The sequence below is a fragment of the Capsicum annuum genome, chromosome 6, assembly GCF_002878395.1.
Source record: "Capsicum annuum cultivar UCD-10X-F1 chromosome 6, UCD10Xv1.1, whole genome shotgun sequence".
NCBI classification, from domain to species: domain Eukaryota; kingdom Viridiplantae; phylum Streptophyta; class Magnoliopsida; order Solanales; family Solanaceae; genus Capsicum; species Capsicum annuum.
This window is the reverse complement of record NC_061116.1, coordinates 24486339-24558427: the sequence shown is the minus strand read 5'-3', so window position 1 is coordinate 24558427 and position 72089 is coordinate 24486339. Positions and strand designations below refer to the sequence as shown.

The 72089-nt window shown below is 34.7% G+C and overlaps 1 long non-coding RNA gene across 1 annotated transcript; it reads right to left on the bottom strand.

Moving 5' to 3' along the window:
- Positions 1–44216: 44216 nt before the first annotated feature.
- Positions 44217–48195, bottom strand: LOC124899678. The gene is made up of 2 exons (XR_007056979.1): positions 45172–48195; positions 44217–45083 (listed from the first exon to the last, which is right to left on the bottom strand). It is a non-coding gene; the product is annotated as an uncharacterized LOC124899678 (long non-coding RNA).
- Positions 48196–72089: the final 23894 nt, after the last annotated feature.

The following is a 72089-nucleotide window of genomic DNA, read 5'->3' as shown; positions in this document are numbered from 1 at the left end:
AATAAAATAAAAGAATATCCTCAAATGATGAGGACTAACTGCTAATCTACTGCTGCTGGATGAATTTGAATCTATTTATGTACGGTCGAGAACCTGAGCGTCCAAACCTATGATATGAGACATCATAGTACAAAGAAAGACTATGTGTCAGTACATGGAATGTACTGGTATGCTAGATGAAATAAGATTGAATTCAAGGGTTCATATGCATGAACAATAACTGACTATATGATATAAAGTAACTGAACATGAGAGTACATGGATAACTAATAATGCTGTAAATACTGAGTATGCACTAATGTGCATATAAATAAATACTATTACTAAGCTTGTCTAAAGCTAAGTCCTAAATTCTGATACTGAGTAACTAATATCTAAAGTTACTGATAACTGATTTACTGATACTGGTTGACAGTATTTGATAGTCCTAATTCTATAGAACTGAACTGAGTTCTATTCTAAAGACTGAAATTGAGACAGTGGGAGGTAATCTTCGAATCGGCATGCCCCAAATAAGATAACTGAGTTGGGGTCCAACCTATGACCCTAGTTGGAAGAGTGCCAGTATCGTGCCACGGGTAAAGACACTGAAGAGTTACCCTCATCTGGTAGGTACTTTAATAAGAATGGTGGAACCCTCATCTGACAGGTTTAAATACCTCATCAACCCTCAACTGGTAGGTTTGATGCCTCAACTTATGCTGGCTACGTAGTTTTGGAACGCAAGGATTTCTTTTAGAGATCACACCCTCTACTAGTAGGTGAGTCCCCATCCTTAGGTTCACTCGATGTTGAATCCTACTCCCAAGTGAAAGACACTGAACTGAACTGGACTGATACTGAGATTACTGAGTTTTCCTGAGTTCGGTAACTAACTGACCTAAGTTTGGTAACTGACTGAGTTCTATAGAGTTCTGTAACTGACTGAGAGTACTACTGATTATGACATGACTAAGATTTTGTAACTGACACTAGCTCTAGGAACACAGCTAAATTGTTGGGTATTAAACACCCCCAGGACTCGATAGCATGAAAAATAAAGCATAATATACTCTTGAAAATCATAACAATGTATACTTGTCCATAGTTCACTCATAGGGGCATTTAATCAAACACTTTTAATGCATTTACTTATACATGAATGGGGAATACATGCTATCATGTTATAATGGCACTATTCCATTCACATAGGAATTTTGTCAAACACATGGGGCGCATGCTTAGGTTATACAATAATCAAAATATATAGTTATCATGGCTGCATCAATCAACTTGTAAATTGAAGATTTTATCATGAAGATCATGTAATTCAACACATCGATGATTAATTTCATAAAAGCATATAATTTAATCATGGGCTAAAACCCAATAATAACATAAATATGAATTACATTTAATTCAAGCATGAAGGTTCATGATTCAACAATCTTGTATTTTGAGAATGGATTAGTGGACTCTATGGATGAAATAAACCCATAGATGAACACCTAACATACCTTGGATTGTCAATTCTTGAAGGTTTTTGGAGAGACTTTTGTTTTTTTGCTCTTATTTCTTGAAACTAGGGTTTAGCCCCTTTTTAAAAGATGATGACTTAATCTTTGAATAAAGTGAATAAATGGTGAGACAATGGGTTATTTAGGGGTAAATTTCGTGTTTAGACTGATTAGGGTCATTGAAAAATACCCATTTAACCATGATAACGACTTAAAAATTCGTACTAAAAAATCCAATTTTAGGCCCTAGCGCGATGTGTTGCTATCGTGCCAAGCCATTGGAAAATGATAACTCGAAATGTGGCTGGTGGTGCGATGAGGTAGAATTGCGTTGCAATACTGGATGGGACCTGGAAGCCCAGCGCGATGCGGTACAATCTCATTGACTTAATGGAAATTAATAAATGTGAAAATGAGCTTTGGCGAGACGCGTCGATATCACGGTACCTCACTGGAAACTGATAATTGCCATTTTGGCCTACTCCACGAAGTGATACTGGCCTAAATTACGGTGCTTAATGACTGAAACTTAAAATAGCCATAACTTCTTTCCCTGTTATCGAATTTAGGTTAATTTTATATCGTTGGAAAGCTAATTCAATTTCCTACACAATGGCTCGCTCTAAACTGAAAAATGCTGAGCGTTTCAAAAATTTTATATTGGATAACTCATGAAATTAGAGTTAAGTTAAGCTTGAGAAATATGGGGTATTATAATATCTCTCCCTTGAGAACATTCATCCTCGAAAAAGACTGATTAAGCTGAAACATTGATAAACTGAGTTTACACACTGAACATGCATATCTGATGCATAAATATATGATTGAACTACTGAAAAACTAAGCTCTTATACTGAACATGCATATCTGATGCATGGAATTTATGATTGAAGCTACTGACAAGCTGGGTTTTCATACTGAACATGCATATCTGATGCATCAGTACATGACTGAACTGGTTTATGAATACATGACTGGATATGCAATGGTAATGGATACCAAGTTATAATTATAGCTGAACATAAAACTGAGAAAATCTAAGAAAGACTATTACCTTAAGTTGAATCTAAGGTTGTGGAGAAGAGGTGAGGATACTTGGTCCGTATATCTGCTTCTGCTTCCCAAGTAGCTCCCTCTACAGATTGATTTCGCCAAAGAACTTTGACTAAGAGGAATTCTTTGTTCCTCAGTCTGCTAATCTGATGATAGAGGATCTGGACTGGAACCTCTTCAAAAAAGAGATCATTCTGAATATTTACATAGTCTAAAGGAACTATGACTGCTGGGTCACCAATGCATTTCTTTAGCAAGGAGACGGGAAATACCGGATGCACTGAGGCTAGATCTGAAGGCAACTCAAGCTCATAAGCTAACTTTTCAAAATGGATGAGAATTCTATAAGGACCGACATATTGGGGACTGAGGTTTCATTTTTTTCCGAACCTCTTTGCTCCTTTCATGGGAGAGATTTTCAGGAACATAAAATCACCAATCTAAAACTCGAGATCCTTTCTCTTGACATCTTTATATAATTTCTATCAGCTCTGGGTAGCTCTAAGTCTTTCTCTGATTAATTGAACCTTCTCTAAGGCATCGAACACTAGGTCGGGCCCTACTACTATGGCCTTACCTACCTCAAACCAAATAATCAGAGATCTACATCTCTTACTATATAAAGCTTCAAATAGAGCCATCTGAATACTAGAATGATAGCTGTTATTATATGCGAACTCGATCAAAGGTAAGTGGTCATCCTAACTACCCATAAAATCGGCAATGCATGCTCTCAGCATATATTCTAGAGTTTGAATGGTCCTTTCTACTTAACCATTTGTCTGAGGGTAAAAGGTTGTACTGAGGTAAACTCAGGTACAAAGACCCTTTTGGAATATTTTCTAAAAATGAGAAGTGGACTAGGTACTTCTATCTAAGATAATAGATACTGGGACTCCATGTAACTTGACCAACTCTTTGATATAAAGTTTGGCATAGTCCTCGGCTGAATAGCAAGTATGAACTGGTAATAAATGAGCTGATTTGGTTATCCTGTCTATGATAACCCAAATGGAATCATGCTGATAAAGAGTATGAGGCAAACCCATCATAAAGTCCATATTCACTTCTTCCGATTTCCATGTGGGAATACTGAACTCTTGCATGGACCCACTAAGTTTCTGGTGCTCAATCTTAACTTGCTAACATGTAGAGCACTTAGCTATAAACTCTGTAATATCTCTCTTCACCCGACTCTACCAATAAATCTCCCGCAGATTCGGGTACATCTTAGTGATCCCTAGATGAATAGAGTAACATGCACCATGCGCATCTGCAATAATTCATTGCCTCAAGTCATCTACACCTGGCACACATAAATGACCTTGGGAACGTAACACACCATCTCCCCCTTAGGAGAAAATCTCTACTTTCTTATATCTGACTAACTCTTTCAACTTAATAAGAATGGGATCTCTATCTTGTTTTTCCTTTACCTCAGAAACTAGAAAAGATTCAGAGCTATTCTAAACCCATACACTACCTTCTGCTAAATCGACTAAGCGGACACCTTTTCTGGTAAGCTGATGAACTTTCTAAACTAACTTTTTCTTACTATCCTGAACATGAGCAACACTACCCATAGACAGTATACGAAGAGCATCATCCACTACATTGGCCTTTTTCGAGTGATACAGAATACTCATATTATAATTTTTTAATAATTCTAACCACCTTCTCTGACATAAATTCAAATCTTTCTGAGAGAACACATACTGAAGGCTTTTATTATCTATGAACACATCAACATGAACCCCATACAATTAATGCCTCCAAATATTTAAGGGAAACACTACAGCTTGTAACTCAAGATCATGAGTCGAATAATTCTGATCATGAGTCGAATAATTCTTCTCATGGGTCTTAAACTGTCTGGAGGCATAGTCTATGACCTTACCTCTCTACATAAGGACACAACCTAAACCTACTCTGGATCCACCATAGTACATAACAAACTCATACGAATTATCTGGTAGAGTCAAAACTAGGGCTGAGTTGAGTCGAGTCTTCAACTCCTAAAAATTCTTCTCGCAAGAATTTGACCACTAAAACTAGACTTTTTTCTGAGTCAATCTGGAGATGGGGGATGTAATAGATGAAAACCCTTCAACAAATTGATGGTAATAGCGAGCCAAACCTAAGAAATTCATGATATCTAATGGAGAGATAGGTCTAGGCTAGTTTCTCACCACTTTTGTCTATTGAGGATCAACTCTAATGCCATCACTGGAAATAATATGACCAAGGAACACTATTGACCTTAGAAAAATTCACAGTTACTGAATTTGGCGAACAATTAATGAGTTCTGAGAGTTTGAAGTATGATTCTGAGGTGATCTGTGTGATCATTCTCTCTACAAGAATTGACAAAAATATCATCGATGAAGACTATTTTGAACATATCCAAGTACTATTTGAACATGCGATTCATTAAGTACATGAAAGTTGTTAGGGCATTAGTAAGACCAAAGGACATGACTAAAACTTGAAGTGACCATACCGTGTTCTGAAAGCTATTTTTAAAATGTCGCATTCTCTGACTCTAAGCTGATGATAGCCTAATATGTGGTCTATCTTAGAAAAGTAATTAGCACCCTAAAGTTGGCCAAATAAGTCATCGATTTTGGGAAGTAGCTATTTATTCTTGACTATGACTTTATTCAACTGATGGTAGTCAATACACATTCTGAGAGAACCATCTTTCTTACACACGAATAGAACTGGTGTGCCCTACAAGGAGATACTGGGTCTGAAAAATCCCTTATCTAGGTGATCTTTCAACTATTTTTTTAAATCTCTGAGTTTTACTGGAGCCATTCTGTATGGGATGAGTATCTGGAAGAGGTCTATTCAAAAGTCAAGTTTCTTAATGGAAGAAACTCCAGGAAGATCTTTGGGAAACACACTTGAGAATTATTTACTAATGGAACTGACTCAAGACTGGGAGTTTCTGAGTTAGAGTCTTTGACTCGCCCAAGATGGTAGATATATCCCTTGGATATCATCTTTCTTGCTCTAAGGTATGAAACTAAGTGACCCTTAAGTGTTATGGTACTACATCTCTATTCAAGGACTGGTTCATCTAGAAACTAAAAACAAACAATTCTATTTCTATAATAAATTGAGGCATAGCATGAATGGAGCTAATCTATGCCGAAAATGATATCAAAATCTGCCATCTCTAGCTCTACAAGGTCTGTGAAATAACTTTTTAAGATATCATAACCAGACAGTTCCTTTATACCCATCGGGCTATGATAGATTTACCCACTGGGGCAGAAATTGATAAAGGCTATACTAGGATTTTAGGACTGACTCTCAAGTTAATGTCTATATAAGGAGTTACAGAAAATAAAGAAACACCTCTCTCTAGAAAGTTATAAACATGTAAATGGAAGATTTGTAACGTACCAGTGATAACATTAGGAGAATTTTCTTGATCTTGTCTTGACTGAAGTGCATAAAGCCTGTTTGGGCATTGCTCAATATTGGCATTGGAAGTGGCACCCTGCTGATTCGAGCGACCTGACTGAGCTAAAGAATGAGTATGCTAACCCTCAAAACCTGACTGAGGACAATCTCTGACTCTGTGGCCAGGCTTGCCACATCTAAAATAAACATAACTGCCATCTCTATAAACATCCTTGTGGTTTCTGCCATATGTCTAAAAAAGAGGATTTGTTCGAGCACTATGACACTACTCTGAGATTTAGAGCCTAGAGCCCTATTGCTGTTACTATTTTTGAACCTAAGTACTGGAGCACTAGCTGAGAATGGAGCTGGAAATAAAGATTTTGGATAAAACTGAGAACGGTTACCGCCCTCTGACTTAGGCTGATTAAAATTGAAGTTACCTATTCTAGCTCTCTTGTTTAATTCTCTCTCTCTCTAATCTTAGAATCTTCTATCTACTGAGCATGGACCATGAGCCTTGATATATACATCTCCTTAATTAACATTATTGTTCTGGACTCTTTAACTATACTATCTGATACCCCAGATATGAACTTGCTCATTCTGGACCTACTGCCTGCTACTACATAAGGAGCATACCTGGATAACTAAGTAAACTTGGGGGGACACTTTTTCTCACTCATACTACCTTTCTTGAGGTTGATAAACTCTAACACTTCGGATTCTCTCAGCTTTAAGGTAAAGAATCTCTCTAGAAAAGTAGAAGCAAACTCTCCCACTCTATGGGCTCTGTATTTGTGCCCTGTCTACCTTTCACTGTTTGAACCACGTATGAGCAACATCTTGTAGCTGATAGGCAGCTAACTCAGCATGCTCACTGGATGTCACTCCCATGATGTTTGTGACTTTTTGAACTTGATCGAGGAACTCCTATGGGTCCCCTTCTGACTTAGATCCTGAGAATAGGGGAGGAGGATTCATTCGGGTGCAGCACTATTGGCCACAGGATTGCCTGGAACAACAGTTGGCCGTTCATTCTTAGCTTCTATGGAGTTGGCTAGAGTAGTGAATACAACTCTGAATTCTACATGAGAGATATACTCGTCCAGGGGATCTGCCAGCATGGGTTGAGCTGTTGACTAATTTTTGGTTCTCCTTTCATTATTCCTTTTAGGAGGCATGTTCTGTAAACGAAAAGGAGAAAATGGATTAGACTAAGAGTTTAACTTAAGCTCATGCTCACTCGCATGACATGAATACTGAAAGAAGGGAAACTATTTCCTAAAATATCTCATAGCCTAATGTCCATAAGTGTGGTGCGACACACACCCATGCAAAAGACTCTACTAGATATGGCTTTCAGACTTCCTAGGACACTATTGTACTTTAGTCTCTAATACCAAGTTAGTAATGCCCTGAGCCTTTACCCTAAATACTATAAGGTGCTTACAAGCCTGAAGGACCACAAGCTAACCCATGACTAATATCTGTTGTGAGCACTGAAACATGATACTATAATAAATATGGAAAAATAGGATTAAATACCATAAGGTTCAGTTCAAAATCTATAAATACTGATAAAATATATCATCTATGATAATATTTATGAAACTAAATACTAATTGAAAACTAGTCTGAAAAACCTCTAACTGAAACTGTCCAAAAGTGGAGTTGATGGGACAATCCCCCAACAAACTCCATTTACTGAAACACTGAGTTTACTGAAATAATGAAATAAAAGAATATCCTCAAATGATAAGGACTCACTACTAATCAACTGCTACTGGATGAATCTTAATCTATTTATATGCGGTCGAGAACCTGAGCATCCGAACCTATGATATGAGACATCATAGTACAAATAAAGATTATACATCAATACGTAGAATGTACTTGTATGCGATATAAGTTAAGGCTGAATGCAAGGGTTCATATGCATGAATAATAATAGATTGTATGATATAAAGTAACTGAACATGAGTACATATATAACTGATAGTACTGTAAATACTGAGTATGCACTAATGTGCATATAAATAAATATTGTGACTAAGCTTATATAAAGCTAAGTCCTAAATTCTGATACTGAGTAACTAATATTTGAAGTTACTGATAACTGATTTACTGATATTGGTTGAATGTATCTGACAGTCCTGATTCTGTAGAAATAAACTAAGTTCTAGTTTGAAGACTAATAGTGAGACTGTGGGAGGTAATCAACTAACTAGCATGCCCCAAATAAGATAACTGAGTTGGGGTCCAACCTGTGACACCAATTGGAAGGGTATAAGTATCATGCTATGGGTAAAGACACTGAAGAGTTACCCTTATCTGGCAGGTACTCGAATGAGAATGGTGAAACCCTCATCTGACTGGGTAAAACACCTCATCAACCCTCAACTAGAAGGTTTGATGTTTTAACCTACGCTGGTTGCATAATTCTGGAACATAAGCATTGTTTCTAGAGATCACACCCTCTATTGGCAGGTGATCCCCCATCCTTAGGTTCACTCGGTACTGAATCCTACTCCTAACTGAAAGACACTGAACTGAGTATACTAACTGGACTAGACTGATACTGAGCTTACTGATTTTTCCTGAGTTCAATAACTGACTGAGTTCTACTGAGTTATGTAACTGACTGAGAGTACTACTAATTGTTATATTACTAAGATTCTGCAACTGATACTTGATCTAGGTACATAGCTAAATTATTGGGTATTAAATACCCCCAGGACTCGATAGCATACAAAATAAAGCATAATATACTCTAAAAATCATAACAATGTATACTTGTCCATAGTTTACTCATAGAGGTATTTAATCAAACAGTTGTAATGCATCTACTTATACATGAATAGGGAATACATGCTATCATGTTATAATGTCACTAGTTCATTCACATAGGCATTTTATCAAACACATGGGGAGCATGCTTAGGTTACACTATAATCAAAACATATAGTTATCATGGCTACATTAATCAACTTTCAAATTGAAGGGTTTATCATAAAGATCATCTAATTAAACACATACAATGATTAATTTCATAAAACCAGGTAATTTAATCATGGTTTAAAATCCAATTATAACATGAACAAGAATTTAATTCAATTCAAGCATGGAAGTTAATAATTCAACAATTTTATATTTTGAAAATGGATTCGTGGGCTCTATGAATGAAAGGATCCCATAGATGAAACCCCCAACATACCTTGGATTGTAAATTCTTGAAGTTTCTTGGAGAGACTCTTGATTTTTGCTCTTATTTCTTAAAGCAAGGGTTTAGCCCCTTTTTGAGAGAAGATAACTTAATTTTGAATAAAGTGAATAAATGATAAGATAATGGGTTATTTAGGGGCAAATTTTGTGTTTAGACTGATCAGGGCCATGGAAAAATACCCATTTACCCCTGAGAATGACTTAAAAATTCATACTGAAAAACTCAATTTTGGGCCCTGGTGCGACATGACCCTATCGTACCAAGCAACTAGGAATGTGGCTAGTGGCATGACATGGTGGAATCATGTTGCAATACTGGATGGAACCTGGAAGCTCAATGCAACGCAGTACAATCATGTTGGCTTACTAAAAATTGACAAATATGAAAATGAGATTTGACACGATGTGTCGATATCACAGTACCTTACTGGAAACTGACAATTGCCATTTTGGCCTATTCTGTGACTCGCTACTGGCCTGAATTATGGTGTTTAACAACTGAAACTTAAAATAGCCATAACTTCTTACTCGGTTATCGAATTTATGCAAATTTTATATCATTGGAAAGCTAATTCAATTTCCTACATAACAACAGGATCTAAACTGAAAAATACTCAGTGTTTCAAAAATTTTATATTGGATAACTCATGAACTGAGAGTTAAGTTAAGCTTGAGAAATATGGGGTATTATAGTTGTAATAAGTAAGAATGAAATATATGTAGGAAAGGGTATCTCAATGAGGGCCTTTTCAAACTTAATGTAATGCTTTAGAAATAAATAAATTCGAGGCTTCATCTAATTTGCTTGAGTCTAATAATTTAAGCCATGGTCATTTTGGACATCACTTTCAAATCTTTGTGAAAATTGTTTAGTTTGTAAGTTTTGCCTAACTTTGACTGTAATAAATCACAGTGTCAAACATTTGTCAAGTCTATGTATGTGAAGCATCATTATAAATCTGTTGAAAGGAATTTTAATCCCTTAGAATTGATTCATACTGATATTTGTGTAACACCTTGCATTTTTAGGCTAGACATTAAACTATTATTCCAATATGTGTAAACTCCAATACCATAAATTTATTTGAATACATGTCTCATGATATTTATCCTAGTGTGTAAAGTTCTTATGAGGTGAAAATTATTTATAGGAATAACTTAGAACAAAGTTGAGCTAAGAGCCTTAGATTCAGCCAAATTTTGGCATTCAATTCTACAAGGGTTAGTTTTGAACATGTATAACTTTTTATATATGTGGAATTTTTCATATCAAGACCCACCAATTTATAGATAATTGAATTAGCTTTCCAATTATACCAATTTTGCCTTAATTTAATGCCCGGGCAGAAAGTTATGATTGTTTTTCAGAACCAGTAAGCAACCGTGATAAGACCGCATCACGGTGATGTAGTTGTGTCCACTTTTTTTATTTAAATAATTGAGGGTCAATTGGATCTTTTCCCCATCAATCCAATCGTCCACAACACAACTTAGGGCATCTTTTAGGTCGCTATTTGGCCTTATTCTTCAAATCCATCTCAAGTAAAAACCCTTCCCTTTTTTCAACAACAAATTTAATTTCTTTTTCCCAAGGAATCAAGAATCCAATTTTCCCAAGTTCAAGAATCTTCAAAAATAGTGTTTCTTTCCCAAGTCAAGAAGCTTAATGTAGGTGGGACTATACTAAATCTCATGGGCATAGGTTTTATGATTTTATGAAGTAATAAATATATATATGTGTATGTATGTAAACAGGTTTCAAAAATTGTTTAAGGACCATACATCATAAACCCATTTTGATGAAAGTACGTAATTATCATGGAATTTTTTCATAAGGTTGATTTATAATCTTGTGCATACATAATTTGAGTTCAAAAAGTAATTTATGAATATGACTTGTGAAATCTCCTTCCCCGTGATGAAATTTATGGTCTTTGCATGGTATTAATTATGAATTGGGGTTGAGAGCATGAATTATAAGCCCTTTTTTACTATGAGATTTATGTTTAACAAATGGTGGGGTTGTTTTTATGAATAAAGATGATCCTTGCGTTTAAATGCCTCTTCACTTGTTATGAATGGTTGTTTCACGTGTTTTTCAAAAAGGTAATTTATATTCTAAATGCTATGGTTTTCTAATAAAGAAACTGCATGTGATAAATGAGTGAATTAGCCACCGCATGTTTAAGTCTTGAAAAGAGAGTGTGTTTGCATGAGTTTGCACATGCTTTTGAAATAAGAACTCTCTTGTGATTTGATAAAATCTTTGGGTGGTCATATTCTTTGTTTTAATGAGAAGGGGGAATACAGTGTGGTACAATATGAATGACTTGAAAGTTTTGGTATGACAATACCTAGAGATAATATGCCCTTAATAGAATAAGCATTGAATGCTTTATAAGCACAAAGCATAATTTTAAAAAACTAAAAATAGGCTTAAAGAGAGGTAGTTGGTTACTCGAAGAAGGCTTGTGTTCAAATAAATCATAGCCCAAAATCGTATTTTGCCGATATGAGTTTATTATGTTGTAAATTAGGTATTGTACGTTGGCAATAGCCATATAGCATACTAGAAAATAGAGACTCCAATCCTTTTGGAAAACTTGGATTAAGGGCTTGGCCTCCAAGTTAAGGACGGATTCCATTGGGATCATAGGAATGTAGGGTGTACCATCTAGCTTAAAAGTAAACAAAGAGTTGAGTCATGATTAAAAAAAAAATTGAAGCTTTTCAAATTATGCCCATGTGTTTTATGTATATCTTATGCTAAATTGTTTTCTTAGGTTGTCAACTATATTATATGGAATACATGTTATTTTTGGTTAGTTCTGCGTACCAATATAGTCCAGGTATTGATTGTTCTTCATGGTGGCTACATTGTCTCTTAATGTAGGTTCTGAGGTGGATTTCCATGGTCCAGCTCAGCTGTAGATTACTTCCTAAACTTTGGAGATGGTGAGCCTCCTTTACTTTAGAAGGCGATGTATTCTTATGTTGGTTCTGTTGTCTTATGTTTCGGCCGGGGGCCTTGTCCTGATCTAGATTGACTAGTAATTCAGTAGAGGCTTCGTAGATGGAAATGGGGTATTGTATGGTCATATTTTGTTGATACAGTTTGTATTTTATGTTCCCTTAAAATTTTATTATATCTGTCGCACTTTGATTTATGTATGGATTATGCTTATGATAGTATGCTAAAGGGTCCCTTGGACCTTCGTGGTTCGGGATGCACATTGCGGCTAGAGCCTCGGCTCAGGTCGTGACAAGATTAGTATCATAGAACGGTTCATGATCCCAGGGTATCTACAAAGTTGTGTCGTGTAAAGTCCTTTTTATGGGTGTGTAGACCACCATACTTACAACGAAAAAGATATGAGGCATATAAGAGATGTTTCCTATTATTTCATACTCTAGTCCATGCTATTATGTCATCCTTATGAAAGTTATCCAAATTCCTTCCTTGTTCTAATTCTATTGGCCATGTCTCATTGTCGAGACGATACCAGTGCAAAAGTTTAGTGTCTAAATAATTTGGTCCATTATAATTTAGCCAACTATAAGGTTATGAAGTAGCATGAGGACTTTAGTCGAGTCCGTTAGTTCTTCAAAATATATTGATTTAAGGTTATACCCCTATCTATGTTAATCATGCATTTGAGCCTGAGGTACAAAGTATATTCTGATCTCTTTTAGAATCCCTATTACAAATTTAATGCTTAGGGGTAAAGATATATGTCAGAATATTGGAACAGTCTTTTCACCCGAGTAGTAGTATATGTTAAGGTGTCATAACCTATTGGTACTAAGATGATCCTGAAGATAGTTATATGAAGTCACAAGTCTAGAAGTCACAGTGAGGATGACTTTTACATAAATAAGTAGTTTTAGTTGTATAACCCTTGATTGAGGGGTAGTTTTCTATTTTATGTTGATTGGCTAATGTTGTAAATTTGTAGATTGTATGGTAGTCTATAAAAGAAGTGATTGACTATGATTCTTATTTAGTCAAAATAGGGAAGGAGTTCAGAGTGGATTGTTATGGTGGTTGTAGAGATCATTTATAGATGGTAAATGAAAAGGGGTAGGTTAGCCAATAAGTTATAAGTAAAGACTAACTTGGATTAATTTCCCCATTTGACAGACTTGTATAATATATTACATGTTTCATGAGTTTTACATGATTGGTGTTAGTCAATAGACTTGAACTTTAGATGTGGATTTTGGTGGTAAGAATAGTAGCTTAAGATTAATGATGCATGTTTTGTGGGAATGAATTAGTAAGTTTCATGTGATTTATGAAAGATATTAGGTTGATGACTTATAAAATGTCAGAGTGTGTAATTATGATATATGCATGAGGTCTAGTGTTAAAGTAGAAATGGTGGCTAAATTATCTAATGGATAGGATCCTTAAGTTATAAGAATTCAGTGTACTTGATTTTGAGTTATGAGTGTCATGTACACCTAGTCTATGTTCGCAAGTTTCTTAGTGTAGAGAAGACTAGGGAGTTGTTATATGATGTTATGTACAAATGAATTAAGGGAGAAATTGATAGACTATGTGAACCATTGATGTAGTCTTAGAAATTTTATTAAGTTATGAGGTTATGATATTAGAGGTGTAATGCTAGTATTCTAAGGATTTGAAGATGGAGAGTTAAGAGTTTAAAAGTGTAGATGTCTATGCCCATGATAATGTTAGTCATAAGTCGATGACTTTGGGGGTTGGAGGAAGTTATGATTAGTGTCCCTTAAGGGGATGTCGTAGAAGAATTTAGTGTCCTTATATTAAAATTATTGAGGAGAGTTTGTGTTCTTGTGTATACTGATACCCCCATTATGTTAAGAGCAGTAGGTATAGATTTGATGAGAGGTTATTCCTCAAGTTTCAAATTGTGACTTTGCTCTAAGGAGGAGATGGTGAGTTAAGGTAGTCTCCAAATTTTGTCATGGTGACAAGTTTTAGGAAAGAGTCATAATAAATATATTCCTATTCAAGCAAACTCCTGCCACTTCAATTTAAGAGGTCATTCTACCAATGTCTTATGTATTCAAGTCCTGCCTACGTCTAAGATCTGAGTTTTTTATGCAAGTCATGTCATGTTCCGACCTCCAAATAAGAAGAAATGATGTCTCAATAAATCCAGTCTTTAATGTATTCAAGCTCTATGTTATGATGCTCATGATCCATAAAAGTCCATATCTTATATCTTGCTTAGTTCTAAGAAACTATGCTTGCTATATATTCCTCATTTATTGTATATTGGGATTAGCCCAAGTGATAAGGTTCGTGCAAATTCATGACTATCTCAGCTCTGAAAATGACAAGTAATAGCTTTAATTATTAATTATTTTCTCAATTGTTGACTTCATGAATTCTGACCTTATGTTATACAACTCATAATGTAAGATCTCATGTTTCTCATTGTGGTCTGTCCTAAGAACTCATGTTGTGTTGTGATTATGTTGAATGACTTTTTAATTACTATCTATACACTTGATATATGAACTACTTTGTGTCTATTGTATCGTATCTTCACCTCATGTCCCACCTTGAGTAGTGCATAGTAGAAGTTATAATCAAATAGTGTTACTCCCATTCATGATGCTTATCCTCAAGGCCCTCAGTGACCCTCCGAATGATAGTATGATAGCAGTTATGGAAGACTAGTAGCAACATAGGTAGGGGAAGTAGATGTTCTTAAATGTGATGTTGTTTTCGGGTACACAAAAATCTGTATTTTGGCAAAACAATTCCAACACAAGTTCAAGAATAAATCAAGAACACTTATGAAGTTTCCAACACCTTCAACACAAGATCAAAAATGACCTTTCAAAGAAGTGTGTTTTCAGTATTCTAAAGAAAATTAGATGAAGCAGAAAAATGCCAAGTCCCCTGACTTTACGGAGTATCCTTAAGGAAATAATTTCCCTAAAGTACCCGAAGTTGCAGAATTTTTCTCCCAAGATAAAATTCTTAACAATCCAACTATAGTGGTACTTCAAACGATCGTATTTTGTTCGAGCTTACTCAACAGTTAGATGATCATATAGAGTATTTCAGAATACAAGAAATGTTTTCAAGTGCAAAAAAATTCATACCAAACCTGTAAAAAAATAGAGGTTTCTATAGTTATTAAGTGCCCCTTCCGAAAGGTGGCAATGGTACACTGGAAAGGTGTATCCTTTCTGATCAATCATGTTCGTCCATTTAAAAGAGAGTGTTTTTTTCGAACAGCCACAACCATCCAAATAGTCATACCTTTTCCCAAAATAGTGTGTCTTTTACTCGAAGAGTTGTGTCCCTTCCAAGCAACTTTTCATTTTCGATTCACACCAATTGAACCCAACACATGAAACTTTTGATGTGATTTCTTTAGCTAAGGTTATAGGTTAAGGAGGAAAGAAGAAGATGAACTTTTGTTATGTGAAATAGTTAGGAAGGATATATGTGTCAAAAATTTTTGTAAGAGTGATCCAATTTGCTAGTCTTAGTGGGGAGATTCATGAAGTGGGTGTAGTAATAATAGGCTTGGATGTTGTGATTGATGAAAATGCAAACCTATGTTCTATGTGGTTAGTACTCTATGAATTAAAGACTGGGGGTGCTTAGTGGTAGTAATAAGGTAAAGTAATATTATTAGCTGGATGTAGAAGATGGGGTCCCATAGCTTAAGCTAGCACCTCTTTTCTCTTGGTTAGGCTTTAACATAGAAGTACGATGCAGTGGGACTCAAACTCTTGCAGTTAGATATGTGATGGGAGAATTGTAATTTGGAAATGATGAAGTATGTTATTTATTGTTTGGGGCATAGATGAGTAGTGTCTCAAACTTTAGGTCTATTCGTTGTATCTTGTAAGGTAGAGAATGTTTCTATTTCTATCTCCCGTAAAATCTCATTTCATGATTGTACCGATGTAAACCAGGCCTATTATCACCAAATAAACTCATGCCTTACGTTGTGGTGCATATGATCCCTAGAACTCATGTACAAGGTCATCTCTATGTCAATTCTTATTATCTCATGCTTCGTGCTTACACATTTCACTAGGGGTTATCATGAAGATCTTTGATACCTTTGCAAAATTTGTTGAGGATAAATGTTCAATGTGAGGTTATGTTCTTTATTCCATACTTTTAGAGCTTCACCAAGTTCCTACCCATTATTTAGGGACGAATGATCCTAAGAGGGAGATAATGTAACACCCTGCATTTTTGGGCTAAACATTGAACCATTGTTCCAATGTGTGTAAACTCAATTCCAATAATTTATATTTGAATACATGTGTCATGATCTTTATCCTAGTGTGTGAAGTGCTTATGAGGTTAAAAATGTTCATAGGAATCACTTAGAACAAAGTTGAGCTAAGAGTCTTAGATACAGCCAAATTTTGGTATTCGATTCTATAATGGTCAACTTTAAACATGTATAACATTTTATATATGTGTAATTTTTCATCTCAAGACCAACCAAATTGTAGATAATTGAATTAGCTTTTTAATGATACCAATTTCTCCCTAATCCGATGCCCGAGCAAAAAGTTATGATCATTTTCGTTAGAACAAGTAAGCAACTGCGATAAGACCGCGTCGCGGTGACGTAGTTGCATCCAATTTTTTTATTTAAATAATTGAAGGTCAATTGGATGTTTTCCTCTCTTAACCCAATCATCCATAACACGAATTAGGTATCTTTTAGGTCATCATTTGCCATTTTTCTCTAAATCCCACTCAAGAAAAACCCCTCCCCTTTTCCCAAGAACAAATTCAATTCTTTTTCTCTAAGGAATGAAGAATCCAAGTTTCCCAAGTTCAAGAATCTTCAAGAAAGATTCAAGAATAGTGTTTCGTCCCCAAGTCAATAAGCTTAAGGTTTGTGGGGCTATCCTGAATCTCATGGGTACAGTTTTTATGATTTTAACAAGTTTTAAATGTATATATATATATATATATATATATATATGTATGTATGTATGTAAATGTAAAGGGGTTTCAGAAATCATTTAAGGACCGTGCATCATAAACCCGTTTTGATGAAAGTACGTAATTATCATGGGATTTTTTCATAATCTTGATTTATAATCTTGTGCATACATGATTTGAGTTCAAAAAGTGATTTATGAACGTGACTTATGAAATTCCCTTCCCCTTGATAAAATTTATAGTCTTTGCATGGTATGAATTATGAATTGGATTTGAGAGTATGAATTATAAGCCTTTTTTTGGATCATGAGATTTACGTATAACTAATGTTGGGGTTGTTTTTATGAATGAAGATGATTGTTGAGTTTAAATGCCTCTTCACTTGTTAATGGATTGGTGTTTCACGTGTTTTACAAAGAGGTGATTTCTATAATAAAGAAACTGCATATGATCAATGAGTAAATTGGCCACCGCGTGTTTAAATCTTGAAAAGAGAGTGTGTTTGCATGAGTTTGCGCATGCTTTTAAAAGAAGAACTCTTTTGTAATTTGATAAAATCTTTGGGTGGTCATATGCATGTTTTGAATGAGAAGGGAGGATATAATGTGGTATGACATGAATGACTTGAAAGTTTAGGTATGACAATACCCGAAGATAATATTCCCTTCACAGAATAAGCATTGAATGTTTTATAAGCATGAAACATGGTTTTAAAGAACTAGAAATTGGCTTAAAGAGAGCTAGTTGGCTTTCCAAAGAAGGCTTGAGTTCAGATAACTTATAGCCTAAAATCGTGTGTTGCCGATATGGGTTTATTATGTCCCAAATTAGTGATTGTATGTTAGCGACAGCCTTATGGCATAGTAGAAAATAGAGACTCTAATCCTTGCAGCAAACTTAGATTGGGGGCTTAGTCGCTGAGTTAAGGGCGGATCCGTATAGCCCATGGGATCGTAGAAATATAAGGTATACCATCTAGCTGAGAAGTAAAACAAAGAGATGAGTCATGATTACAAGAAAATGTTTTGAAGCTTTTCAAATTATGCCTATGTTTCTTATGTATATATTATGCTAAATATATTTTGGTTAGTTCTACGTTCCAATACATTCCATGTATTGATTGTCCTTCATGGATGCTACATTGTCTCCTAATGTAGGTTCTGAGGTGGATTTCCATGGTCCAGCTCAGTTGTAGATTACTTCCTGAACTCCAGAGTTGGTGAGCCTTCCTTGTTTCAGAAGGCAATCTATTCTAATGTTGATTCGGTTGTCTTGTAGTCCGTTCGGGGCCTTTTCCCGATCTAGATTGACTAGTAATTCAGTAGAGGCTTTGTAAACGGAAGTGGAGTATTGTATGGTCATATTTAGTTGATACATTTTGTATCGTATGTTCTCTTAAAATTTTATTATATCTTCTTCACATTGATTTATGTATGGATTATGCTTATGATATGTAACGCTCCTAATCTGGTATTCGAAATGTTACATGGTGCTCATGACTCCGAAGGACCACAAGCTAACCTATGACTGATATATGTAACTGAGCACTGAATAATATACTGTAAATATGCAGAATATAAGATCTAAGGCCTTAAGGTTCAAAACTAAACTAATACTGAATATAAAATAATGTCTGTAATGGGGTATAGCAATACCAAAATCTAAAATAAAATGTCTGAAATATGTTATAGTCTGAAAGCCTCTAAACTATCTGAAATTTGGGGAGTTGATTGGACAAGTCCCTAACTAACTACGAACTATTAAAATAATAAACAAATAAAATAATTATGCTATCCTTGAATGATGAGAACTTATTGCTAGTCTGGCTACTGAACGTCTGATCTACTAAGGATCTTTGGAAGCTCGTGCTTCTAAACCTATGGTATTAAACACCATAGCGCAATAGCATCAGTATGATTGAATCTACTGGTATGCAAGAGAGGTAGGCTGAATCCAAGGGGTTTATATGCAAGAACAATACTAACTGACTGAATAACACAAACGTGGGAATACATGCATGAAAACATAACTATAACTGCGGTCGTGACAATACTGAATATTGATGTACTGACATATGAGTTTACTAATACTGGGATACTGAATAACTGAGTCTATTGATGATATGAATTATGGAGTTTACGGGTAACCAATATCTGAGGTTACTGGTACTATATTACGTATAACGGATAACTGAGTATACTGATACTGAAAAACTATCTAAGTTCTTAACTAGACAGGGTGACTGTATCTGACAGTCCTGAATCTAAAGAACTATCTGAGTTCTAGACTGAACTAGACGACTGTATATGACAGTCCTAATTCTGATGGAACTAGCTGAGTTCTATACTAAGCTAAGCAACTGTATCTGACAGTCCTGATATCTATAGAACTGAACTGAGTTTTATTACTGACATTGAATCTGAAACTGAGATCGTGGGAGGTAATAATCAAACCGACATGCCCCAAAATTGAACTGGTGGGGTCCAAGCTATAACCCCGGCTGGAAGGCTGTCAGTACCGTGCCACGGGTAAAGACAAGCTGTGAGTAAACCCTCTCTGATAGGGAGCTCCTCCGTCAACCCCCCCTACTAGGAAAAAATTTAAACAGGTGTATAATCCCTAAATTCGTACAGTACATCTCAACCTACATTGGCTACATAGTTCTGGAATGCAAGGATTGCTTCTAAGGATCACACCCTCTACCAGCTAACAGGTAAGTCCCTATCCTTAGGTTCACTCGATGATGAATCGTACTCCCAACTGAAGAGACACTGAACTGATTTAAACAGAACTGAACTGTTACTCATAGCATTTTTTAATTGATTTGAATTGAGCTCACTAAATTTCCGTTGACTGACGGAATACTACTAAGATCTGATAAGTGATTGAGATTATTGAGATTACTAAGGTTACTGAGATTACCGAGGGTACTGAGAATACTGAGCTTTCCTTAGTCATGTAACTGACTGAATTCTAATAATCATGGCTTGACTGAGAGTATCATGAAAACAGACACTGGCTCTAGGCATACAACTAAATTTTCGGGTACAAGTATCCCCAGGACTCGATAGCATGATACTGACAAGACTTGACATTTCTTGAACATGTGACCAATATCAGCAATTCATAATACAATAAGTTAGGGATTTCGTGAAGAACATGGTTATCATAATGTTGTACATGAATGGAATTGCATGTACACATGTCATACTTTCATCAACCTAATCTCATGAACATTCCATCAAATACTCATAATGTACACAATATCATGGAAGTCATTCTTCGTCATAAGGGTAAAGCATGCATTTGTTATTTGAGTCACAATTGAGCTATAATATATAATTATTATCCTGTTAGGCATTTTATCAAACACCTTACATACACAACTTAGGGCATAGGTGCAATCATTAACTTACACATCATAAACAACTCAATTCATAGATTTCAACTTACATGCTAACGTAGTTTCATAAAAAAACACATGAAGATTCCAACTGTGGAATGATACAACAAGATAAACATGGTTACAAAACACAACATAAATATCATGTTTTATAATTTGAAAGAGGGTTCTTGGACTTCATGGATGAAAAAAATCCATAAATCAACACTTGACATACCTTAGTTGGTGAATTCTTGAAGATTGACGGTGGAATTCCCTTGAATTGGGATCCATAATTGCAAACCCTAACTTGTTCTTGAGAGGATTTTGAGAGAAGTGGCTATATTGCGGTTGAAATGGGGCTTAATCCCGTGTTTTAGACTTATTTAGGGGTGGGAAAATAACTGAAATAACCCTGAGGATATGGCTTTTAAATGACTGAGAACTGGGCACCGATGTTATTAATAATGCGGCGCGTCATGGAATCGATGTGATAGTTGACACATCACATAATCATTGTATTGAGCCTCAGTACTTTGACCCTGGCAACCTGCAACAATATCAACCAACGCGATTGGCGATGAGGCATGCCAAGTTCGCATTGGTCCACTATTTTAGGATTCTGAACATGGTCTAAACGAGTTCTGAAAAATTTGAAACTTTTTTGGGAACACCTATTGACCTTCCTGGTCATGAATTCGCAAGAATACAAACCATTAAAGGATATTAAAGTCACGATGAGACTGCAAACTTTTGAAGGATAAATTAAACTAAGTCTGGAAACTTAGCTAGAACCTTCTAAGTATGGAAACCCCCCTTAACAAGCATAAATGGACTGAATTAAGCTTAGGATTTTATGGGGTCTTATAATATCTCCCCCTTGGGAACATTTGTCCTCAAATGAGACTGACTAAGATGGGGGAAATGATAAGCTGAAGTACATGCGAACATAAACCACTGAAACATGAGTACATGACTGACATTACTAGTTTGCTGAGATTTATTCTGACCATTCATATCCAATGCATGATTTCATGACTGGCATGACTGATAAGCTAAATATATTATACTAAACATACATAGCTGATGCATTAATGCATAACTGATCTGAAACATGAATGCATGACTGAATATACAATCGTAATTGATACCAAGTTTATAATGGAAATTTGAGCGTGAAACTGGATAAGTTCAAAGGAGACTATTTCCTTAAACTGAAAAATACTAATAAGCCTGAAATCAATTACTAGATATATATGAGTGGAAATATGAGAACGTAATTGAGTCTAGAATATGATACATGAGCTGAATATCATGATCTGAACTGAGTACCTTAAATATGTGGCTTACAGCTGGATCAAAGTTTGAGGTTCAACTCATAAGTACTCCTTACCCTAAACTAGATTCACTACAAAAAGAGAGAGCAGCACGTTTATGTCATGAAGGTTCGGGGAATTATAGTGTATCTCCCCCTTGGTACACTATGTCCCATAAAAAATACTTGGTTGACTTTGCTGAGATACTGAGAAAAATTAAGGCGATGCACAAGGCACCTAGGAACTGAACCGTGACTGATTATTTGGGATTTGAAACTAAGACATGATGCATGAACAGGGATAAACACTCAAATACCTAGTTATTCCATCTTAGAATGATCACATTCATAAAACTCTGGATATGCGACTGGATGGAAAGATAGAAATCACGTCGTTTGAACTTTTTTGCCTGACTGCTAAACTGAACTACTAGCTCTGCGGACTAACTCATGCTAAAAATTTATACTCGACCGGAGCGTTTCTATGACACTCTTTTTATAGAGTTCTAGTGACTATAGAGAGAAAGTGAATCTTGGCCTGGTCTAAGTAGGACATCTGAATGAGAGATCGCTACATGGCTGGGATTCTTCTATTAGGAGTCAAGGCTTATGAAACATCATCTAAGATAAAGTGACTAAACCTTATGCACTACAACTGAGACTACTGAAAAGGTTCATATGGTTTTGAGCACGAATGCATAAATATACTAACTATATTATTAACTGAATAACAGATAAATGAATTCTGGGCACATAAGACTGAACTCTACTTAGTCTGAATATCTAGCCTGAGGCCGTAGAGTATTATGCATAGGAGGTAAGACTGACTGAGTGACATGAGGTAACTGGGCATGGATTTATGAAAACTGTATTACTTGAAATTGCGAGACCAAGCGTATGACATAATTCAGAAACATTCTGTAACTGAAGTACTAAAATACCAATAACTAAATAACTAATGGCCATATGCTATGGTTGGGTAATCCTGAAAGTGAACTGGGTTTAATATCTAAATGGACTAGGATTGGGACTCAGATTGTAGCTAAGATGGTAATTGAGATTGTAATAGTAACTAAGACTATAACTGGGACTGAATGCTGGTTCTTGATAACTGAGAGTTAGACTGGTATTGAAGTACCAAATCTTGATGGATAAATAACTAATAACTGAAGGCCGTAGTTCTGTAGGACTATATGAGTCCTTTACTGAATACTAATTAATGAATGATGTTGTAACTGAGGGTTGCGGGACGAACCATCAACACCACAGATTTATCGAGGGGTCTAAACTATGGATATACGTGGCATAACCTAAGTTTGACTGAACACTAGGAGTGAAGTCATAAATCATGTGGGCTAAGCATACTGTAAAGCATGACATGAGTGCATGAGTCATGAGCTGCACGAAATGGGTTTGGAATTTCTAAATTCGTGAAACATAATCTGCAACATTGGATGAACTTGGACTCCTCATACGAGGAACTTGAAACACAAACTATTCTATGAAAATCACATGGATATAAGTTGTATTCATAGGACTTAAACGTAAGCATACGTAAGTATTGGGAGGGTTGAAGTACAAAAGTTTGCACTAAGGTAGGAATGGGTCGGGAATCATCTTCCCTTATTAATTTTCTATATATACTGGCATTACTACTAGACTCTGAAGGCCTAACTTTCTAAGATATCATAACTTGACATTTACTGAATACCTATCGGGCTGTGTTAGACTTTCTCACTAGGGTAGAGATTGGAAAAGGTCATGTTATTGTTTGGTCTAACCTTAAATTTGACTGCTATGAAAAGAGTTATAAAAGAAAAGAAGCTCCTGAATTTGAAGAAACATGAATATGTAAATGAGGGATCTGTAGCATACCAGTAGCAGCACCAGGAGGACTTTCCTGATCCAGGTTGAGGAACTCCTATGGACCCTCTTTGGACTTAGAACTGGAGAATAGAGGAGGATTTATTCGGGTGAAGTCCTGAATCCTGGCTGCTGCTGAATTGGCCACTGGGTTGGCTGAATTAACAGTTGGACATTCATTCTAAGCTGTGACTGAATTGGCTAGAGTAGTGAATGCAGTCTTGAATTCTGTATGGGAAACATATTTGTCCAAGGGATCTGCCTGAATGGGCTGAGGTGCTGACTGATTACCGATTCTCCTTTCACTAGCCCCTTTGGAAGGCATATTTTGTAAGCGAAGGGAAGAAGTGGATTAGACTAAGAAAATAATTAGAGATTATGCTCACTAGCATGACATGAATACTGAAAAAAGGGAAACTATTCCTAAAACATCTCATAGCCTCCTGGCCATAAGTGTGGTGCATAACACACCCATCCATAAGACTCTACTTAATGCGGCTTTTCAGACTTTCTAGAATACTATTGAACCTTAAGCTCTGATATCAAGTTTTTAACGCTCCGAATATGGTACTCGAAATGTTACACAGTGCTCATGACCCCGAAGGACCATAAGCTAACCCATGACTGATATCTATAATTAAGCATAGAATAATATACTATAAATATGCAGAATATAAACTGTAAGGCCATAAGGTTCAAAAATAAACTAATACTGAATATAAAATAATGTTTGTAATGGGGTATAGCAATACCCAAAACTAAAATAAACTGTCTGAAACATACTGTAATTTGAAAGTCTCTAAACTGTCTAAAATTTAGGGAGTTGATGGGACATGTCCCCAACTAACTTGAAATACTGAACTAATAAAGAAATAAAATAATCATGCTATCCTCTAATGATGAGGGCTCATTGCTAGTCTGGCTGCTGAAAATCTGATATACTAAGGATGCTCGGGAGCTTGTGCTTTTAAACCTATGATATAAAATACCATAGCGAAAATGCATTAGTACGATTGAATATACTGGTATACAAGTGAGGTAGGCTAAATGCAAGGGGTTTATATGCATGAACAATACAAACTAACTGAATAACATAAATGTGGGAATACAAACATAAATACGTAATTATAACTGAGGTCGTGACAATACTAAATACTGATGTACTGACATCTGAGTTTACTAATACTGGGATACTGAATAACTGAGTCTATTGATGATATGAATGACAAATTTTATGGGTAATCGATATCTGAGGCTACTGGTACTATATTACTGATAATTGATAACTGAGTATACTGATACTGAAAAACTATCTAAGTCTTTACTGGACTGGGTGACTATATCTGATAGTCCTGAATTTAAAGAACTATCTGAGTTCTAGACTGAACTGGATGACTGTATCTGACAGTCCTAATTTTGATGAAATTAGCTGAGTTTCGTACTGAGCTGAGAGACTGTATCTGACAGTCCTGATATCTGTAGAACAGAACTGAGTTCTATTACTATGACTGAATCTGAAACTGAGACTGTGGGAGGTAATCATCTAACCAGCATACCCCAAAACTAAACTGGTGAGGTCCAACCTGTAACCCAGTTGGAAGGGTATCAGTACCATGCCACGGGTAAAGATAAGTTGTGAGTAAACCCTCTCTAACAGGGAGCTCTTCCGTCAAAACCTCCTAGTAAGAAAAACTCAAATGAGGTGTATAATCCCTAAACTCGTAGGGTACATCTCAACCTACGCTGTCTACGTAGTTCTGGAATGCAAGAATTGCTTTTAAGGATCACACCCTCTACTGGCTAACAGGTGAGTCCCCATTTTTGGGTTCACTCAGTGCTAAATCCTACTTCTAACTGAAGAGACACTGAACTGATTTAAATTGAACTAAACTATTACTGATAGTATGTTTAGTTGATTTGAACAGAGTTAACTAAATTTTCATTGACTGACGAATACTACTGAGATCTGATAACTGATTGAGATTACTGAGATTACAGAGGTTACTGAGATTGCCAAGGGTACTGAGATTACTGATTTTTCCTGAGTCATGTAACTGACTGAATTTTAATAATCATGACTTTACTGAGAGTATCGTAAAAACCGACATTAGTTCTAGACACACAACTAAATTATCAGGTACAAGTACCCCCAAGACTCAATAGCATGAAACTGACCAGACTTGACACTTCTTTAACACAAGACCAATATCAACAAATCGTAATACAATAAGTTAGGGATTTCATAAATCACATGGTTATCATAATGGTGTACATGGATGGAATTGCATATAGACATGTCATAATTTTATCAACCTAATCTCATGAACATTTCATCATATACTCATAATGCACACAATATCATGGAAGTCATTTTTTGTCATAAGGGTAAAGCATGCATTTATTATTTGAGTCACAATTGAGCTATAATACACAATTTATATCCTCTTAGGCATTTTTTCAAACACCTTATGTGCACAACTTAGGGCATTGGTGCAATCATCAATTTACACATCATAAACAACTCAATTCATGAATTTTAACTTGCATGTTAACGTAGTTTCATAAAAAAAAATACATAAAGATTCCAAATTAGGAATCGTACAACAAGATAAACATGGTTACAAACAACCCACAATATAAATATCATATTTTATAATTTGAAAGAGGGTTCTTGGACTTCATGGATGAAAATAATCCATAAATCAATACTTGACATACCTTAGTTGGTGAATTCTTGAAAATTAACGGTGGAATTCCCTTGAATTTGGATCCCCAATTGAAAATCCTAACTTGTTCTTGAGAAGATTTTGAGAGAAGTGGCTATATTATGGTTGAAATAGGGATTAATCCCGTGTTTTAGACTTATATAGGGGTGGGAAAAAGACTGAAATAATCCTGAGGATGCTACTTTTAAATAACTGAGAACTGGGCACAGACGCTATTAGCGATGTGACTCGTCATGGCATCGACGCTATAGTTGACGCGTCGCTCTATCATCGCATTGAGCCTCAATACTTTGACCCTGGCAACCTGCAACAATATCAACCAACGCAATTGGTGATGTGGCGCGCCAAGATCGCGTTGGTCCATTATTTTAGGATTCCGAACGTGGTCTAAACGAGTTTTAAAAAATTTAAATCTTTTTTGGGAATACCTATTGACTTTCCTGGTCATGAATTATCAAGAATACGAACCATTAAAGGGCATTAAAGTCATGAAATAAGACTGTGAACTTTTGAAGGCTAAAATAAACTAAGTCTGGAAACTTAGCTAGAACCTTCTAAGTATGGGACCCCTCCTTAACAAGCATAAATGGACTGAATTAAGCTTAGGATTTTGCAGGGTCTTACGTGATAGTATTCTAAGGGGTCTTTTGGACCTTCGTGGTTGCCTCGGATTGGGTTGTGACAATTTATGATATGAAGTAAACGCCATCTCATGGTGCAAAAAAAGCATTTCATAACTTTTATTGGTTATTGTATTAGATAGTGTTATGTTTATTTTCTAAGTAGTATGAATGAGGCATTAAAAACATTTTGGCAATATAAAAATGAAGTTAAAAATCAGTTAGATAAAAACATAAAAGTGATAAGAAGTGATAGGGGTGTAGAGTATGAATCTCTTTTTGCAAAGATATGTTTAGAAAATGAAAATATTTATCAAACTACTTTCCCATACTCACCTCAATCAAATAAAAGTGCGACAAGAAACTAAACATTGAAGAAAATGATGAATTTCATACTTATAAGTTCAGGTTTATCTCAAAATTTATGGAGGAAAGCTATTCTTACGGCAAATTGAATACTCAATAGAGTGTCCCATAGGAAGACACAATCACTTTCATATGAGAAATGAAAAGGATTTAAACTCAACTTGAAATATTTTAAAGTATGAGGGTGTCTAGCCAAAGTCCAAGTTTCTATACCAACAAAAATTAAAATAGAACTAAAAACTATGGATTATATTTTTATTGTATAGGTTACAAACAGTAAAACATGTTGATTTCTAACATAAATGCTACTAAGTGATACTAGGAAGCAAATTTGATATGAAAAACGTTAGAGTGCCGATGCAATCTTAGGAATAAGAATTCATAGCATTCCATAAGTCTAAGCATTGTCACAGTCTCGTTACATTGAAATAATACTTGAAAAATCCAAGTATTTGAACATCAATATTATCAAGACAACAGTAGATGTGACTTCACTCTTCAAAAGAATAAAGGTGAAAAAGGCGCACAATTGGACTATGCAAGAGTGTTGGGAAGTTTGATGTATATCATGAATTGTATGTGATTAGATATATCATATGCTATTAGTAAACTGGGTCAGTTCATAAGTAATCCCTATCAAACTCACTAGATGACAATGAAAAGATTTATGGGGTATCTAAAATATACTCAAAAAACTATGCTTTATATTATAAAAAATATCCAGCAATAATCGAAGGATATAGTGATGAAAATTGGATCAAACGGTCAAATGAAGTAACATCCAAAAGTGATGCATTTACTCTTGGAAGAGGAGCAAATTCTTAGAAATCATCCAAGTAGACATGTATCGCTCACTTTACAATCGAATATGAATTTATCGCTTTAGATAAGGCCGGTGAAGAAGTTGAATGACTTAAGAAGATATTTCTTTTATTTTGGTACTAATATGCAAATACTATGATAGTCAAGTTGCAAAAGGTAGGGCAGGGAACATGATGCATAACGAAAAATCTCATCACATAAGACAAAGATATAAAAACATTAGACAATTACTCGTTAGTGAAATTAGTCTTTGTTTGTAAATCATACACTTGTCCATATATTTTTTGATCATATAATCATTTCCCATTCATGTGGAGAATTATTTAATTTAAGTGATAAATGTGAATAAAAAATAAAGAGAAAGAAAAATGTATATTCACTTTATGGAAGAAGTGTACTCCCACATTGGTGGGAGAAAGAAACATTATCATGCTTAAATATAGAAGCATTACCCCATGTGGATAGTAAAGGTAAGAAGAAGACAAGTCTCACACCGTCATCATCATCACTCGACTCGACTTCTTCTTTGAATTTGAATTTGTCAAATGATCGATCGAGAAATTATATTTTTGGACAAAATTCATTTAAAATTTCAGTATTAATGATTTTCTTACTTTAAAATTCTGATATAAAAATTTTCTCCATTTGTGGATGCACATGAACATGTACAGACGCTTATCACACTGCACATCGAAGACACGTGATCCTTCAATTAACTATTTAAAAATAAAAAATGAAAAATGTAGGCGCATGTATCCCTGTGTGGAGGCACATGTCAGTGCATGTCAACCAACTTTTTGTTCTGTGCAATGGAAAATATGTAGCCGCATCTCTCTATGTGCGGATGCATATAGGTTCTCATGTGGGTTCGTCGTTTTGAAAAAGTGCAACTCTGCATGAACCATTTCTTATTTTTAGAAGCAATACCATTTGGCTATAAATATCTAATTCTTTCTCAAGTATTGGCTCTAAATTTTAAAGTTAAAAACACTTTGCATCTTGAAAAACTCAAGTGTGATTTGCTATTGTTGAGTGTGTTCGATATTCAGCAAATTTGAGGTCCCCCCTATTCGGTTGAAGTGATTCATTTTATCTTGGGACGAATATATTTTATAATCTCAATTACTTGAGCAGAATAATTTATTTAAGGATACATAGTGAATTTGGTGGACTTGAATCTTCTAATCTTTATCTGTTTTTAAATGTTTGCTTTTGTTATTTTTCAGAAAATAGTTTGAACTTCATTTTTGTTATTCATAAGTTAATCTGAAATTATTGTTAAAGTTCATATTTATGAATACCATGTTAGAACTTCATTTGATTATTCATATTTTAATTTGAATATACAGCTGAAGTTCACTGAATGCAAATTCTTACTAACCCGAAAATGCCACTAAGTTGTTTGTGTATACTGTAATTCATCTATTTATCAATCTTTTACGTTTGTCGAGTTTAATTCGTATAAAAATTTTAATAGTTTATAATGTAGAATCAAATGTGAATTTATTTCTAGACCTAAAACATAGGTAGAAACATTTTTTAATGAGTAGGTCGAAGAAAAAATCAAAACTTTGATATGCTTTAAAATTTTCTATCTTAATATCAAACTTTGCAACAAACATACTGGGTTGGTTGTTTTATTTTTGTTACGAATTACGTCCTTCATGTTATCAAAAATAATTTATCTTTTAATTAAGAATTAATTTCAAGTTTTGTTTATGTTTTAGGGAGATCGGTTGTGCTTTATGATTAGAAGTCACAATGACTGGTTATTTCTGAGCTAAGGAGTAAATAGAATAATGATTGGAGTTTCAATTTTTTGATTTCGAAAGATTTTATATATATATATATATATATATATATATATATATATGATAATTGTTAATGGATTAACGATTTATCCGATAAGAAAATCGAGTAATTCACTCCCGCACCAATAATTCATTAACTATAAAGTTTTAATTCGTTCTCCAATCACTAATTTGATAATCCTTTATCAGTTAGCCAATAAATTAATTTTACAGTTAAATTATCAATTACAATTTAATTTTTAACAACCCTAATAATAGTGGACCCTATATAAAAAAAGGAAAATGAGGAAAAGGGGACAGTGGTCAGAAACAAGAGAAAGAGAGGAGAGATCATTTACACGTTTGCTTCTATTTTATGTTAGTCTTTCATTTACATCCCTCACATATGTAATTTTTCGCATATTTCATGATGTTTCACTAGTTATATTTGAATATGACTTTATAGTCTAAAGAACATATGCATCACTAGACATAAATTTAATTACCAAATACAAAAATTAAATATCAGTCTATTTTAAAGGCAAAATTTAAAAACCAACCCGTTATAAAAAGTACAATTTTATGAGGGGAGGTGGCACTACTGTATTGCCGATCAATTTGTGTGTGATTTCAATATATTGGTGAATTTTAATAGCATATCATCTTAATTATATTTGTCTGTGATTGATTCTAAATTGAATTTTTGACTTTGTGTGACCATTTTACTAAGGGAATTATTTGGTAGGATATATTGGATAAAATAGTATATGTATCAATTATGTATAATTTATTTTTATTTTGTAGGATTTTTCAATCTAAGTATGATTAATACATATATTATTTATATATTATATTCAGTATATAGTATATAGAATGTATAACTAATATATAGTTAATCACGGTAGTAGCAATATTAGGATTATTAATGTATGGATAAAAATAACTAAAAGACATTACTATATTTTATACACTAATAGCATATTTGGTCAAATTTTTAAAATTAACTTATTATGAGAAATGCTTTTTCTATTTTTCAAAAAAGTACTTTTGGTGAGAAACAGTTTGTGTTAGGTCTATATAAAATTTAAAAACAAAACACTTTTAAGCAATAATTAGTGTTTGAACAAGCTTTTAAAAGTCTTTTTAAGTATATTTTCTCAATGGTGGTTTTAGGGATAAGCTACTTCTTTTAACTTCTGAAAAATTATTTCTGCTACTCTCCATAAGTACTTATTTTCTCCCAAAAATTTGGTCAAATATTTTGATTAAAATAAGCACTTTTGGGAAAAAAAATAAATTTGGCCAAACAGGCTATAAATTAAACAATGAATAATCAATAATCTCCGCATAACTAATTTCAATATCACTAATGCACTTTATTAAATATTATTCTCATACACTACCCTCTACCAAATGAAATCAAATATTTATTTTCTTTATAAGTGATTTTGTTTTCGGACTTTAAACTCTTTATCAATTTTATAATCTTAAAACATTTTATCTATTACTTTCTTTTCTTTTCTTTTCCCTTTTGTCAAAAAATTAGTTATCATATACCTCAAGAATATTTAACTCTCTTTTTTTTAAAAAAAAAAAAAAAAGAAAAACTATTTTATACACCGAGGAGCTAGTGAGAATCATGGTCGAGAATTTACAAAACTTATGCCCCTTGAAAATTAAGTTAATCTTGTACTCATTGAAAGGTTAAAATCAGTTCAATGAACAGCTTTTAGATGGTTATTTTTAAATAAACTGAGAGACTTGCATGGAAAAATAATTAAATAGATAGAATATAAGTTATGTAAATAAATGTTTTTTGGATCTCAATATTCATAGGAAAATATAAACATCATATTTTTTAATCATTTTTAGATAGATGTAAGACGTAATATTATATATCTACATAGGTATAGTCCTATAATAATATTAAGACACGATCAGATGATGTCTAATATTAAGACTCGATCAGGTGAAGTCTTAATACTATTTTTAAATATTTTTAGTATTCTAAAATAATTTTGATACTTCATGTAACAATTGTCTCAATAAAAAAGTTTTAAAAATTATAATCTATAAGAATCGACATAAGATTTAAACATTTGTGATGTTTATGTAAGGTACGATAATTTATATATGTTTATCTGTGTCTTACAAAATATTACAACAAAATACTATACTGTCAATTGAAAAAAAATCAAGTTATTATTAATTATCGTGTATTTTGAGAAGTTAATGAAAATAAAAGATATTAAAAATTACTAAATAAACTTAAATCCTCTTTTCTAAATTTTGACTTTAGGTGCTCATTCAATTGAGCCGCCTTGCCTATTAACTACCCTCTAATTTTTCATGCAAATTAGTAACATCTTCCCCAGGCACCAGAACTCGCCTTGTTGATAAGAAAACGTTCATAATCTACCGTCACTATTAGAGTCACGGAAAAAGTTACAAACATACAAATCTCTTTCCATCCAATTCTGAAGTCTCTATAAGCAAATACAACAATCCACGTAATGGTACAATCAAGAAACTTGAGATCAAATAATAACCATTTGTAATACAAATATTTCAAGAGCAAAGAGAGAAAATCAAATAAGTTCTAGCCCCAATACGTGTGTCGGCAACGAAATTTTATCCGTACAAAATTCGAATTGTATTAAATTTAAAATATATATTATTCCCAAATAAATATTGCGGATTAATATAATTGAATTCGTTATTTAAGTTCAAATATGTATTGATTTAAATAAAGTGCAACATTTATAGGGCTAGTCCATTAATTTGGACTACAAATGACGAGCTCACTTTACTAAGCCCTAGATATTGTCATATTCTAGTGACCTAAAGGAGCGTCACATGTCAAATGACGTGGCATGCTAAGTCAAGTGAAGGAGCCAATAGGACCATGTCACATGTCAAAATGATGCAGCATGCCTAATGAAATCAAAAAAGACCATAAAAGGCGTCACGTCACTTGAATTTGATTGGTCAGAAGAAGTCCATCTTCATCATGACTCTTCCATTTCCACAACTATAAATAGGGGTTTCATAATTCAGTAAAGAGGATCAACAACTCTACAAAGAAGCAAGAGAAAGCTCATGGATCAAACACCACAATTTCTGTACAAAGCTCAAGCATTCAAATTCAATTCATCAAAATTCAAAATCAAGACCGCAAAATTCAAGAACAAGCTCAAAATACCTTGAATTCAATACAAATCAAGATCAAGCCCATCAAATCAACAAATCAATTCAAAATTCAAGATCAAGCTTTAAGCCCTTGAATTTATATTAGGCAAATTAAAGAATTCATAGAGATTGTAACACTCACATTGAAATCAATAAATTGATTTTTATAATATTTATTTTTTGTCTCATATTATTTATTTTTTGGTCTTGAAATTTTATCGTCCAACAAATTCTGGAACGCTCAGTGGAACGATATCTACCTCATCTCAACTTCTCCAACTTCGAAGTTTAAGAATGCTGAAATGACTTCCAAGAAGGTCAACTCTCAATCAACTGCTTCCAAGGCTACTATTCAATGTTATCTGTTGAAGTAGAAAGCATCCTTGGTGTTACTTTTGGAAGCTTGAGAGTGTCACAAGGAGCAAGGCAGGTTTGCTAGGACAACAAACACATCCAGTGCCATCCGCGCCAACTCTAGTTTTTAGATCTTCAACCCCAAAAGGAAAGAAATTCAATGCAAGTGCTTTGGTAGGAGGAAGCAGTGTGGAAAATCACTTAAGAAGACTCTAGCTCTACTTAAGCATTTTGATTCCAAAGACTCTGGCGTAAAGAACGATGGTCGTTCAACAAATTCGCCATCTCCACTTACACCGCATAATATGAGCACATAAAATATCAACTTAGGTTACATTCCATGTTACTCTCCAACATATCCAACGATCATGCAATCAATGGTGACTGATGCCTCATCTATGGAGGAGCAGCTTGCGAATCTGACAACGGTAATTAAGGCCTAACCAAATATGTTCAGAATCAAGATGCTCGGATTGATAAGATGGTGGATAGGATGGAAGTCTTGATAGATGGAGAGTCTAGACATGCACCCAAAGAATCTCCATAGAACATCCTGTGAAACAAACACCACCAAGTTTCTTCTGAGGGAATGATCCCGATTGAGAAATTGAAGGAATTCATTAAAGAAACCCTTAAAGACAAGTATGATGTTGTAACCAAGTCTTCCCTTGAGTTCGCCAAGCTCTACACTGCGAGAATAGATAGCCTCAAAATGTCTGTTGGATATTAACCCTCCAAATTTCAATAATTTAAGGGTAAAAGGAACCCAAAATAAAATGTTGCACACTTTGTTGAGACATGTAATAATGCTAGAACTTACGGTGACTATCTTGTCAAACAATTTGATCGTTCCCTAAAGAGAAATGCCTTTGATTGGTATACGTACCTTGGGCGTAACCCCATCGATAATTAGGAGCAATTAGAGCATGAGTTTCTGAATCTCTTTTATAGCACAAGGCGTACAGTGAGCAAGGTAGAGCTTACAAATACTCGGCAAAGAAAGAACAAACCAACCATTGACTTCATCAATAGATGGAGAAATTCGAGCCTAAACTTAAAAGATAGGCTCAGTAAAAACTTCGCAATAGAGATATCCATCTAAGGAATGCACTGGGAGCATCTCTATATCTTGCAAGGCATTAAGCCAAAATCCTTTGAAGAGCTAACTACCTGTGCTCATGACATGGAGTTTAGCATGTCTTCTGCTGGAAAGGGAGTAGTGCCTATCCATGACCCTCGAAGGGGAAAAGATGAGCAGGAACCCAAAAAATAAGGCAAGTTTGTCCCTAAAAATGACAAAAAGGAATCTATGAATATTGACGTGTCTCCTGTGAAGGTCACCATGAAGGTGAGAAAAAAGAAAAGCCTGAAGACTACATCTCGAGCACGTTCAAATCAGAAGTTAACTTTAAAGGAGATGCATGAAAAGAAATACTCTTTCCTTGATTCTGATGTTGCCAAAAATTTTGATAAACTCCTTGAGGATAAGCTCATTGAATTCTCAGATATATAGTGGCCTGACAAAACTAAAAGGACCAATGACCCAAATTATTGCAAGTATCATAGGCTTGTGAGTCACCCTCTGGAAAAGTGTTTTGTCTTTAAAGACAAAGTCATGCAATTAGCAAATTAGAAGAAGATCTTCTTTTACGATGAGATGACCAGTTCTCATCAAATTTCTATCAATTTTGGCTCATTCAATCCAGTTCAAATATACATCGAGAAACATAAGAAGGAATCATTAAAACATGATAGGTATTCAGTTGACAAAGTTGATGATGAAGGTTGGACTCTGGTGACCAGGCGCAGATGCAAGAAGACAAGTCTATGAAAGAAGTCATCAGAGCAACCAACTAGAAGGAGAATGGTGCAGAAACCAAGAAAATAGAAGTTAGTTAAACTTCCAACAAAGATGAGGGTAATGGAACTTCACCACCAAAAACCTTGGTGTCCAATAACGTTGGAAGAATTCTTACCAAGTTGCACTACAAAAAATAGTTTTTTGCAATGAAATTTACCGACAAATTAATTTTTGTCACTATATAGTGACAGATTAGCAACGAAACTATAAATTTGGTTGCATTCATAGCAAGCTCATTTTTATGTATGCTATTAGCAACGAATCAGCGACGGAAGAGTGCTACCACCGCTAAATAATTATGGGAAAAATTAGCGCCTAAATGTACTGATGGATTAGCAATAAAAAATTTATGACTATTTTAATTATTTCGTAGCAACGGATTTAGCAACAAAAAATTCATTGGTACACTTCAAATTTTTTTAAGAAAAATTATTTAGTTTAGCGACCAAATTATCTGTCGGAAATATTATTTTGAAATTTTTAATTAAATATTTTCAGATTAATTTGATCTCAGCCATCGATAAGAAATGATCCAACAACTGAGATATAAAACCTTTTTTCTTTCCTTTTTAACCAAAAGAACAAAAACCCTAATCTGTTCACTCCACTTCAGTCGTATCTCCCCTCCTTCTCTACTCTCTCTCTTTGATCTCTCTCCTTCATCACCATCTCTGGCCAGGTAAGCCATTGTCGATGCCCACTACCCGATGCTTTCACTACTTCAGTCGCCGCTATCATCTCAAAAATCATCGAGCCAAGCTGTCCAGCCAGGTTTCAAAATGATGGGTTTGTAAGAGCTCATCACAGGTTTGATTTCTTTGTCCTAATACCATCATCTTCTTCTACTCTTTTTCTTTTTCCTAAAAAAATTCATAAATTTGAAATATTTAAAATTTGGCTTCGTATTTTGAGAAGATTATAATTGTTTTGTGTTTGTTTCAACATATGTTAAAACACCCAATTTCTATCATTTAAATTATTTATGAGGAAATGTGAGGAGATTGGATTAGCGGAGAAGGTGTTTGATAAAATGTCTAAGAGAAATATAGTTGCGTGGAGTGCGATGATTAGTGGGTATTCAAGATAGAGGATAGTTAATACGTGTTTTAGGTTGTTTAGGGAAATACAGAAAATGGGGGTGGAGCCGGATAAGGTGATGATGGTGAGTGCGATATTGGCTTGTGCTATGTTTGGAGCATTAGATTTGGGGAGGTGGGTGCATGCGTATATTGATAAGAGATCGATTGAGAAAGATGGTAAAATAGTATTGAGACTTACGGATGGATAGAATATATGCACGTTAGGATCTATTTAAAAATGTAGGCAAGAAGCACCTGTAGGAATAGAAATGCACGTTAAGAGCTATTTAGAGTAGTGTGTGTGTTGTATATCAAAGAGGGAATTAAACGGAGACGTTCCATTATCAAATGGAAAAGCAATTTCCTTTCGTGGTGTGCTAACAGGGAACTGTTCTTTCGCATACTTACTATCAAAACAAGAATGACACTATATGTGTGGACATTCATATGACTGATTTACCTATCCATTCATTAATTCTTCTTTTTCCTTCACTAGTTATTCAAACTTATTACCTTCAATTACAACATCACTTTTTTTGTTTGTATTCTTGATTCTAGTCTCCAATTATTATTCCCCTTTTCATGTGTGAAATTCTGTATAATCTTCTTTTTTTAGTGTAAATCATACCCATGTATGAATTAAAATTGATTCCCTTCTGAATTAAAAAGATTCACATATGAAAGAGGTTTACAAATACATTCTTACTAAATTGACTAGAATATAAAGTTAAATATTAAAAATGACTTCCATTATAGAGACACATGGTAGTACAAGGATAAAAACACTCTTAAGAGCACTAAGAATTGTATGCTTTCTTGGTTAGAAAAAAGTATTAATAAAAAATAAATCATACCATAGACAAACCTAGAAAAGTGATATTGTTTGAAAAGGTCTAATCATTAAACTCGCTGAACCTAAATGCAGAAACATGTAACTAGGAAAAATGTAGTATAAGATACATGGGATGTAGTGTCACAGATATATTACATTCACATATTCAGATACAAATAACTTGGCAAATGAGAGAACACTGTTCCTTTTCTAGAGTAAAAGATTATGTGAGTAGAGAAGTTGCTTATCGAGCCCAAAATGTTTGTATAGGCTCTATCACAATAGGCTAAATTTTTAGTTTCTTTTAATTTATTTCTTATCTAATACTTGATGAAGCAAATATTGACTGTCATTTGTTTGTATAGGCTATTAAAATAGGTCGAGATTCAACTTCAAGTGAGTTACATTTACACGTTCATACACATAATCATAATGGTAAATCTTTTATTGTTGAGCGTTTCTGACTTCTCCACGTAAGTTCATAATTTATATCATTAGATATACTCTTCTCTTATTTTTCTTTTGTATTGAAATCTGTCGAAAGTTCATAATATGCATGAAAATGAAAGAAGCAACAAGAAGTTGAGTCTATTTTAATATCTTCACTTGTTAATTACAAGAAAAGTATGGAGAAATTGTACGAAATAAAAAAGACAGACTGAATCTGAAATTGATCAATTGGAATAATGTTATGAAGCTGTAGGAGGAGTAAAGAAGAAAACAGTTATGTAGTAACTAATACTAATTTTGATGGGTGTGGATTTGACATTAATTTATTTTTCACAAAATACTTGAACTTGTGGATGTTTGGACATAATTAGGTGATGCATTTTGCTATCTATATATTTTGAACAATCTAATATAAGTAATTATTTATATGATGTTGATTATTATAATCATTCAATAATTTACGTGTTTCAATAGTTTTCTAACAAAATTATTAGCGACATAAAATTAGTGACTAATTTTTATCATTGCTACTAAAAAACTTTAGCGATGAATTATAAAATATAACTTTGGTCGCTAAATGACGGCTGCTCTGTCGATCAAACTATGTTGCAATGGATCAGCGACAAAATTTTCTATCATAAATTTAGCCCCGATGAAAATAAATTTTGAAAATATAAATAGAATATTTCGTCGGTAAAATCAACAACCGATAAGTTTGTTGCAAGCGGTCACAAGTTTTGCGATGGAATTCATTTTTTCATCGCTAAGAGGCTAGCAACCAGCAATATAGCGACAGACACAAATTTGTTGCTATTCCATTAAAATTTCTATTTAGCGATGGATTTACATAGATAGCGACCAAATGTGACTGTCGCTAAATGTTATTTTTTTTGTAGTGTCGGTTTCATGCGAAAACTGCTCAAGTCAACCTTGAGGCTCTTGTTTTAATACTGCCAAAGAGGGGGCAAAGTGTGATAATCTACCCATGGAAGTTCCTTCATCTTCTGAAAAGCTTGCTAAAACTCTTGGCCAAAAGGCACATGTATGTGATATAAAATCACATTTACAAATAACGATCTTGTGCTTGGAGGAACCCTACACAATCGTCCCTTGTACATGTTATTTCAAGTTCTAGGTAAGAATATAAATAAAATCTTGATTGATAAGGGATCCGGAGTCAACATCCTGCCTATCCACACAATGAATGAACTTGGTATCACTACTGACAAACTGGACGAAAGTTGTATAATAATCCAAGGCTTTAACCAAAGGGTCAGAGGTCCATGGGATCTGTCAACTTAGGGATTCATATGGATGAGTTTTGATCAAATGAGTTGATGCATATGATCGATGTCAAAACTTCATACAATATCTTGGTAGGCCTTGGGTACACGAGAAAAAAAATTATATCATCCTTTGACTATCAATGCTTAAATACCTTGAAGGTAAAGTGGAAAGAAAGATAGTTATCGATGATAAGCCATTCATTGAAGTTGAGTCACACTTTGACGATGCAAAATTCTACTTAAAGAAATATGTTGTGAATAAGAAAAGGGTTAAAGATGTCACTAAGACCAAGTGTGATGATCTTGCATCTAAGAAGGTTTCAGTGACTGTCAAAAAAGTTGCCACCCAGAACCCCCCCTTCACTTCAAATAAAGAAAGCATCACATTCATAAAAAAGAAGGCAACTCCTATTATCTGCTATATACCAAAGGTAAAGAAAGAAACAGATCACCCATCTGATGCCAAAGATAATGTGCTAAAAGGGCTAACTTTACCTATAATAAGAATTGATGCAATAAATCCATCCTCAAGGCTACTTGGAGAGTTTATGGCTTAAAATCCACCACAAGATATGACACTCCCTACAAAGAGTACAAAGAAGGGCTTCGATCCAAATGCATACAAGCTATTTGTAAAGGCTTGATATAATCCTAATGAGTCATTAAGGTTAGGAAAACTTTTGTCGGAAGAAACAACCAGGTAGGCACGTGAAAGCCTAGGATACATACAGCCACCTCTAATTTACATCTCCATAAGATGGGTGGTTCGTAACTACAACACTGTAGAAGAAGTGTCTACTGCATCCAACAAAAGTCCTTCTGTCTTTGACCGACTTGAAGAATCAATCACAAGAAATTCAGTGTTCGATAGGTTGGGTCCTCTAAATAAAAAGAAATATAACAGTCATCGAATAAGTCATCAAAGTACGATAATCACTCTTCACCTAAGATCCAAAAATTTTTTGAAAGTTTGATTACTTCTAGAATTAGACAGTAGATGAAACCGGTGGCTTCATGCAATGAGGTTTTGATAACTAAACCTCAAACTGTGGCTTATACCAAAAAGTGTGAGAAATAAGAAGAGAGTATTTTCTCCTTATTTCCTGTTACAACCCAAAATGAGAATGATATCTCATCTCAAATGAAGGTTGATAAAGAGATGAAAGATACTTTCTGGTGTTACCACATATCCATCAACAATGATGATCCACAAGAGAAAAAATATGCTGAAGATACCCCATCACAACTTAAAGAAGGAGTGAAAGCCACAAAAAATCCTTAAAAGGAAGTTAATCTTGGAACCAATGAAGACCCAAAACCAACTTACCTGAGTGCATTTCTAGAACTGGAAGAGGAAATTGATTATATGGATATACTCAAAGAATATATGGATGTATTCGCTTGGAGTTATAAGGAAATTCCTGGCTTAGATCCAAAAGTAGCAGTCCATCAGTTGAGGGTGAAAAATAGTGGTCATCCTACTAAGTAAGACTAAAGGAACTTTAGGCCAACATTGGTTCCATTAATAAAAAATGAGGTTAATAAACTCATCGAAGATGGTTTTATTCGAGAAGTTAAATACCCCACATGATTTTAAGTATTGTTTTGGTACAAAGGAAGAATGGATAAATTCGAGTTTTTAGGGATCTCAATAACGCTTGTCCTAAATATGATTTTACAATACCATACCATAATTAATGATTGATGTTATCACTGGTTATAGAGCAATGTCCTTTATAGATGGTTCATTCAGCTATAGTCAAATTCATATGGCACCAAAAAAAGAATATCTCACTATATTTTGTATGCCCAAAGGTATTTATTGCTACAAGCTAATGCCTTTTGATTTGAAAAATATTGGTCCCACTTATCAAAGGGCTATGCAAAACATCTTTGATGGACTATATAAAAATGTTGAGTGTTATGTGGATGACTTAGTGGTAAAGTCAAGAAAGAGGGACGACCACTTAAAAGACCTAAGAATGGTATTCGAATTGCTTCGAAGATATCAACTTAGGATGAATCCATTAAAATGTGCCTTTGGAGTTACTTCTGGAAAGTTCCTTGGCTTCATTGTACGACACCGAGGAATTGAAATTGATCAGGGCAAGGTTGATGCGATTTTGAATATGTCCGAGCCTCAAAACATTCATAAGTTAAAAAACCTTCAAGAAAGTCTAACATATTTAACAAGTTTCATATCAAACTTGGCCGTAAAATGTCAACTATTTAGCCCTCTCATGAAGAAGGAAACTCCCTTTGAATGGGACCAAGCTTGTATAAGGCCTTCAAAAGTATCAAATTATACTTAATGAAGCCTCCAATTCTTGTGGTACCTATACCTGGAAAATCGTTGATTTTGTATATTGCGACACAAGAAATATCAGTTGGAGCACCACTAGCACAAGAAAATAGTGAAGGCAAGAAAAACTCCCTTTACGATCAAAGAAGAATGATAACAACAAATGAGCTGAATTATTCTCCAATCAAAAAATTATGTTTGGCGTTGTCCTTCTGAATTCAAAATATGAAGCACTACTTTCAAGCTCACATCATTCACAAATCCTGTCAAGTTTGTAATGTCGAAAACAGTCCTTAGTGATCGACTTGCAAGATGGTATCTTGAATTCCAATAGGTAGTGATTGTGTATGTTTCTTAAAAAGCTATAAAAAGAAAAACATTGGCAAACTTCTTGGTAGACCAGTCGATACCTGATGACTAGGAACTGAGCGATGAACTCCCTAATGAAGATGCATTAATTATTAAAGCCAGACCCCTGTGGAAGATGTACTTTGATAGTTTTGCATAATGAGCTGGAGCTGGTGCTAGTATGGTGTTCGTTACTCCATAAGGAGAGGCCATCCCATACTCATTTATCCTAACAAACAGTTGCTCCAATAATATTATTGAATATCAAGCATTAATAATTGGACTAGAGATGCCAGTTGACATAAAACAACTGCAATTACAAGTCTTTGGTGATTCCTAATTAGTGATCAAATAGATTTTAGGAAGCTATGAAGTCAGAAAGCCTGAGCTACGACCATATCATGATTATGTATAGAATTTAATGGGGTGGCTTGGAGAAGTAACCCTTAGCATGTACCAAGGAAATAAAATAAGTTGATGCCCTAGCTGATTTAACCTCAGCCCTAACTCTTCCAAATCAGATGCAAGTTACTATCCACTAAGAATAGGTAGTACCGCCATCAAATGAGGATGGGGATGCAGAAAATAAGGTTGAATACCTCGTTCCTTTGTCTGAAGGTGCAAAGGAATATTTGTGATAACCTATCATTGACTATTTGTGTTAAGGGATACTTCCAGAAGATCTAAGAAGAAGGACTGATGTCCGTCGTCGTGCACCTCGCTTTCTTTACTATAAAGACACACTATACAAAAGATTTTTTGAAGAAGTACTCTTTCGATGTATAGGAGAGGAAGAAGCAAGTCAAGCTCTGCAAGAAGCGTACTCGAGAGTTTCTGGATTGCATCAGTCTGGATCGAGGCTCCATTTTCACATTAAAAAGATAGGATACTATTGGCCAATAATGGTGAAAGATTGTTATGCTAGAAGATGCAAATCTTTCTAATTCTATGCAAATTTTATACATCAAACTCCTGAATTATTACACCCAACTATAGAATCTTGGCCATTCAATACTTGGGTAATGAATATTGTTGGGCCACTACCAAAAGCTTTTAGTGGACACTTATATATCTTGGCTGCAACAGAATACTTCTCAAAGTGGGCCGAAGTTGTTGCTCTCAAGGAAGTAAAGAAAGAAAATGCTACAAACTTCATCCGAGTAAATATCATCTATCGCTTTGGAATTCCTTAGTACATAATAACTGACAATGGTAAGCCATTTGATAACAAGCTGGTGAATAAGATTTGTGATCTCTTTGGTTTTAAGCAGCGCAAGTTTTCTATATACCATGTTGCCGCCAATGGTCTAGACAAAGCATTTAATATGACTTTATGCAATCTGTTGAAAAAATTCATTTCCAAGTCCAAACGAGGTTAGCATGAACGAATGGAATAAGTTCTATGGGCATATAGAATGAATTACCACATGTCGATGCAAGAAACCCCATATTCGCTTGCTTTTGGAGTTGAAACAATCCTGCCACTTGAGCGTTAAACACCTTCTTTGAGACTAGCTATTCAATAAGGGCTCACCGACGAAGAAAATGCTAAGTTGCGTCTTGTGGATTAGAAGCTATTGATGAAAAGAGTTGGAGGCTTAGCAAAATCTTGAATGTTATCAAGCCCATCTATCTCGTTCTTTCAACAAAAAGTCTGCTTGAGGTGCTTTCAAGTTGGAGACCAAGTCCTTGCAGTAAGAAGGCCCATTATTATTTCTCATAAATCTGGCGGAAAATTCACCCAAAAGTGAGATGGACCATATGTTGTACAAAAGGCATATTCAAATGGAACTTACAAGCTTATTGATGGTGATAGAGTGAAAATCATCTCTATCAACACCAAGTTCTTGAAGAAGTACTTTACTTGAAGGAAGATGACACTCCTTAAGGTACGAGTATAAACTGCATGTCCACTCCTGGCCCACAGAGTATAAAATGTGTATGGCTCACAAAAATAAAATATAATAAATAAGTCCGCTAGGTTGAAAACCTTGAAATAGGTGGCCTAGGCAAAAGTTAGGACAAAAAAAACACTCACCCAGTACTACGTCGTGACTTAATCCTCTTTACTAAGGTACAAAGGCGCTTGGAATTTCATTCTGAGTTCAGTTACATAAGTGTCCAAAAGTACATGTCCCCTCTTGATCCACCATATGAAAGTTAAGCATGCATACATCTCAATTAAGTTTTGAACTCATGCCAAATACTTGTGGCTCAATGGGGGCAACCCGTTAAAAGAAAAGAAAGCTCTTTAATAGGATTTGGAATATCCAAAGCCTACATTTGGGGCGTAGATCTGCCAAGCTTGAAATTATCGAGTTTGGAAGTCAAAATATTTAATTCCTAAGTCTTCCAAACTGAATTTTTAAGTATACCTTAGTTGTGAGACAAAGACATGAAGCCAATAGTCGACAAGTTCAAAGAGAAAGCTAGAGTTTAATACTACAACATTAGCACATCAACATAAGCAAGCGATTCTTGGAGTTGAAATTCAAAAGGAATATTAAAAGAAATATAAAATATAAAAAGAGGTTTTTTATTACAATTAATAGATCCAGCTACTGAATAAAAGGGTAAAAGAAAGCAACAAGAAGGTTCGAAGGAAGACATCTCCTAAGGCTAATCTAAGTATAGCTTATAATTGACTAAATCTTTTAAAGCAGTCTCTAAGACTTGCTTCCACTTCTCCACGACATTTGAAGCATTTACTGTTGCAAGAGAGATATCATAACACTTGTAAAACTCATCTTCAATAGTTGAAACTTTGGATTTCATCTCTACAGCTTCTTGTTTGGTAGTATCTCGAAGAGGTTTAAAATTTTTCACCTTCTTTCTCGCCTTCTTAAGAGATTTGCAGGCAGCAGAAACTTCTTCAGATTTCTCATTCATGTCCCATAATACAAGCTCAAGATGCTCTTTGGCTTTCAAATATGTCTTTGAATCTTTAATTATTATGGTTTTATCAATAAGGGTGGATTGTACTTGGTCATAGGAAGTTGAAAGCCCAAAGAAAGACCCCAATAAATTCTGCATGGGGAATATCTTTCCCCATTCTACTCATGTCATTGAGTATGACTTTGACGTTATCTTAGATTAAAAAAAAAACATGATTTGGAGTAAGGCCTGCAAGTTTGGTACGGATACTAATCCAAGCCTTCATGATAAATTCTTTTTAAGCTCTGGAATAACCTTCTTGCCATAAAAAATAAACATGGCTACCGCTAGCTGTCGGGAAAAGTTTGACTTTACATTTGCTTTGACTTTACCGCAAGGGTTAGAAGTGACCTCTTTGGATGACAAAAGAAACTTTCTTGAGTCTGGACCTACTACAAACTCGCTGCTATCTTGTGGCTTACTTTGGTGAGGATCTTCCAAAACTTGGACATTGTCTGGCTCCACAGACAAAGAAAAACATCATATGAGGGGTATATAAAGGCGATTCATATACTATGAAATAGTAGAGAGTTAAGTCATTACCTTCTCGATGGCTGGCGGAGTCTTAGATAAACTAGCAAGAATCTACACATGGGAGTTAGAATCACGTTGCTTTGCCAAGGATGGCTTTACCTTCTTCCAACAATGATCACCATGACTACTATCGCTCTGAGTTTCTGCATGTGAAGGTCCCTTGACTTTGTATGGAATGACTACCTTAGATTTTAAAATAGGAGGCTTAACCACAATTAGGACCTTCTCACCATATTCTTGAGGAGTTTTGACAATAGGACCTATGGTGTTCACCAAAGATTACAAGTTAACTTCATGAAAGTTTCCATAAATTTTGTCCCACCAAGATTTATACGACGTGGATGAATATCTTCGCACATTGGATGTGGATTTAGGAAAATTTTATTTCAACATAGAACCATCCAATACATAAATCCAATGAAATTTAAGGCCTTCATCGGGTGAAGCACTGCGAATATCATCTTTCAAGATTCTATGAAGGCCTTGATAAAACCAAAACTGAAAGCTAAACCAATGTAGACTGTATGGCTCAAGTATGAATGAACCTCTATATCTGAAAGGGAGGAAGTTAAAATGGAGGCTCATGAAGTAGCTTATCTCTGACTCTTAATCCTTATCTTCATCCCCAAAATGACAAGGAGTGGACTTTCTTGGCATAGGACAAACCCAAATAACACTGTCTCCTTGATGGATGCGCTTTATGGCAAGATCTCTATCAAAGTACCTTGCCCCACCTTTTCTGAATATAACATCATCAATGGAATAAATGGTCCATTAGAAAGTGAAAAATGTGTCTTAAAATAGTAAGCAAGCCAACCATATACATAATAGATAGGAAAGGATACTCTGAGCTGCTCAAGCTACAAAGATTTATAGATTTTGTTTAGACCATTATAAATGATCGGTAGGACTGGAACTGCAAGACTGAAAATTTGCGTATCTGCCATTACAGTTGCAATTCTAAAAGTTCTCGGACGAATGAAATATCCATCCTTAGAGGGAAATACAAAAAAGCACAACAAACATGATAGGAAAGCTGCCAAATATATATCGGTCCTATGTTCATACTTCACTCCAAGTTTAGAAAATGTGGCATCATTTGCACTTTACCACTTTGTTTCTTTCAGAATAGTCCCAGTTAGATTATGGGTTGACTTCAAACGAGCAGATTTTTTCTCCTTCCTCGGTGGAGCTAACTTATATCTTAATACCCTTTTACACCAAAATTTTATCCATTTGCTTAGAGTAACTCTGGGATTAGAAGCCTCTCCTTCTTGAAGATGTTGGAAAGCTACAAACAATAATTCACAAGAACGAGGGATAACTCTCTCACTCTTTTTATCAATACCTGTAAGCTCCTTTGGTTTGGGCACTGCTTCTTTATAAGGAACGCCTCCGATAGGCAGACCTCTAATTTTGTATATCCTAAAGGGATACGGATAGCTCTCCAACTGCAGTAAGTAATGTGTTGGTATTTGGACACCAAGCCTCAAAGAATGTCTGTAATATGTTCGATTTTCAATTATAGGTAAAAAGTAAAGAAAAATCAGCATCATATATTTTTTATGCCTTCAAGGTTTGAGCATTTCCATCTAATATGTCATCATACCATTACCAATATCCTTGAGTGTGATGATATTTACTAGTTATCTCTATAGTGCCACCCTAATATACTTCTCCTTTGAGTACCCGACGTCCTAAGCAAGGACGGGTGCTTGCATTATTCAATTGACGTTGGTTGGGAGTCCAAAGAAGTCATACTTTAACCGATCGATTAACACCAATGTCATATTTTAAAGTCCAATCTAACATATGGATAGAATTTTACAAGGGTGGACACAGATTTGCATACCTTCCTACTATTGGAGTTTCAGTCAATAGCCTAGTTAAAATCATACCATCATCGGCCTCAATTAGGAGATGCTTGCCTTTAGAGGATGATGATGTGTAGTGTCTAAAGTGAACCATCTCTGCAAGTTGCATATACAAAAGAATTTTGGTCAAACATAAAGTCAAGATTCAAAAAATACCTGCAAAAAGGCCAAAGAATAAAAAGGTCCTCCATGTTTTGGCTTTGGTAAATATAGTCATGTATACTTGAACCCAAACTCGTTAAGTCTTAAGGTATCAAAGGCAAAGTTAAACTCTCACACCTTAAGCTGACCATTGTAAAGGGCCCATACTTAGAGAAGACCATCGAATAAATCCATCAGTGAAAGGGCCCATACTTAGAGAAGACCATTGCATAAATGCATCGGTGAAAGGGATCATACTTAAAAAAAACATTGCATCTTTAAGAAACCTTGACTGAATCTTAAGGTGATGGAGGTGAAGTTAACATCTCGCACCTTAAGCCGATGACCACCATCTTCTAGAAAAATTGTTCGGACTTAAGGTGACGAAAGCGAAGTTAAACTTTCGTACCTTAAGTTGATACCCATCATCTTTAAGAATAATTGTTTGGACTTAAGGTCAAAGAGGCGAAGTTAAACTCTCATACCTTAAGCTAATTTCCATCGTCTTCAAGCAAAATTATCCATACTTAAGGTGATGGAGGCGAAGTTAAACTCTCGCACCTTAAGCCGATGTCAACCGTCTTCAAGCAAAATTGTTCGAACTGAAGATAATGGAGGCGAAATTAAAATCTCGCACCTTAAGCCAATGTCCACTATCTTCAAGAAAAATTGTTCAGACTTAAGGTGATGGAGGTGAAGTTAAACTCTCATACCTTAAGCCGATATCCATCATCTTCAAGAAAAATTGTTCGATCTTAAGGTGATGGAGGCAAAGTTAAACTTTCGCACCTTAAACGAAGTATTGCACATGGTTATTTGTTTCAACCTATAAGAAATAGAGAGAGAGAAAAAGACAACAAAAAAAGAGAAAGAAAGAAATAGAAGGAAGATTAAATTACCTGTGAACAATAATGTTGGGTCAGCGTACTAATAAGGCGAATTGATGTTCATAATCTGAGAAGGGTCTCCATTTTATATAGAACAATTGAGGCGGTGGGAAATTTGGTTCCAAGTATGATGTGCATTTATTATTTTTGGATGTCAGCATAATGTTTTATGGAGGGAGAAGTATTAAATTCTAACGTTGACTAGGAATGATCCAAATTAAAGGAATTACAGGGGGCATGAATGTATTGATTGGGCCCACGTCCAATAGCTTTCAAGGAAAATTCCTACTTAACTTTCTGGAAGCTAAAATATACTTATCTTTAGGGATTATTTTCATTTTACCAAATAGTAATATTAGATTAATACTTCAAGTTTAGTATCAAAAGATTAAATATCTCGATAAATCTTGAAGTGGGGGCATTTTGTGGGCAACGAAATTTTATTAAATCAAAATTCATACGAAATTTGGATTATATTCAATTCAAAATATATATTAGTATCAAATAAATATTGCAGATTAATATAATTGAATTCATTATTTAAGTCCAAATAAGTATGGATTTAAATAAAGTGCAATATTTATTGGGCTAGTCAATTAATTTGGACTATAAATGATGAGCCCACTTTACTAAGCCCTGGATATTGTCATATTATAGTGGCCTAAAGGAGCGCCACAAGTCAAATGATGTGGGATTCCAAATCAAGTGAAAGAGACAATAGAACCATGTCATATGTCAAAATGATGCAGCAGGTCTAGTGTAATAAAAAAAACCATAAAAGGCATCACGTCACTTGAATTTTATTGGTCAGAGGAAGTCCATCTTCATCATGACTCTTTTCGTTCTACAACTAAAATAAGGATCTCATAATTCAGAAAAGAGGACCAACAACTCTAACAAGAAGCAAGAAAAAGCTCGCGAATCAAACACCACAATTTCTCTACAAAGCTCAAACATTCAAATCCAGTTCATCAAGATCCAAGATCAAGATCGCAAAATTCAAGAACAAGCTCAAAAGCCCTTGAATTAAAGCACAAGTCAAAATCAAGCCCATCAAATCAACAAATTAAGTTAAAATTTAAGATCAAGCTTTATGCTCATGAATTTATATTTGAAATGGCGAATCAGAGAATTCATAGAGATTGTAACACTCACATTGAAATCAATAAATTGATTGTTGTAATATATTTTTCTTGTCTTAAATTTTTTATTTTTCGATCTTAAAATTTTATTGTCCAACAATGGGTATATGAGATCTATAGCAAAAGAACCACCACAAAATCATTCCCAACACATGTTCAACATAGTCCAAAAATTTACACAACACAGTTGATACAATGTAATATTATCCACTAGATTTTTTCATCTTTCTTTAGCAATTTTTTTACTTCAGATGATTATAACTCCGACTCACAATAATATGAATTTTCTCAATCAATGATTCCTTAAATCATGATGTTGCTTATATAGATTTCGGACATGGATGAAAGAAATTATTGCTTGTAGTCTAACCTTGTTCTTGAAAACAGGTTATGAAACATAGCTTATTATGAAAGTGAAAGACTGTGTCAAGTTAAAAACTGTTAGAGGAAGTATAAATGAACTTAAATAAAAAAAATAAAGATTTAAGTATTTTGTAAGAATAATAGGTAGAGTCTCAAGACTACTTTGTTGTAAAATAACAAGTCATATAGAGTGGTTTGGGCATCGAGTAGCAGCGGGGTATTGGGTTAGCAGCAGTAGAGGTGGGCATCCGGATAGCAATAATGGAGGTACAAATAATGGGAGTATGCATAGAGATCCAAAAGTATGTTGTTAAATCGTTTACTTTAGTGTTTATGATTTCTTATGTAAGAAGGATCATGAAGTTCGACTGACCTAATCATTTTTCTCATATTTAAGATCATCTAAATCTTCCTTTTAGATTTATTATCTTTCAGTGGTTCAATTCTAAAGTTGCTATCTTTTTCAAGATATTTGGGAATGTAGTTTCTCATTTTCCCTTTGCAGTAGGTGATATAGCATGCGTAATCATACATTTGTCTTTATTTGATGCTTCATCTTGTCATCTTTCGGTTAGTTATATTTGTTACCCTGCTTGGAGAACTCTGCTTTATTTTTTTCCCACTTTCTTGACTTCATAGGAAGCATAGTTCTTAAAAAATGAACATTTATTTGCGCTTAATTTTGTAACGTCAAAAGAATATTTCTTGGAGTAGGTTCAAAAGTGAAATTAGGGAACCTAGACTTAGGTCATTGGACTTTTCAATGTTTAGGCTTGAGCATGATTGACCTTAAAATTACCACAAAAAAAGGGTTGTTGATGAAGACAAGTACTAGTCACACCCTCTTTCTCCTTCATATGAGTTTTGGTGGTATACAAGGTAATTCTCCTTTATTAGGAATAGTAACTTCTCCATGTGTAGATTTTCAAGATAACTAGTTGGATTGTAAGCCTGTTATAGTTTTCTTGGGCCAGTAACAATTTTGGTGAGCAAGTTAATATTAACTTTGAGAAATAAAATATATTCAATAACAAGGACTTCAATAATAAGTTCAAAACAACTAAATAACAAATGAAGTTCAAACTATTATTTGTAGGATAGAAATATCAACAAGAAAAAGATAAAGACGGAATAAAGAATCAAGTTCACTGAATTCATAGTGTGTCCTTACAGAAATTATTCCCCTAAAGTATCTGAGGTTATGGAATATATCCTCCCAGGATAAAATAATTCACTTTAGTTGAATACTGGTACTTCAAATTCTTTGAATTCCAAATTCATTCAATAATAACAAATCACACTAGAGTTCTGGCAAGAAGTAGAAATTTTAATTTCAATATTTTGTGCTAATATTTGAGAAAAATCAGATATTTATAAACAAAAGGTGTTGCTTCAGAAAAGAAGCAATGGTTCTAGAAAAATTGCACTGACGAGTCCATATGTGGATCCATCTACGTCCGCAGATGGCAATGTGCGGTTGCATGTCTCTTTCACTCAAAATAAAAACTTGAGTGATGTTATGGGAAGATCCTGTACTGGAATCTGCATCTACAGATTGCCAAATGCGCACGCAGATCCCATTTTTGTTAGTCAAATAGTGAATTAAAAAATTGTATCCCTTTAATGTGAGTTTTGATATGCCTTCGCACATGCTCATTTGTATCTTTAAATTAAGGAAACATTTTAGATAAGATTTTTTAATTAAATAATAATTAACAATTAAGTTTTAAATAATTTTTTTTTAAATATAATCTTCCAATCGATCATTTCACAAATCCAAAACTGAAGTTGAAGCCGAGCTGGGTGAGCGACAATGACTATAGTGTGAGACCTGTCTTTCACATGTCTCACTAACAACATGGAGTAATGCTTCTATATTGAAGCCTAAGAAAGTTTCGTTCTCACACCAGTATGGGAGAATATGTCTTTCATAAAGTTAAGGCATATTTCACATTTTTTCTCCATTTATTTCCTCCATTTTTCATTAACATTTCAACTAGATCCCAATAATCCCTCACATGAATGGAGAATTTCTATAAGATAAAAGAATATATGGACAAGTATGACATTCTTAAGAAAGATTAATTGTATCTGTTTAAGTAGGTTTTCCTTTCAACTTTCAATATTGAATTTATATAGGATGCACTCGGTCAATTGGTTGATGCAATATCTATGAATCATAAAACCTTATTGTACACCTAGACAATTAATTCATACAACTATCCTTTTACCATTTATGATTCTCACGATTTTATTTGTTTTATCCATGAACACTATTTGGTTTCATGAAAGCTAAGAGAATAGATCTTAACTGTCATTATCCTTGAAGTGGCTTTCACTTCACACTCATATAGTTGTTTTTAAATGTTTAATTCTATAAATAAATTATTTGTCCATATCTACCAAACTTAGAAACCATTAAAAATATTCAAACCTTAAGATTTATCCTTGTTTCCTGAATATTATCTTCATCATGAAAATAGATTTAGTTATTTGATAATGCTGAACCATCATTGATAACTTGTTTGATATTTTTGAACCTAATTCTTAGGATCCCCAATTAGTTATGTAGATTTGCCACCGTGATGACTTGTCATATGTCTTAAACACTTTCTCTTTGATGATCTCTCAACTCCTTCTCAAGTTAGGTGATACGATTCTGAGTTCATATCATTAGTCCTTTGCAAGTAGATCCGACATATTATCTTTTAATGTCACATAGTCACTCATGGTAAGTCTACTGGAGAGTAATTGTCCAATGGTATTATGTCTCGGTCTTATGTGATGAGTTTTTTGCTATGCATTATGTCCCCTTCCCTACCTATTGCAGTTTAAATATCATAGTGTATGCATACTTATTCCAATGATTTGGGACAAAAGGAATATCTTCAAAGAAAGTTTAGATTCATTCAGTTTCTTCACCGACCTTATCTAAAGTGATAAATCCAAATTTCATTGTAAAGCGAGCGATATATGTCTGGTTTAATGATTTCTAACATACTGCTCCTCCTATAAGAGTAAATATATACCCACTTGTGGATTTACTTCATTTAACCCAAAGATCTAATTTGCATCACTATATTCTTCAATTACTACTAAATATTTTTTATAATACAAAGCATTGTTTGAGTGTATTTTAGTTAAACTCTTTTCACTGTAATCCAATGAGATTGATTAGGATTACCTGTGAATCAATCAGTTTTCTGATAGCACATGATATATCTGGTCATACATAATTCATGATATACAACAAACTTTTCAACACTTGCATAATTCAATTATTATCCACTTTCACCCTCATTTTTTTAAGTATAAAACTCACATCTATTGGTACCTTTGAAATATTGATATTCAAATGCTTAAGCGTGTCAAGTACCTTTTCAATGTAATGACATTGTGACAATACTAAGTCTTGTGGAGTTTTATTAATTTTTATTTCTATGATCACATCAACAACTCCAACGTCTTTCATGTCAAATATGCTTGCTAGCATTCGCTTAGTAGTATTTATGTAAGAAATATCCTTACTAATGATCTACATGCCATCAGTATACAAACAAATAATAACTTTATGATTTGGAGTATTTTTAATACAAACACATTTATCAAACTCATTAATCTTAAATCCATTAGTCAATATGGTAAAGTCAAACTTTGTATTCTATTGTTTGGGTACTTGTTTTAGTCTAGTGAGTGACTTAACAACGTTGTACACTTTCCTTTATTTACCAGAAAGCACAAAACCCTTGGATTATTTCATGTTAATTTTTTTCTTCAATTCCCCATTAAAGAAAGTTTTTTTTGCACCTATTTTATGGACTTCAACATCACATACCATAGTTAATGCAATCAACATTCAAATGGATGCAATTCTTGTTACTGACAAATATATGTCGAAATAATCAAGATCTTCTTTTTGTCTAAAGCTTTTAACAAGTCTTGCCTTGTATTTTTCAATATTTTCATCAACTTTCATTGTCCTTTGAAAACCCATTTTGAATCTAAAGATTTATTTTTTGGAGGAACATTAACCAACTCCCAAGTATTGTTGTTCAAGGTTTAATCAATCTCACTATTGAAAGCCTCTTTCCAAAAGAATGAGTCTATAAAACATATGGCTTCTTTGAATGTTTGAGTCTTATTTTAAAGAAAAAATATTACAAAATCATATTTGAAAGAAGTAGATATCCTTTTATGTTTACTACTCCTTGGATTCCCTTTATGTAATACCCCGCATTTTCGGGTTAGTCTACGAACTGTCATTCTTATGTGTATAAGCTATGATCAAAGTGATTCTCATGTGAATATAAGTTTCATGATCTTTATCCTAGTGTGTGAAGTGATCTTGAGGTTAAAAATGTTCATATGAATCACTTATAGCCAAGCTGAGCTAAAATCATTTGATTAGTCCAAAATTTGGCATTCGATTCCACAAAGGTCTACTTTTAACGTGTATAACTTTTTATATACTTGTAATTTTTCATCTCAAGACCCACCAAATTGTTGATAATTTAATTACCCAATAAATTTTATATAATTGAATTATCTTTCCAACGATAATAATTTTGCCAAAATTTGATACCCGAGCGAAAAGTTACAGTCATTTTCGTGAAGAGGCAGTAAGCTGAGGCGATATGCCTGCGACGCACGCTCCATCGCCCCCAAATATTTCCCAAGTTCTGTTTTTGTGTTTTTAAGGGAAAAGGTGTCCTTTCCTTCACCCTAACCCATCCATAACAGATAATTAAAGACCCAAAAATATTATTTACATCATTATTCATCCTTTTCTCTCCAAAAAAAGCCCTAGCCCCCTCAAGAACTCCATCGAATCTTCTTCAAGAAAAGTTCAAGAAAATAATTCAAGAACATTCTCAAGAACATCAATTTCAGTTATCTTCTTCAATAAACAATATTCAAGAACACAAATAGGAATTCAAGTCCAACTTATTCATCAATTCTCCAAGATAATTCAAGATTAAGAATTTTCAATTCAAGAAATCCAAGAACTCATCTTCAAGAGCATCAAAAGAATCCAAGATTAAAGCTTTCTCATCTAAGATCATCAAGTGAGGTATGTAGGGTTTGAACAAAGACAAATCTTTCATTTTTGTTCCCAAAAACTTTAATTTTATTAAAGATTACATGATTTGCAAATTGGGGTTTATACCCAAAGTATCTTATCTTAAGTTTATAAAATTATAAGTGATTTAAGCCTTGAATTGCATGTTTATCCCACCTATTTATGCTTTGAATTGAGGATTTATATCATGAATTGCACATCGCTATTGTGAATTGATATTTTCAATTGTTTCCAAGATAATTATTGCGAATTAAGCTTTACTATGAAATTGTGATCATTTAAGTACATATGCTTTAAACCCAAGTATGAATTTTGATATTTCATGAAGAGTATATTATTAGCATACTTTAACAAGAAAGCATTCAAATTTTAAAGAAAGATTGAGCTTCCGATCCTAAGATAAGATAGGAATCCACATTATTTATTATTTAAAGCAAAGAGAAGCATAATTTAGTTTCATTATAGACCCTTGTGTAAATTTAAGGTGGATTTCCTAAAAGTTCTAAGTAATAAGTATTGGAGTAGTATTTAGCACCGAATTGGGTATGATTCCAAGGTCTCATGCCCCAGAACTACGTGCCACCGTAGGTTTCTGATTTGCCCATAGTGGGCTAAGAAAGTGATCACTAAAGTTAAGGTTCTATTTCGATGGCAAGGGTGGAACAGCTCTCCCCAACATGGGCAAGACATTGGATTCCATGTCAGCTTACATGGTTTATGTCGGTTATAAGAAACTCCCTAAGTCCCAAAGTTCCAAGATTCTCCAAAGTCTCTATGTTTCAAAAGAAAAGAAATGAATGAAAAGTTTTTAGAAAACTAAGTGTAAAGGCTCATAAGTTTTACTCAGATTATGCTTTACAGAAAGATATTAGCTTCAGATTTCAAATTTCAGATTTAAGAAGAGAGTCATTTCTACACTTAGACAATATGTTTTACAGATAGAACATTAATACAACTTTTAGAACTAAATGTTATGACTCAGTAGATTTATGAAGTACGATTTACTTTTTATTATTTCAGATTTCAGTAGTTCAGATATTCCAGCTTATATGAGTCATTTACATTGAGCATGCATTGTTTTATAAATGATAATGAGATGATGTTTTACTTATCCATTTCACCCCCATATACTCAGTACATCCTCAAAGTACTGATTCATATATATGTCTATGTGCTACATTGTCTCATAATGTAGGTACGAGTTGTAGCACGCATACTATATTCAAACAGTTATAGATTCCAGCCAACATAATGAGTCCTCCTACTTTGGGAACTTTACTTAGACGTTATTTATGTACTTTACTTTCTTACTCCTATGTATTGATTAGTGGTAGTTGGGGTCGCATCCTAGCTATCTATAGTCAGTATAGTAGAGGCTTCATAGATGTCAGTTAAAGTCAGTCATATAATTTTAGTCCCTCTTTTTAGATTTTATCATAATGTACAATTATAACAGTATTGTATTTTCACAGATTCTATCATTATTATGTTTCCGCATAGTAAACTTAGTCATTTTATACATATTTATTCAATTGCTTATGAGTTATACCAGTAGAAGGGTTAGCTTAGGATCACTTGTGGTCCTAAGCACCGTGTGACATCTTGAGATAGATTTTTGGGGTGTTATACTTTATTAAGTACATTTTGTTGTGGTTCTTCTTGAGTTCATTTTGACTCTTCACTAGAAAACTCATATCTAGTTGAATAGGACTAAATGTGTTCAAATAAAACTGCATTATCTGATTCAATTTCTATATTATCATAAATATTTAAATGTTCAAATTTATAAACCAAAAATCAACATATTTTACTGTTTGTAGCATATTCAGTAAAAATACAGTTCACAGTCTTTGGTTATATTTTGATCCTTTTGGGTATAGAAACTTGGAGACACCCCAACACTTAAAAATATTTTAAGTTGGGTTTCTGACATGACCCAAACTAGGGCTTTGTCGTGATGGATATCTCAAGTCCAACAAGGACTGCAGACCACCCCCAACACCCCAAACTGTAGACCACCTTACACCCATGTCGGATAAATTCTGAACTTATAACAAGATAGCATGCAATAGTTTAAGAAAGTTCCAATACATATCCATAACCAGTCACTGACGACCGACCAACACCGCTCAATAACCATAATAATCTAGACAAAGCCTTCTAAAAAGTGAACCAAAACTGAATATCAATAAAATGTCAGGGCATGACCCAAATATAGACAAAAATAGTATCTGATAGTATATAACAAAAGTAAGAAACATAAGCCTGAAATAGAGCCTTCTAAAGCATGAAAGCTCACCACTTCAAGTCGACTCTCAATCAATCCAGGATCACTGAGCAGGAGAAGTAAAAGTATGGCCAATTCCTACATTCATTGGGCTACAGCGTCCGAAGACAAATAGCGGGGTGAACTCTAGCATGTAACTTAGGAATAAGGATAAAATAATTCCATCAATTTAAATCAAGTCAACCAATACACCATAACCATATGCAAATACATGTATACATATCATGTCGGGTAGGAAACAAGGTTTAGCACTTTAAAAACCTTATCCTCAATTGTGTAGATCAACCGTCAAATAACAATACCCATGAGATATATGGGCCCCATCTCGCACCCCCTGCTCGAGCCCCAGTGCATGTAGTTGCACGAATAAGAGAATAATCTCATATATATGCACACGGGGGACTCAAACCTCCCAATATAAACTAAGGTGACTTAAGCACCCGATTATGTAAATATTTATGGGGGACTTGAACCTCCATAATCATGAAATAATAATAAGAGGGACTTGAACATCCCTGGTCACCTTGACCCCCGTGTTGGCAAATGCGGTTTCTAGTATCGGTCACCCGGACCTCCACTTTTACTACTTAGCTATACAACTCTTATAAAAGCCCAATTAAAATATTAATCAGACAATCACATTCATGAACCATGTTTCACATTAAGGCATACATTTTTGGTATCTTCATACCAACTACACTTGCAAGGTAACAATATGCCAAAACAATTCCCATTAACTAAGAGAAAACAACTCCCTTTGTTCAATAATACAAGGTGGAAGAACACCCACTCCCTTTGTTTATTACCAATGTGTTTTAAATACCTCCTTATGTCATGTAATAGTTCAAGACTAGTTTATTTACAAATCCCCACCTTTCACATAACTCAAAACCAATTTCACACTATGGGATGCAGTCATAACCATTTCAATAATAACAAGTTTGGAAAAATCACAATCCGCTAATTCATCCACCATACTCATGCACCCATAAGTTCAAATCCATATTTAAAGAATGAATAATCATAATCAAATCATGGAAAAACATTGTTCAACACTAAGCATTCAAAACCCACAATCCTTGTTTTCAAAACCAAAACAATTTTATGTGAATAACACTTTAATACATATTCTTTTTAACAAACTAACAATGAGGAAAGAGTCACATGCCTTAAATAGTAAGATGTATAGAGAGAAATCACCCTTGAAAGCCCTAAATGACCAATCTCTTATAAACCCTAAGTTTTATTGACATTGAGGAATTTAAGAGCATTAAGAATTTACTTTGATGTGTTTAGGGGGCTAATAATACCCTAAAGGGGTTATAAGACGTGGGTTACAAGTTGTGTAAGAGGGAAAATATCTAGAATGCCCTTAACTTAAAAGATGAAAAAGGGTCATCTTTGACTACGAGTAAACCATCGACTCGTAACCACTCATTACAACTCATCACTATAAGTCGTAACCAAGGCAGTACCACTAAGTCACCCTGTACTATTATCCTTATGAATCATTGCCTCCACTCATAATGGGACCCTACGACTCATAGGTCCTAGTCATAATCAACATAAAACCCATTTGGGGTATACATTAAACATCCTATGATTATACCTAATGCCTCGTAACATATCCTTAAGGATCTTTGTGAGCCACTCATACTCAGAGGAGAATCTAGCCTCAAACTCATTGGTTTGGTTATGAACCATCCTAGCAACTTGTCAGGACATCCTATGACTCATAGGACGAGTCATAACTAGGGTAGTGAGCTCAAAGCTCAAGGAATTTTCAAGGGCCAAAATCTGAGGTGTTTCAATTCTCCCACACTTAGATCATTCATTCTTGAATAATGGGACAAAGTATTTATTAGTATAAATTGAATCCACATACCTCTAATGATGGGACAATGCATTTATTAGCATGAATTGACTCCACATACCTCTACTCTTACCTTTAACAAAGATTGAAAAATAAGATAAGGAAATCACTCTCTCTATTAACAAAGTTAGAAAACAAAGATGTCCAAAAATACACATACCTTAAGCATAATTATCTAGAGAGTAAAACAAGAATGGATATTTGGACTTTATGTCCTCTTCAACTTTCTAAGTAGCCTATTCAACCTTGTAGTTCCTCCACAAAACCCTTACCGAAGCCACATCGTTTGTCCGTAATCGATAGGAGCCAGATAATTCCTCTAATGAGCTTTCAACTGCCTAGAAGCATAGGCCACCCCCTACCACACTGCATCAACACAAAACTAAGTCCCACATGAGATGTATCATAATAAACCACAAATTTATCATTCTCTTCGGGCAGGGTTAAAACTGGAGCTGAAGTCAAATTACCTTTCAGCTTTTCAAAACTACCCTAACAAGTATCAGGCCATAAGAACTTCACCTTCTTTGAGGTTAACCTAGTCATCAGGGCAGCTATAATTGACAAGCTCTCCATAAATCTCCTATATTAACTGGCTAAACCTAACAAAGTTTGAATATCGGTTGCAGTGTAATACCCCATGTTAGACTTAGTCTAGTTCATCTCCTAGTGCTTTCCTGAGAGGCCTAAAGCCTAAAAATTTATCCAAGTGTTGAAAACTTAGCCTTATTTTGACTCCTTACCTTCAAAGATTTTTAAGTTTACCTTCTGGGCTCCAAGACGGTGATTTTTAAGTTGATTTATGTTCATGGGTGTAATGAGCATGTATTAGGGAAGTTTTGGAATTTTTGGATGAGGTTTGGGTCATATTTGGATATCTAATCCAACAACTCAACGCGATTTCACCGTCTTGCATCAAGAATAGCGATAGGCATGCAATCGTGTCACACCAAGCCCACAAACGGCATTTCAGTTGTAACTTTAATCTCTAGAAGGGCAATTGGGTTATTTACCACCACCCCAAGTCATAAAAACAAGGACTAAATAATGATTTAAGCATAATACATCCTTTCTCCATATATTTTCTCTCCAAGAAACCCTAACATAATTCTAAGAAATCTAAAACTCCTTCGTATCCTCTTACAAATAATTAAGAATTCGATGATTTTAATCCTAGAACTTCAAGAAACAAACTTCAAGAACATATTTAAGAGTTCAAAGCCAAGTTTCTACATTAAGTTAAGCCTAATAAGGTATGTGGGGTTGAACAAGAGTATTTTTTCACCCTTGTGCCCAAATTACATGATTTTAAGATTCAAGTTACTTATTTTGAAGTAGGGTTTGTACCCAAGTTTATACATTCTTGAAGCATGTTATTATCATAAAAATTATAGCTTTTAATATATCAAGAAGTACTTATGTTTAGGTTTTTAACTTACAAGGTTTATGTTATGAACGAGATGTCTCTATCTTGATTTGTTATTGTTGAAGCATTTCAAGAATCATATTTACCATGAAGTTTTATTATGAATTGACATGAGTTTAAATGCATGGGTTTTAAGCCCTAAGTTTAAGTACTGAGATTTCAAAAAGATCATGCCCTTAAGTTTTATTTGATAAGTTCGTACCAAGAATGAGTTTGAGTTTTCAAGAAGACTATGGTCTTGAGTTTCTTTGATGGTTTTATATCAAGATTTAAAGAAAGATGGATCTTTTGATCCTAAGCTAAGAGATGGAATCCACATTTGTTTATTTTGATTATTGTTTAAAGCAAAAAGATGTATAATGGGTTTTCATTATAAACCCTTATGCTATTTTAAGGTGGATTTCCTACACTATAAGCATATAAGTAAGGGAGCAGTATTTAGCATCGAATTGGATATGCATCCAAGGTCGCATTCCCCAGAACTATAAGCTAACATAGTTTCAGCTTATTCCTAATATAGGTGAAGTTACAAAAAGTGATCGCTTAGTTTAAGTCCTATTTTGATGGCTAGGGCAAGAAAGCTTTCCCCAATATGAGATCTACCTGCTATGAGTAAGATGTTGGACTCTATGATAGCTCACATGGTGTATGTCAATTAGAAGAACCTCCCTAAATAGAAAAGAGTAAAAGAAAAGGTTTTAGAACTAAGTGTTATGGCTCACAAAGTTAGTTTTATGCTTTATTTCTCACGTTTATGATTTTGTGGCTTTGTTTTATTCAAGTCAAAGTGAGCCATTTACATTGAGCATGCATTCTTGAAAAGTTTATACGAACATTGAGTTGTTGTTTTAACTATAAACTCACCCCCACATGCTCAGTACATTCCAAAAGTACTGATCCATATATATGTCTATATGCTACATTGTCTTATAATGTAGGTCCTAGCCCTCAGTTATAGCAGCACGATTGATTTCAAGCATCTCCACCTACATCCAACTCTTGGTGAGTCCTCATAGATCGAGGTCCCATTATACTAGATGTTGATATTAGTGAAGTGTTCTAGTCATTTGGTTTTTATTCAGTTCGAGTTAACTGAGGCTTTTCTCAGTGGCTCTCTAGTTAGAAATAGAGGATTGTCTGAATAATTTCCATTTTAGACTACTACAGTATTTGTTTTCAAGTTTAAGACTTTCAGAAAGATATTAATTTAGTTTTAGTTAAGACATTAATTCAGTATTTTGAGATTTTACATGTCAAGTTTATTATTGTTATGAGACCAAAGTTTTTAGTGGGCTTAAAGGGTTAGCTTGGGACTACTCATAGTCTTGAGCACCGTGTGATGTCTAGGGTATTCTTGTGGGGAATTACAAACTTGGTATCAGAGTCTAAGGTTTAAAGAGTCCTAGGGAGTCAAACAAGCCGCGTTACGTAGAGTCTTGATCTTAGGTGTGAAGCATGCCATATTTATGAGAAAGAGGCTACAGAATAATTTAGGAAGTCATCCTCTTTTTTGCATGATCTATCATTCTTACAGTTGTCTCTATCTACTATAACTCGTACTTTTATATGATAGAATATGCCTCCTCGTTGAGCCAATGCACGTAAAAATGGTGACCAACCACCAATGCAAGCCAAATCTCTAAATAAAAATATGTCTCATGCTAAATTTTGGGTTTTTTTCCAGGCATTGGCCTAAGATGTGACTACAAATATTTCAGGCAATTATTACGCTGCGGTCCCATTTCAGCAGAATGGTGATATAGCTATAGCCATAATTCTTAACTTCATGAGAATAAATCTGATGATAGGCGAAATTACGCGCCTATATCAATATATTTTGCCCATATTTTAGCCTAGTTTCGAGAACTAATTATCTATTTCGTACACTTTTAGTCCTTTTTCCTGTAAATGAGCTAACAAATGTGATTAGGAAAGTTTCAGGTATAAATGATGCAAAATACAGCAATTTATGGCTTACTTGACGCAAAAGAAAGCTCACAAACGAGATGGAAAGGAGCTGGACGCATAAAGGACTAAATCTGCTGCATGGAAAATCTGTCCCGGGCTAAAACAGCATTTCTGAAGACTTTGGGACTTACAGACACAAAGCTGGATTTTTGCCATAATACATTAACCTAGTGCAATTAGGTTATGTGTTTCATCATTCTATTTGGATTATAATTTTGTAACCTTACCCTAGTACAATTGGGTCAAGGATTTCATTAGTATATTAGGATTTGGTTATTTATTTTATTAGTTTAGTAGGAGTAGGATAGGAGTATTATAAATACCCTATCATGTTAGAGATTTTAAAGGGAAGGGGGAGACATTCTGACAATTCATTCATCTCCTTACAATTAAGACATCTTCCTACAACCCATTCTCAATTCTTCATTCTTCTACTCTTAAATTCCACAACAAGAGAATCGTTACTTGCTACGGAATCACTAAAACCACACGCCAAACACCTACTATTCACGCCATCCACCATGCAAAACGTGATATCCTTCGCATTCATGGGTAACTAAATCTCTTAGTTGGGGTTATGGAAGCCGAATGAGTTACTATCTATAGCTATGAGTTTGTGAGTTCAAGACAAGTATATTGCTTATATCATTATTCTCTTCATCTTAAATCTACATTCTTTGCAGTTCAAACACAAGAACACGCCATTCTAACATCTAACCTGTTCGAGAGAAAGGTTATTTGTCTAGAAAAGAAGACGCATAGACCAACGCCAGTCTAACATCTGACTTGTTCGAGAGAAAAGTTATTTGTCTGGAAAAGAGATAATGTCAAGGTAGTAGGACACCCTTTCCTATTAAAAAGCTAGTGCCGTACCTGGACTAACTTCTTGGAGAATTCGTACCGTTAGTCACGCTTTAAGCTCGAGAGAGTTAAAGTGAAATAGTCCTTGTTTAGGTCGAGAGACGCTTGGATTTACCATCGACTACAATTCTCTATAAGCAATTACATGTCAAGACTCTACACACTCATAGCCAATAGAGACGTATACCTCAGAAGGTGGACATAACCCCAACGCCTCAATTCTCATTGTTTACAACACACGTGACAATCTCTCTTTATTTTGCTATTTTCAGTTCTTACATTCTTGTTTTGGTTACATACTACAATCCCCCCTTTCCTACGAGACTTGCACTAAAAGTCTAGTAATTTCTCTTGCTTGTTGGCCAAGCTATTCTCTGTGGGATCGATACCCAACCCAGGTTGGGTTCTATATTTGCTAACGACCGCTTTACACTCCCACGAGAGCTGTAGATTGAGCGTTATCAAAATCTACCTGAGTTCTTTGGGTCCAAAGTTGGTGAGGACCTATAGCTTTACATTGGTGAGGTGAGAAAGATCATTCAAGTTATGCATGTTACTAAGGAGGAGAGTGTAAAGTTGGCATCCTATAGGTTGAAGAATGTTGCTTATAATTAGGTTGTTATATGGAAGGATGGTATGGGTGAAAATTCAACTCCTATGAGTTGGCAACTGTTTTAGGATATATTTTTGGATAGGTTCTTTTCACATGAGATGAGAGAAAATAAGATTGAGGAATTCATGAACCTAAGGTAGGGATCGATTACAATAAAGGATACTTCCTTAAGTTTACCCAGTTGTCTAAGTATGCTCCCGAGTTGATAGCTAACCCTAGATCTGGTATAAGTAAGTTTATTACTGGAGTGTCTGGTTTGGTAGTCAAGGAGTTTAGGAATGCCATGCATATAAATCTTGCTAGGCTGATGAATCATTCTCAATAGATTGAGGCAGAGAAATTGAAGGAGAGAGAAGGAAAATAAAAAGACTAGAATCGAATAGTTTGAGTATGGCTAACCAAGGTCTAGAGGGGGAAATCGTTCACAAATTCAGGGTTACTCATCTATGTCAACACCATCTTCAGCCAGTGCCCCTACACCTAGAACTAATCAAGAGCAGTGAAGATGGACTTCTGTTTCTCAATCTCAGAGTAATGTGGGTGGAAGGCCCAGTTATCTGACATATACAAAGTATGGTAGAAGCCATTTTCGTAAGTGTTTGATGGAAAAGAAGGGTTGTTATGGATATGGCAAGTTGAGTCACGGAATCAATGAGTGTCCATATACTAAGCAAGGAAGTAGGAATATTCATCCCTAAACTCAAGCTACTAGCACACCAGCTCCTCTAGGTCACCCAGTACCTCCTCTGGGCACATCATCCAGTACCAGTGGCGGTCAGCACTAGAATTGATTCTATGTTTTACCATCTTGATAGAAGAAGGAGAGTTCAGTAAATGTTGTTATTGGTATGTTTTATGTCTTCCATTTGGATATTTTTGTGTTGTTAGACCTCGGATCATATCTCTCGTATGTGACTCCTTTGATTGCTGTCAATTTTAGGATAGATCTTGAAAATCTTTCAAAGCCCTTCCTAGTTTTCACCCTAGTAGGTGAGTCAGTTATTTCCAGACGAGTCTACAAGAAGTGTCCTATCACTGTCCTGCATAAAATCATACTAGAAGACCTAATAAAGATAGAAACAGTAGATTTCTATGTTATTCTAGTCATGGGATAGATCCAATCGTGCTATACATTAATAGATTATCACACCCATATGGTGAAGTTTCAGTTTCCTAATGAGGCAATTTTTGAGTGGGAAGGTAGTTTCGAATCTCCCAAGAGTAATTTTATGTCTTGGCGTAAGGGCAGAAATTTGATATCCAAAGGGTGCATTTATCATTTAATTTGATTCAAAGACACTAAGTCTGAAGCTTCAACAATTTAATCAGTTCTTATAGTCAATGAGTTCCCTGAGGTTTTTTCTGGATACTTGATAGGGGTACCTTCCAATAGGGAAATAGAATTCAGTATTAATTTTCTTCCTGATACTCATCCCATCTCCATCCCTCCATATCATATGGCTTCGGCCAAACTTATAAAGTTAAAAGAATAACTTAAAGACCTCTTTGATAAAGGTTTCATAAGGCCCATTGCTTTTCCATAGGTCATTCCAGTCCTATTCATGTGAAATAAAGAAGGCTCTCTCTGAATATGCATTGACTATCGCTAGTTGAACAAAGTCATAATCTAGAACAAACATTCTCTTCCTAGGATTGATGACTTATTCGACCATCTTTAGGGTGCAAGTTATTTCTCTAAGATAAACTTTAGATTCGGCTATCATCAGCTTAGAGTAAGGGAATGTGATATTCCAAAGACAACCTTCAGAACACTTTATGGTCATTTTGAATTTCTAGTCATGTCATTCAAGCTAACAAATGCCCCAGCAACCTTCATGGATTTGATGAATAAAGTGTTCAAATAGTACTTGGACATATTCATCATAGTCTTCATCGATGATATTCTTGTCTATTCCCGTAGTGAGAATGACTATGCAGACCATCTCAGAATTGTGTTGCAAACTCTTAAAGACCATCAATTGTTCGCTAAATTCAGTAAGTGCAAATTTTGGCTAAGATTAGTAGCTTTCCTTTGACATATTATTTCTAGTTATAGCATTAGAGTTGATCCTCAAAGACCAAAGCAGTGATAAATGGGCCTAGACCCATCTCTCCATCACACATCAGGAGTTTTTTCAGTTTGGCTGGCTATTATGAATGGTTGATTAAAAAATTTTTATCTATTGCGTCCTCCATGTCTGGGTTGACTCAAAAGAAAATTAAGTTTCAGTAGTCAGATTCCTGTGAGAAGAGTCTTCAGGCGTTTAAGACTCGACTCTCTTAAGACCCAGTTTTGGCACTACCTGATGGTATAGATGGATTTGTATTTTACTATGATATTTCTAGAGTTAGTTTGGATTGTGTTTTGATGCAAAGAGGTAAGGTCATATCCTTTGTCTCTAGAAAACTTAAACCTCATGAAAAGAACTATCCTACCCATGATCTTGAATTAGCAGCTTTTGTATTTATCTTGAAAATTTGGAGGCATTATCTTTATAGGGTACACATTAATGTGTTCACGAATCACAAAATTTTAAAGTATGTGCTTTTATAGAGAGATTTAAATCTCTATCAGGGTTAGAATTGTTGAAGGACTATGATATGATTGTTTTTTTTCACCCAGGCAAGTCTAATGGAGTGGCAGAAACCCTTAGTAGACTGTCTATGGGTAGTGTTGCCCATGCTGATAATGATAAGAAGAAGTTAGTGCAAGAGGTTCATCAGCTGGCTTGATTAGGTGTTTGGTTGGTTGATTCAGATAAAGGTAGTGTAAGAGTTCGGAATAGTTTTGAGTCTTCTTTGGTTGCCGAAGTGAAGGAGAAACAAGATAGGGACTACAGTTTGGTTAAGTTTAAGGAGTCAGTCAGAGACCAGAATATAGAGGTTTTCTCCCAAGAGGGAGATAGTGTGTTGCAATACCAGGGTAGACTGTGTGTTTCGAGTGTTGATAGTTTGAGGTAGCAGATTTGGGTAGAAGCACATGGTGTACGCTACTCTATCCACCCAGTATCCACCAAGATGTATTGTAATTTTGGGAAATCTATTGGTAGAGTGGTTTGAATAGGGATATTGCTGAGTTTGAAGCCAAGTGTGCTAATTATCCACAGGTTAAAGTTGAGCATCACAAGCCTGGTGGCACCTTGTAGAAGTTTAGCATTCCCACTTGAAAGTGGAAAGAGGTGAACATTAACTTTATGACAGGGTTGCCCCATTCACGTTATCGACATGATTTGATTTGAGTTATTATTGACAGAATGACCAAGTCAGCCTATTTCCTGCCAGTCCATACTTCCTTTTCAGCTGAAGATTATGCTAAGCTTTATATTAGAGAGTTGGTCAAATCGTATGGAATTTCTTTGTCTATTATTTAAGATTGGGATACTCAGTTTACCTCTCACTTATAGAAAGATTTTTAGCAAGGTCTCGGTACCTAAGTTCATCTCAATTCAGCTTTGCATCCTCAGATAGATGGCCAGGCATAAAGAACCATTCAGACCCTAGAGTTTATATTGAGGGTGTGTGTTATTGACTTTAAAGAAAGTTGGGATGACCACTTTCTTTTGGTTGAGTTTGCCTACAACAACAGTTAACATTCAAGTATCCAGATGGATCTGTTTGAGGCTCTCAATGGGAGAAGGTATAGATCACTTATTAATTGATTTGAAGTGGGTAAGGCTACATTTATAGGCCCAGATGTAGTGTTTGAAGCAATGGAAAAGTTTAGCTGATTAGAGAAAGGATTAAGATAGCTCAGAGTCATCAGAAATCTTATGCAGATGTGAGAAGAAAGGATCTTGAGTTTGAGGTTAGTTACTTAGTTTATTTGAAGATTTCACCCATGAAGGGGGTGAAAAGATTTGGCAAAAAGTAAAATCTTAGTCCCCGATATTTTGGTCCTTATAGAATATTGAGTCGTGTTAGGAAGGTAGCATATGAATTGGAGTTGCCAGCAGATTTGTCATCCGTTTATCCAGTATTCTATGTATCCTTATTAAAGAAGTGTATTAGTGAACCAACTATTGTAGTTCCTTTGAAAAGCACTAAAATTTAGGATAGACTTTCTTATGAAGAGATGCCAGTTGAGATTTTTGATCACCAGATTCGTAGGATAAGAAACAAAGAAGTTCCATTGGTCAAAGTTCTTAGACAGAATCAGTATGTTGAGGGTGCTACTTGGGAAGCCGAAGCAAATATGCAAACCAAGTACCCCTCATCTTTTCTATGCAAGTTCAGACTTATATTAAGGTAACCATTTTCTTAGATTATCTCTTTTCTATTTTCAGTTCCATCTCTATATAATCATCTTTATATCATAATCATGTATTCGAATCCATTTGGTCATGTAGTCATGCTTTTAGTTGTGCAAGTTCAGTGCGTAATCTCATTTTCGAAGTATTCTCAGCTTAAGCAATTTCATTCGAGGACGAATGTTCCCAAGGGGGAGATATTGTAATACCTCATAGTATATGTAGTCTAGTTCAGCTCCTAGTGCTTACCTAAGAGGCCTAAAGCCTAAAAATTTTGCTAAGTGTTGAAGACTTATCCTTATTGTGAATCCTTAACTTCAAAGATTTTTAAGTTGGCCTTTCGGGCTCCGAGATGATGGTTTTTGAGTTGATTCATGTTTAGGGGTGTAAAGAGCATATCTCGAGGAAGTTCTGAAATTTTCAAATGATGTTTGCGTCGTGTTTGGATTTCTATTCCAACAGCTCAACGTGATTCAACCGTGTCGCATCGGGAATAGCAATGGGCATGACATCGCACCACACCAACCCCATAAACGGCATTCCAATTGTGAATTTAATCTCTAGGGGAAATTAGATCATTTACCGCCACCCCAAGTCATAAAACAATGGATTAAATGATGGTTTAAGCATAATACATCCTTTCTCCATCAATTTTCTCTCCAAGAAACCCTAACCTAGTTCTAAGAAATCAAAAACTCCTTCATATCCTCTTCGAGATAATCAAGAATTAAAGGCTTTTAATCTAATAAATTCAAGAAACAACCTTCAAGAACATCTTTAAGAGTTCAATGTCAAACTTCTACATCAAGTTAAGCCTAATAAAGTTTGTGGGGTTATGAACAAGGGTATCCTTTCACCCTTATGCCCAAATTGCATGATTTTAAGATTCAAGTTACTTGTTTTGAAGTATGGTTTATACCCAAGTTTATACATTCTTGAAACATATGAATATCATGAAAATTATAGCTGTTAGTATATCAAGAAGTGCTTGTGTTTATCTTTTTAACTTCAAGGTTTCTGTTATGAATAAGATGGCACTATCTTGATTTCTTCTTGTTGAAGTATTTTAAGAATCATATTTAGTATAAAGTTTTATTATGAATTGACATGAGTTTAAATGTATGGTATTCAAGCCCTAAGTTTGAGTATTGAGATTTCAAGAAGATCATGCTCTTAAATTTTATTTGATAAGTTCATACCAAGAATGAGTTTGAGATTTCAAAAAGACTATGGTCTTGATTTTCTTTGATGGTTTCATACGAAGATTTAAAGAATAATTGATCTTTTGATCCTGAGCTAAGAAATGGAATCCACATTTATTCATTTTGATTATAGTTTAAAGCAAACAGATGCATAACTAGTTTTCATTATAAACCCTTATGTTATTTTTAGGTAGATTTCCTACAGTATGAGCATATAAGTAAAGGATCGGTATTTAGCACCAAGTTGGGTATGCGTCCAAGGTCATATTCCCTAGAACTACAAGTCAACGTAGGTTCAGCTCATTCCTAATATGAGTGAAGTTACAGATAGTGATCACTTAGTTTAGGTCCTATTCTGATGGCAAGGGTAGGATAGATTTCCCCAACATGGGATCTACCCACTATGGGTAGGTTGTTGGACTTCATGATAGCTCACATGGTGTATGTCGATTAGAAGAACCTCCCTACCGGAAAAGAGTAAGATAAAAGCTCTTAAAACTAAGTGTTATGGCTCACAAATGTTGATATTTGAGATCAGGAATGTCTATGGATGTTCCCGGACAAGTTTTGGATATTTCAGACTTTATTTGAAGCACCTTCAGAATCCTAAAATAGTGAATCAATGAAATCTTGACACATCATGTCAACTTTCGCATTGATAAATTTTTTCCCCAGCTCCCAGCGTCTAATTCCAGTAAACCAATGTGGACTCGACGTAGCGCGTTGGATATCACATCGATGCCAACAATGCGGCACGTCGGCCTGAGAATCGATGGTTCAATTTACAGTATTTAAAAAGTTTTATCCTCAAGGTTAATTAAGTCTTTTCCCACGCCCTTCATCCCCCATAACACGAAATTTATCCCTCTTTTAGCAAGTTATATTCATTCTTTTACAAATTGCTCAAGAACAAAAAAACCCTAGGTGAATTAAATTCAAATTCAACGCTCAATATTCCACTATTAATTTTCCAGAATTCACCAACTAAGGTATGTGAAGTGTTCATCCAAGGGTTCCCTCCACCCTTGGACTCCAAGAAACTCTTTTAAAGCTCATGTAGAGTGATTTCATGATTTTCATGATTTAAATTAACGTGTTTTCATGATTATTACTTAATTGGGTTTCTATTTCATGATTTATTACAAAATTCACATAGAGTTAATTGATATGTATGCTTTATCATATGAATTAATGTTGAAACTCGTGGAATTATGTAAATGGAATTGAATCATGATGCCTATATATTGTTTTAGTATTTTGTTCATAATTAATCCCCACAAGTGTTTGATGAATTGTCCATGTGAGTGGAATAGTGAAATTATATCATGTTAGCTTGTATGCAAGCTCATGTCATGCAAGTGTTTGCTTGAATGCCCAAATGAATGAATGATGACTAAGTAGTTAGTTACCATGTCTCAACATTATGCCATGTCTTTTAAGTTTATGCTATCGAGTCTTCGGGTTATTTAATACCCAATAATTTAGTTGTTTGTCTAGATCCATGGTCAGTCACAGAGTAGAATCAGTCATATTTTGATCAGTAGAATTTAATCAGTTACAAAACTTAGGAAAACACAGTGAACAATTTAGTTCAGTTATACAGTACTATCAGTTTTAGTTCAGTCTAGCCTAGTATAGTTTAGAATTTTTTCCAGTGTCTATTTATTTAGAAGTAGGATTTAGCACCGAGTGAACCCAAGGATGGGGACTCACTTGCTAGTAGAGGGTGAAATCCTTAGAAGTTGTCCTTGCATTCTAGAACTACATAACCAGCGTAGGTTGAGACATCAACCAGCCATTTAAGGGTTAATGAGGTAATCTACCTGCTAGTTGAGGGTACCACCATTCTCATTCAGACCACCGATCAGATGAAGGTGGCTCAGCACTTGTCCTTACCCGTGGCACGGTGTTGACACCCTTCCAACTAGGGTTACAGGTTGTACCCCAAATTAATTTGAGAAGGGGCATGTCGATTGCACGATTACTTCCCACAGTCTCAGTTTCAAATTCAGTCTTAGTATGGAGCTCAGTTCAGTTTTGCAGATTCAGGACTGTCAGACACAGTCACTCAGCTTATTAAGGGACTCAGTATATCTCCACAGAATCAAGACTGCCAGATACAGTTATTCAGTTATAAGTAATTTAGTATTAGTATACTCATATTTTAGTTAATTAGTATTCAAATTCAGTACTCAGTGTTATTACGATCTCAGATCAGTTTAGATATTCACGCATGTACTTTTATTCAATCATACTCATGATATTCAGTTAGTATTGTTCATGGATATGAACCCATGTATTTTAGCCTACCTTATGAGCATACCAATACATTTAAAGTACTGACGCATACTTTTCTTTTGTGCTATCATGTCTTATATCATAGGTTCAGACGCATGGGCTCCCGAGCACCCTTAGTAGTTCAAATTCTCAGCATACAGAGTTAGTGGTGAGTCCTCATAGTTTGAGAATATGATTATTTATTTCAGCATTTCAGTTTATTTTTAGTAGTCAGAGTTAGTTGAGGACTTGTCCCATCAACTCCATAGTTCAGAAAGTTTAGAGGCTTTTCAGACTAGAGTATTTTCAGACAGTAGTTCAGTTTTTAGGATTGATGTTCAGTTTTGGTATTGTGATACCATATTTAATATTATTTACAGTATTGAACCTTATGGCCAATTTTCTACCTACTTTTCACATATTTACAGTATTATTATTTAGTTATTGCAATAGGTACCAGTCATGGGTTAGCTTGTGGTCCTTCGGGATTATGAGCACCGTGTAGCATTTTGGGTACAGACTTGAGGTGTTACAAACTTAGTATCAGAGCGTATGGTTCAATAGAGTCCTAGGAAGTCTAAAAGTTGTATCTAGTAGAGTCATGTACATGGGTGTGTTGCGTGCCACACATATGGACAGGAGGCTACGAGATGTTTAAGGAAAAGTTTCCTTCTTTTAGTATACAT